At 47.8% G+C, this 72089-nt stretch overlaps 3 non-coding genes across 3 annotated transcripts; 2 read left to right on the top strand and 1 right to left on the bottom strand.

Moving 5' to 3' along the window:
- Positions 1 to 40941: 40941 nt before the first annotated feature.
- On the bottom strand, positions 40942 to 41013 carry Trnap-ugg (transfer RNA proline (anticodon UGG)). The gene has a single exon. It is a non-coding gene; the product is annotated as a tRNA-Pro (tRNA).
- A 9538-nt stretch (positions 41014 to 50551) lies between these two features.
- Positions 50552 to 50623, top strand: Trnap-ugg (transfer RNA proline (anticodon UGG)). The gene has a single exon. It is a non-coding gene; the product is annotated as a tRNA-Pro (tRNA).
- Positions 50624 to 51992: 1369 nt separating this feature from the next.
- On the top strand, positions 51993 to 52064 carry Trnap-ugg (transfer RNA proline (anticodon UGG)). Its single transcript has one exon. It is a non-coding gene; the product is annotated as a tRNA-Pro (tRNA).
- The last annotated feature ends 20025 nt before the right edge of the window (positions 52065 to 72089 follow it).

The raw sequence follows: 72089 nt of genomic DNA, 5'->3' as shown, positions 1-72089 counted from the left end.
CTCTCGTTTCATGTGTCGCCTTCAAAAAGCAGCCACCCCCCTTCCCAGACGCTGAATCAAAACCAGCGTCTGTCTCCCCCGTCTCCACATGTGGGCGTAGCTCAGTCGTTAAGACGACGGGCTCTCGCTCCGCTTCTCTTCGGGTCCAGGCTCGATCCCTGGCGGCGCCAGTAGTTTGATTTATCCTGATGAAGAGTTTCTTGTGGCTCACACGACGAAACCGTTGGCTGGTAGAGGTGGAAAGCTTTGCTTTAATTAAAAATCGCAAAGTAGAAGAGCAGCGCTCCCATCGGCTGCGACGCTTCATGTTGCTGAGAAAGTCGCACGCCCCGAGCATGGCGATCGATCGGAAACTCCGCGGCGTGGGTGTGTGCAAGCCTGAAGTTAGGCCTAACGTCACTTCGATGAGTGGTGTCCTTACGAGTGGCCTGATCATCGCCGACACTGGTCAGGCGAGTCTGTCATCATGATCGACGACGGCGGGCCTCGGATGGCAACGCGGTGCGCGAGGACTGGGCAGCGGGAGGAAGAGGCGTACGTGCGCAGGCAGTCGGTTCTAGAAGCGGACGAGTGGTCCTGGAACGAGGTCTCGGGCGAGCCGAATTCCGCTGGTCGAGCGGGACAGAGAAAACGACGGTGTACACCCGTGGCAGGACACCATCGCGGGGACCCGTCACCGACCCGACGCCATAGAGTTTCATACTAACATATACTAGAGTGAAATCTGGCGCTGCAGTCGCGTTCCGTCGTGGGCGCCGCCATTGCAACCAGCGATGTTCCCGCCCTGCTTGGCTTGGCTGGCCACAAAACATAGTGTGACACGCTGGTGAGGGAGTGAAAGGGCGGCCAAATTTGGCCGTTGCACAATTTAAATGTGGATCGAAGCGTTTCTGAATTGGCCATGAAAACAAAATACATGTTTGGTTAATTAAAAAGGCTACTTTTCTCCCATAGAAATAGTACTCATTTTATTACAAACTTCAAAGAATGATTGAGAAATTAAAGAAAACTACGAAACAGTGGCGACTCTCCATCCACTTCATAGAACCTTTTTGGCGGGCGATTGACGGACGCCGACCAATTCTCGCCGCCGAGAAACATGACGGGAGATTGTAGAGGAACCTCTAGTTCCGTTTGATCACATCACTTGAATAGTATACGTGCAAGTAACACTCAAAACTGTGTTTTTAGCGCTGCCCAAAACAGTAACTCAATGCCTCCCCCCCCCACCCAAGAAAAAAGAGCGGGTCGTTCGTTCCACGAATTGGACATGTGCACGCGCGTTTTGCGCGAGCGTATTTCTCTCATTTCTGCCGTCATTGCTACATAGTTAATTCTGTCTAATAGTGAAATAGTCGTGCCATGTGTGTAACTATTTTCGTTATTTTTTTAGCCCAGAAGACCATACAATTACGGATATTACCTCTCCGTGACCACTGCACTCTCGACTCTTTTTGGCGCTGTGCAAAGTTTTATCGCCGAGCTTCATACTCACGCGGCGTAAACACTCAAGCGTATGCGATTGCACGTTGTTTGGCTGTGGTGCACGCGAACGTACCGCTCGAGCGGGGTGAGCGCCGCTTGGTTGTGCGGTAGCAGACGACGCGCTGATAACGCTGCTTCCGCCTGCAGCGCCACACACCGACTATCCTTGGTGTCGCCCAGCTACGCGCTTTCCTGTTCGCGCGGCGTTATTTCCCTCGATGATATTAAAGCAAAGCTTTCTTCGCCTCCGTGGGGTGTCGTTACCAAAAACGCACTGCAGGAACGCCAACTTAACAAGACGGCACATGGCGATGATGATGCTGATTATGACACAAGAGATTCCCCTGGTCGGAATCGAACCTGTGTCCCTCGCGTTAGGAAGCCGACGTCTGTCCGATCGCACCATTCCGGGACGGTCGAACCAGTTTGGATTTTAAAGCTAATTTGAACGCTTCACATTGAACTACGACGGGGGGAGCGGGGCCGCTCAGCTTTCTCGAGAGGGTCTCGTTTGTTGTTGTCTGAGTTTGGCCTTCGATTCGCACGCAGTTCGCATTTTGTCCGTTGACGCGTTGACTTCGATTGCAGAGGCTTTGACTATGGCACTTCGCGTGGCAAGAAAGCTTCGCGTTTAAACCATCGTCGTCGTTACATGCAGGGGATTTGATTTTATTGATTGAGAGGCTTCATACTCCAGCAAATCAGCGTTGCGTAGCAACGCTCTTGGCTGCAGCCGATGTCTTGAAACACCGGCATATTTATTTTCAGACGGCACGCGTCCTTGAAAGTTATTGATTGATTGATCGATTGATTTACTAGTCGACGTACAGAAAAAGCTCAGTTGATTAGTTGCATTATAAAGCGTCGTCCCAATACTTCCCGGAGGGTATGTAATGATCGAGTATTAACAGTTTTATGGGCTTGAAACACCGGCCTAGTCCCATTTCGTTTGCACGCGGCCTTGGTTACCAGGCTTCATACAAACACCAGCGACGCGAATCTTCGAGAACAGGGCAGAGAGGGGCGGAGGGGGACAAACTCTAATTGCGTGAAAGCATTATGTGGGCGAAGTCCCCTCCCTATTCCAGGACCCCGTTGGACTTTGCTGCCACCTTCCGCAAGTCAGCCGAAGCTGGTTCTCGCGTTCGGAGCTGGACACTTCCTCACCTCACTGCTCAACCGTCAGATAGGGAACTGTATCTACTATGTCGGGGTTGCCTTGGCAGGTCCACACACACCACCCTGTGAAACATTGTACACGGTGCTCCTCTGTGGCAGCAGAGCGGACCCCGTACTGCATGGGCGAAACTGTGTGGTGTGGGCACGTACTGGTCTGCAGGAGCCCAAACCCAATATTTTTCCTCCTTATTCAGGTAGGGATAGCCAATATTGACAAGACGAAGGAGTCCTTCAAGGACAAAAGGTGGATTTCTAGGGCCTCTCGATGACCACTGTCAGTCAGAGGCGATGACCGAACATGAAGACGGTGAAGATGGAATACCCGAGCCGGGCCGATTTTCAGAGAATGCAGGCCAGGCCCACCACTACCATTCGGTGTCATTTCTTTTCCCTCTAACGTTCCAACTTACAGCGCTTCATTATTTCCGGAAAAGACGTGCCATCCCCAGCCAGCCGTAACTGCGGTAAACGCTGGACTAAATTGCGAGCCGTCGGGCTGGGGACGCTCACGCGTAGAGAGCCTGAAACACGCTTTTCAAATTCCTTCGCAAATGAACTCCGAAAGGGTGGAGTTCTACTGCATAAATCGGCAATAAATGCGTAGAAACAAATGATCCCTATTGTCGTCACCATAGCACTTGCTTCTGTTGCCAACGAACACGCATATTACGCCGGCCAGCGAGGCTTGAACGTCACAGCAAGTAGCTTCTAGCATACCGTCGGCGAGACGTCCAGGTGGCAGATACGTACACACGCGCGCTGCGCGCCCCCAGCACGCGTCTTCTCTTCGCACGAGGTCGGGAAAGTTAATGACGGCGCACCTGAGATCGTTCACCGGAGGAGCTCGGGCTGCCGTTACCCCCAGCACCGCCGGCGCTGCCCCTGGGCGTGGGACGGACCCTTCGGAGGGCCAGCTCGTTGAACGGGTCGCCATTAATCAGCGCTGACCGTCGATGCCCCGCCCCTTGTTCCTCGTGACCGGCGGCGGCGGCGCCGGCCGGGGGGCGCAGTCTCGCCCCCACCCCCCTTTTCACCGTAGAGTAGTTGGGTGCAGTGCTGAGGAGACAGGCCAAACAGAGCCGGCGAGCGTTGAGCCAGAACGTGATTAAAACTCCCGTAGCCAGAACTCACTCGCACCTGAGCCCATTGCGCGGGCAAAAGACGTGGCTGTGAAGAGGTCAAAGACAGCCGGACTGCACGCGAACCGGGATGGTGTGCTTGAGTGTTGATCGGAGTCGCTGCTTGCTCCTATAACTACGCAGAGCGCTGGTTAGCAAAGTCTAAGCCCGCTACAGAAGCCTTGTTCTATACCGCGTGCTTAGACGGAAGAAGTACACCAAAGCGTGTCGAAGTTCAGGGCGTCCATTTCGAAGAGGGCGTTGCACCCGATGACGTTCCGTGACCACACGTGATGTAATTGGAGAATAAGAATAGCCCTACCTCTGCGCTTTTCCGCACGGCAGCAACGGCTCTAGCAATGCACGTGGAACGAAATATGGCAGCGGATGTGGTGAAAATATCGCTGCAGCGTGTGTGGCTCCATAACACTGCCCTTGTGCATGTAGGCAGACCTTGCAAGTGCTCGGTCTTGCAGGTGCAAATAGTACCCTAGAAGCCCTGTGTGTACGTGCTGTTAACATCGCGCTCGTTAAAAGAGACTGCGAACCAAAGAAATGATCAATGTCCGGGCCGCGCCGGTCACGTGTTTGTCATGCTCCAATTCCGTTCGTCATCCGCGAATTCCCTTTTTGTGCAATATTAGCGTGCATGCATCACGCGTTAGAGGGCATGATGCTGGGTACAGGACTCCCACGCTGTGCTTCGCGTTCTTTCACACCTGCAGTGTTCGCTCAGGAGGAACTCACTCGCTGAGTCGGTTTAAAATTGCGCCCACCTTCCCCCGGCTACGCGAAAAGTTCGCTGACCAGCCCCATAGCGCTCTCCCCACAGGGTCGCCGACTGCGCCCCAAATCAGAGTTCACACGAATGTAGCAAGGGACCGCCTCAGTAAATTTCAGCAATGAAGCGGTAGTTTTACCAGAAAATATATATATTCAGCTATTAGGGCTGCCAGCCGCACCAACGGAGTAGCTGGCCACCTCATGCAATGGATATCCAAGAACGTCCGTAATGGCTCTCAATAGCCCGTAGGAAAAATAGCCATTAAAGGAGAAGGAGGAGAAGGAATAGATGTTTATTTGACGAGCGCTGGTGCTGCTGTGAGGGGTGTAGGAAAAAATGGTCCCGGAAAAAATGGTCCCGGAAAAAATGGTCCTGGAAAAAATGGTCCCGGAAGAAATGGTCCCGGAAAAAATGGTCCCAAATCCAAGGTAGGAAAAAATGGTCCCGGAAAAATTGGTCCCGAAGCCAAGGCACGAAAAAGTCTTGTTCGAGTAAAGCCGGTTAATCGAACCAAGAACGTTTGTCTTGCTAAAATGAACGAGGTATTAAAAAAATATACAAATGTTCAATTTCTAAAAATACCTGGAAAAAATTGAAGACGGCACCAATCTAAAAATGCAAGCGCTGCGCTATATTGTTGTCTATAACCCATGTTAAGCGAAAATAAAATGATAACGGCTGTTTCAAACAAGCAAGCATACGATAATTCGGTCACCGAAATGTTTGCGCACGGAGGTGTCCGTGCAGCGAAACGGTATTCACACACTGATATGTGCGTACACCGAAATATCCATGCACCGAAATGTCTGCACCGAAACGTCCTGCACCGATATGCCTTGCACCGATATGCCTTGCACCGAAATGTCCTAGACCCGGTACGCCGCTGTGAGCTTCTTTGATGGAGCTCCCACGGCTTCTTGTGCAATTTTCACTGATACTGACGAAACCTCGCAGCGTAGAGCTTCTATGACCTTGCAGACACTGAGATGGCTGTGTTCGACTAAGCTACTAAACCGACGGTTCCAGGCCTCGCAGTTGCTTGTGCGGTTTTAATCCAATTACTTGCATTAAAATGTTTAATCCATGCTCAGCCCTACCATCCATCCATCCATCCATCCATCCATCCATCCATCCATCCATCCATCCATCCATCCATCCATCCATCCATCCGTCCATCAAAGCGTCCTTCCGTCCGTCTGTCTGTCTACCCAATTTTCTTTGTTAGATTTTAGCCTCCAAAGGCGTTAATTTCGGCCCCTTATAGGGATATTAAAGCATTCCATCTCTTTCTCAAACCTTTAGCTCAAACGCAAAGAGACAAAAACAAACTGCAACAAAGTTCAGATCGGACTAACTTGAAGGTAAACACGTTGGCTGGGCCATGGGACCATTTTTTCCTAGATGGTCACTGGGACCATTTTTTCCGGGACCATTTTTTCCGGGACCATTTTCTCCGGGACCATTTTTTCCGGGACCATTTTTTCCGGGACCATTTTTTCCGTTTCCGGCTGTGAGGGCACCCGCCCGGTAGGGGCGTCGCTATGATGCCGTGGCCTTGGCTGGCAGTCCAGGCCCTCTTTGCCAGTACGCGCTGGGTCCAGGGTCCAGACTATTCAGGCAGTCCACCCACTTCTCGTAAGAGGGAGGAGGGGTTAAGTGGGGGTAGGACTGGAGTTTGTCCGCGCTCCCATAGATGATGGTATAGGGTGCAGGTAAGGGGTAGTAATTACAGGTGGCCGGGTATAAGGTGGGTACTCCATACCAAAGGCCTATGTGGTGCATATGTGAGCCTCTATATACTGTGCTACACCTATTCAAAGTAACGATACGGTTTTGCGGATATTGAAAGGGAAAAAATATTCGCACAACCTACAGAACCCCAAAAAGCGTCGATGGAGACAGGTTGCTTTCCTCACCTACATTGCTTGCACGCATTTAAGGGCAAGCAGCGTTGACCGAGGCGATTGACGGAAGAGTGACTTGAAAATGGTTAGTACAGATCAGCCCAAAGGTATACAAGGCTGACGATCAGGGGCGGAATTCAACTCCGCGAGCTCAAACACGAGCTCCACACCCAAGGCAGTGAAACACCTTTCCATATCTTGAGTTTCAATGTTTTCCACACATTCCTTTCGAGACGTCAGTGAAAAGGACAAGGCTGCCACCGTGTGCCACGGTGTAAACTAAGTCATGCACATGATAATCTTTGTTGCGTGCGTGTCTCGAAGGGATGATGTATTTATTAGGCGGGCCTGGCGAGCGGAAACCGAGGTGGTGGCGAATGTAAAGCTAAGTGGGATCGCGTATGAAAATGCGCATTAAGCGGACATTGCGCGTACGGAAAGCGATCGTCCAATACGAAAGCTGGTTTTAAGCATGGAATGGGCAATGTTTGTGCATTATACCTCGGCTCGGTTTGGCTTGCCTTGCCTTGCTTGCCTTGCCTTGCCTTGCCTTGCCTTGCCTTGCCTTGCCTTGCTTGCCTTGCATTGCCTTGCCTTACCTTGCCTTGCCTTGCCTTGCTTCCCTTGGCTTGCCTTGCCTTGCCTTGCCTTGCCTTGCTTCCCTTGGCTTGCCTTGCCTTGCACACCAAGCCTGACCACCGGAGAGGGAGAAAGGGGGAAAGAGGGAGTGAGAGGGCCATTCACTTTTGTCTTCGACAGCCCTTCGGGCCAGTCAAATTTTGTAGTCCACGTAAGAAGGAGCTCGCAGTCTCCCGAAGCTCGGCAGCGGGAAAGTGGAGGTTCGAAGGTGTAGAGGGGTAAAAAGTTCTTACAGCGGGTGTTAAAAATTAAGCTTTATAATTTTCTCGAAATTAGGCACTGAAGACCACCTGTGAAAATAAGGTATGTGGCCAGGGGAACACGAATTAAGATGATAATTATCGCTGTCAACAGCCCAATTAACAAAAAACGAATAATGAACTTTTTGTTGACTGCAGTTGAAAAGTTAGGGGCCATCGTGTTTCTACACAGTAGTTGGAAGAACTCTTCTAGCGTGTCTGTGCTCCATTCGACTCAAACTTATCATTAGAGAGTTTTAGCTAACCGTTTTCGACGGTCCGCTCCGTTATCGGCGGTAGTGCAACCGCAGCCAATGCCGCTCGCGGCCAAGCGGGCCACGCATGCGCAATGGCGCTCCCGCTTGCTTTCGGAGCGGAGCGGACCGTGAAAAACGGTGAGCTTCGCATGATTACGCATGATGTGACGCGGCTGTTGCGTGCGGCATTTAGCCTGACAACGGAGCGGAGGCGTCGGCAAAGATGATAACTGTCCCCCTTTCCCTCTCGGCTGGCGAATCGAGATATGACAGCGCAACAGCCACAACAGCCGCGTCACATCAAGGAGGAGCTTCGCGGCGATCATATATCTTTCTCGCGTGCGTAATTATTCGAACGACCCACGGGCTCGGAAAGGAAATAACCTTGCTAAGTTCGTGGAAAAGGCGGAGATTCATAAGTGACCCGATACATCCATTAGATTAGATTATGGAGTTTCAACTCGCCGGAGCTGCATCTTGGCTATGCAGGGCCGCCGTAGTGGAAGGTTCCGGGTTAATTTCGTCAACCTTGGGATCTTTAACGTGCGCCGAAATCACGACACACCGGTGTTTTCGCTTTCGAATCAGCGTCCTTGGAGTGAGCAGCACAGCGCCTTAGCCACTGGGCCACCACGACGGGCAATACATCCAGTAGACCTTTCTTTCTCTGAACGCGTAAAAAGAGCAAGAGGTCACATTTCGAACTCCCAGTCATGCAAGAATGCCCACCGGAATTTTCCAAATGGAGCGGTACCAAGAGAGGAGAGAGCTACCGAAACTGTTGTCTTAAAGAGAATAGGGAAGGAAAATAGCGTATCATATTTAAGTCGGCTCTGAACAATGCGAACAGTGTTAACCTCTTCCACGACGTGTTTATGCGTGGTGTTGTACTAATGCTCCTTATTTGCCACTGAAATTCAACATGAGGATATTCTCGGCCATGACCTTGAAACCAACGAGGTGAGGAGGGACAAATGTACTTTTGCTTACCACGGCCTTTCCGGATGCAAATGCCATCGAGAATCCCTGCCCAATTGAAAACCACGAAGACGCCATGTACAGCCCGCGCCATCGAGCTTTCAAGGCGAACAGAAGCAGACATTGCTCTACGTATGTACAACCTCTAAAGCGTGCACTGAAGCGTAGCAGCTGCCCGTGTGTTCGTTCCGGCCGATTGAAGGCGCAGGTGTAAAGTGTACAGCGTTCACTGCGCTGCACGCAAAGCCGTCGCGGTCCAAGGCATTGGTGCAGGACGCGAGTTCAGTGAGGCGGGGATCCTGCACAATCTGGGCCGCCCGCGGGACGTCGTGGGTTCTTGCGGGACGAACGCGGACCTCCATGTCCAGAGGGTTGGTTGTCCGGAGTGGCTGGGGGGTTGTCCACATCGAGTGGCCGGCGAGGGAGGCTGGAAATGCAGGTTGCGTAAGATGTCCTGCAGAGAATGGTCCTGCGCAGGACAAACTGGCAGGTATTTCAAAATTGGGTTAAAGGAGCTCACATATCGTGTGTGGAAAACCCGAGCCTACTCGCATTGCCGTTCTTGTAAATATTTTCGTAAGCGCAAGGAAACAGCGGGCTTGTACCACCACAAAGATACGCAGGGACGAGAGCTTTTAAAAGCTTTGTACATGCTTTTCAGAGGCGATGGCATGCGTAAGCCAGCCTTCGGAGCTCTGACGCCTATAGTGAAAGAGGCCATACGCAAGAGGCCTTGACTATAGGACGCCACCCTCTAGACGATCACTTCAAGACCATCTCAAAAGATGATCCCCTTGCTTTCTTACCTCTTTCCGTATCGATAAATATTAGTGGTTGCACACTTGGTTCAAAATATGTTTTCTGGAAACCTAGGATACTCCGTTTGCGAAAGAAACACGTAAGACGCGGTTGGCCACTGATGCACACCGAAGTGCTCGAAGCATGTTGTTAAAAAATTCCTTAGAGTAGCGCTATACTATTTATTTTCGTCACTGTTCCTTAAGAGACCCAATTTAAATACCAATTCCATGTCCCCCCCCCCTTCTCTTCTGAAGAAAAAAAAAAAAAACAAAAAGAATGTGGGGAACGAGATCTGCTCCAGCTAGGCTATGGCAGGTTTAAAGCCAATATAAAATAAACAAATATGGCGAAAAGCCAACTAAACATTTTAAGAGACAGCCAATTAGATTATTAAAAAAAGAACAAAGTCCCCGACGTACGTAACAACAGGACGTCGAAGCAAAGTTTAAAAGGAAAACTAAGCGCGAAGGAACACAAAATGAAGCAGAATAAAGTTCTCAAGTCAGTTCGGCACAAAAGATTACACAACGCAGCAGTCCCACTCTAAGAAAACCCATATCGCGATACACCGCTCACTGTATGCGCAGACTTTAAAATTGAATTAAAAACCACGTGTAAGCATGCAATCCCGAGAACCCATAAACGCGCAAAGAGAAAAGCAAATCATTCGCACACTATAGTAAGCAAGGCAATCACAAAACACCAACTCCCCACATAGAGAATTAAGCACTAAAAATAAAATAATCACACACAAAGATAGCGAAATCATACACTGCGTATCGCGACAGTAAAATTTGAATAAACATGTACAGTATTTGCAAGGACAGTACCAGCGGGAAAGAGTTGTCCGAGCTGTGGGTTTTTTAAAGATTACTCCAAGTGTGTGTAGAATTCTCAAAGGAAGCCCGAGTCAGAGCCAAGACGGCATTATCCAGGTCTCACAGCCACCGGGTCACACGTTGTAGCACTGGGACCTTGGGCACACAACATCGCAGAGGTGCAGTTCACGGGTGGCCAGTATCTAGGTGTTATCCAGTTCAACACAAAATGCGGCAAGTGGGGGTGAAGATATAAAATAAAGCACTGAAAAAAAAAAAACACCCTCCACAACGCCGATATTATGGAGATCTGGAAGGTAAGGGCCGGCAGGGAGTGTGCGACGGGGCTGAGATGCAAATCTTTGAACACACGTAGGCGTCACACCTCGGGCATAGATCGAGAAATGAAAGCGACAAGCTCCATGAGAATCTTCACGGATGTTGAACTCTCCAAAAAGTGACGAAGCTGTGGCGGCTGTTCCACGCTATCTAGATTAATTGTTTGAATTTTGTGTTAGAATTTAAATTACTGTAATGGGGACTGTAATTACTGTAATGCCTCAATGCTTTGAACGAACCAAGATTCGTATTTTGTCTTCACGGCTGTATGGCTAACCCACGAATGAAAACGGGCCAATATATGGTGCGGATCATGAATTACAATTTCAGGCACGGCGTTATTTTCACGAGAGTCCTTGTTTGGATTGAAGGATTGAATTACTCTGGTTTCGCCTTGGGCCGCTGAGATCCCGGGAGCAGGTACGGGGAGCTGTAGGGCGGAAAAGACGTAGCTTTGTCTCTGTCCAAGTAAAATACCAGCCTTGCCATTGGCTTTGAAGGCGTACAAGGCCACTTTTCACGACCGCCTATTCACCCCGTCCCTCATAAGAAGTCACAAGCCGTACCAAAATGTTGACTTCGCGTCGTTATTATTGCCGTACCCGGGCTTGACAGTGTAATACCTGAATGATATAAGCGGGTCGCCGAGAGAAGGCCACATCATTTCGAGGTTGACCTGCTGGAAGCTTATGTCCCACACACGCCTAGTGGATGACGTCACAGAGCGGCTGAGCCCCTGTGTCCCGGCCTCTCGAAAACGCGGCGATAATGTCAATTTAGAATTGCTTCTAAGCGACGTTTACGTCTGTAATCGTAGGAAGGCATCTTGGCATCTTCGTAAAGCAACCCGAATCAGTTTTTAGAAATCGAACTTGGTGTCATTGCACCAGAGGGCTGGCTAAAAGAGTTAATTATTGAAATTTAAATAATGTAGATAGCGACGAATGGGGTTGGAAGCATGAAGATCCTGGAATGAGATAACATTGGCGGATATTTATTTTTATTACTGGTGGCTGATTTACTGGCGACTCTTTAGGCGATATCGAAGCGCTTGTGTTTGCAGGAGTTGAGCAATATTAATTGGGTTTCGATAGGGTTTCGATAAGGAGCCGCTGATCGTGGAAACGACGGTGTCTTGGTCTAATGCCTAATGACACACTAAAAAAAGTATCTCACGTTCAGCATCCTTGATCAATCTCTTCGCAGGCAAAGTTTCGTTAAACTGCCTATATCATAGACGTTAGTGTAATGATACGACGTTGACGTGTTCGTTTCTAAACGCGTTCCGCAACTTTCCGGGGGCTCGCGGAAAGGAACCGTAAGTTTTGTTGACGCCCTTGCTCAAAAGAATGTGCCTATTGCGTGTGTCCCCAACTAATAAATTATAAAGGAGCAAAATCTCATTGATATTACTGAGTTAGGAACACCTTGTTCGCAGAAAGGACGTTTCGTTTAGTGCGACGTACTTGTGGACACACACGTTGTTCTTAACCTACGTACGCGGTTGACGAAAGAAAAGAGCCGAAACCCTCGTTCTAACGACAGCCACTCTGAAACAATTGACACCAGCAACCGCGCTAAAAATAAGTTCCAACCACGCAAAATCTACCTTGGCGGATTTCCCGATCGACAAACGCATCTCTTTGCGGTTTGAAAACGATGTTCGTTTAGCGTTGGCCGATGGGGCGGTGGTGTTCGCCGGTCTCCACGGACTTTGGTTATGCAGGACAGTGGGTTCAGGAGAGGCTGGTATCCTCTCGCGTCCCCCCTGCTCTTCACATACCGGTCCCATGATTCACACTTCCACACGACACGTCTAGAACCAGCTGACGTACCACCTCTTCATACCTCCCACACACATTTATGAGCTAACCGGCTGGCCCGGGTCCTGGTGTAAAACTCACGAGGACCCAATAACTGTCAGCCTCCCGCTGTCTTTGGGTTCGCAATGATCCCCAGGAGCACTACAGACCACCCATCTCCCGGATGGCCTAGCAATTTGCACGAATGTAGAGGGTCGACAGTGATTACGAGCACTCGCCCGATACCTATTGCTAACGGTAAGCATTCATGTATACGCATTCCGCGTGAACCGGGAACAGACGTAGAGAATGGTAGTCCGAAAGTAAAGAATGCTTTGAAAGAAAAAGATGGAGGTATGGCGAAAACAGATTCCTATCCCACGCACATGCGTTTCTGAAGGGAGTGGTTCCCAGACGTCAAGGTGTGCGTGGGCGCTTCTTCTGCGCACGCTTGTCAGTGGAACGCCGGTCAGTGCTTGAAATTGGTTCCGGTATCTGCCGAAGCCGTGCGCACACACTCCTTCCGCGAAGGCCGCCCTGTAGAAGATGTTCAGGCGGGCTGGATACGTGAAGAAGAGAGGTACCTCCATTTTCTTTGGGCGTCGCACAAAATGTGTCAATGACTAAATGAAAATTTCGTTTAAAAATTATCGCTGAGAAGTATGCGTTCAATTGACCAGAATTTAGAAACTGGGAACGCCGAATCCGCAAGCGACGACATATGTATATCAGTATAAACCGTACGTATATTTGTATGCATGCTATGTGTGTACAGGTATACATACTTCACTGGGAAATTATGTGTACTTTCCCAGTGAAGAAGAAAAAACCTAGAAGATACGCAACCTAAATTATTTTATTGTGTTATTACTAAGTAACCATAATGGAAGCCTAACGCAGTGTTGCTCGGTGATATAAATCTATTAAATTTTGCTGAAGGGAGGTTACTTAGGACTTCCTATTGTTTTATGGACCTGTACCGACGCCACGCCACCATCCCACTACTATATTACGTCCCAGCCACCATCAGAGTACCGGCTAGTTTCCTTTATTGAGCAAGAGTTCTGTAGTGTTCGTTCGCTCTTCCACTAAAGCGTCTCAGAAGAACCTACTCGAACAGTACGCGCCGTAAACGTGTGGGAACCACACCGTTACTTGAACCCCGAGAACCGAAATCTTCATTTTCGTTTGCTCTGGTTCAAAGATTCACACTTGCGTTTCGTCTCTCAATGCATAATTGCGCGTTGAAGTTAGAAATGTCTCCAGACAGGCCACTCAAGCCATTCCAGTGGATTCTTCCAGTTGAAGAAAAATAAAATTTATACCAAATAATGTGAGGTAGGGAGTTGTTAGTTGAGTAGTATTTTGCTCAAATAAATGTATGCCGTTCACCTAATCCTCTGGGGCTAAAATTCATTCATCTGTAAGCTGCTAGTACTCAGTTCAATGAATGGGGGGGGCAGAAGTTTTCATTTTTTGTAGTTTATCGAACCGTCCAATTGAAGCGGTCGTTCAGAAGAAGCACTACCGGTAATCAAAGTAGACTAAAGTGTGAGCGAGCACGAAACGACGAGGTCACTTTGGACATAAGCCAAACAGTGAATCCACCGCAGCCTCCTCCTGTCGAATGCGAAGAGGATGACAAAAAACAAAACAAAAAAAAAAATCCCGGGCCATCTCCAATAGCGTGAAACTTGGGTAGGGCCCGGGCGGAACATCGAGTGTATAAGTGTATTCTCGACGCCTTGGCGTTTTTGCCAACGGAGATGAAACCATTTAGCGGTACGGGTATACAGCTTTGCTGTAAAACTCTGTTGGCTTTGAAGCACGAAGCTGTCTAGCGCGAGGCGTAAACTGTTGTCCCGGTGTTTGTTTAGTACGCTTTACGAAGCGCACCAGCGCGAGGCGTAAACGAGTGTCCCAGTGTTTTTTTTAAAACGCGTTACGTTCTAGCGCGAGGCGTAAACTAGTTTCACGGTGATTTAGTACCGAGACTACATGAGACGATGATTACGACAGCGACAGGAGACGCCAACAGCCCCTGCCCCTAAGGGGCTTCGCACCTAAAAAAAGAAATGCCATTTTAGAAGTGGCCTCCCCCGTACCACTGTTAGTACAGGACCCAGTATAATCTTGGCACTATATACTATCGGCGGAATGACCCTCCTTTTCCGAGTCGCAATAGAAGCCCTTGCAAACAATAAAACAAAATAATAAAAGATGAAGGGAGGCGTCTAGCCGTCTAGAACAAGTGCAAATCTCACGTATATAGTGAACTCCAACTACACAGCCTCCGGAACCGGAACGTAATAATCCGGAACCGGAACGTTAATCTGCTCTGCGAGCCTGGAATAGGCGCTGCGGTGACACAGACAGACCTGATGTATGTGAGTTTTCCCTGCAGTGCGGCAAGCCCTCGAAATCGAAACAGGATCTTGAAATCGGTGATCCGCCATCGAGTCCACCAACGCAGGGTGACGACAGTTGTTTGCTGAAGCTATCTGTCGAAGCGGAGTTATGAGTTCGACATCCCTGCTGATATCGGCGCGAAATACTACAATACTTGGGTGTTTTCGGGCAGGTTGCGGAGCAAGCTGACGAAAGCTCGCAGGGACGTCTGCGTGTGGAACTGGGCGTAAGCAGAAAGGAATGGCTTTTAACAGCGGGGCTGTTGTACGAGCCGCAAGTTCGGTGTCGCAGGAAAAAATAAAAACTACCAGGAAAATGCCGAGCGCTCGTGAGCGCGTGCCTGGCGGCGACTGCCGAGTGTTCCCGGCACGCGCAGTGGCATTAGCGAAAAAAAAAAAAAAAGAAAAACTCCAGCGCTGTCGGCAAGTCTACCGCTCATATAATGCTTGGCATAAGTAACACGACTACATCGATGACTACTACTAGCACAATGCAAAGCAACGACGGAACATGTAATTAAACAATTTCAAACTTGCACAAATGCGTGGTGATGTGTCCTTCAGTGCGGGTATTATTCTGGCGTGTATTGAGAAATCCTGCGGCTTCAATATGGTTCAAGCCTTGCGCGACTTAGTGCAAGCTTCGCCAGTTGAGCTGGTGGAAGTCTAAAAATGCTGAGGATGACTTTGCATCCACTACTGGCCACGAAGAAGACGACGACCTCTTCGATGCATATGATTACTAGCACCGCATCTATGCAAACGAACCATTATACTGAAACTTAACTATGTGTCCGGCAATACTCGCCTACAACAGCTTCGCCATTCAAGTCGTGCGCGTGAGTGCAAGCTTCCATAATTTTTTCGGAGGACGTAGCTTAGCCCAATAGTTTACTGAGCGGGTAATATAAATCCGGCCGTCTGCACGGTCTATTTCCGGCAAGGCAAGTTTGCGCGCTGATTGGTGAACCAGGCTTGACTCTCTAAACACTACTTACTTATTTCTTTCCGGAATGCAGGTAGCACATGGTTTCCCAGTAATAATTTGGTTTAGGCTCATCAGAAGAATTATAAAAGCTATTGAATAGGAAGCGTATATTTTGACGAACACCTGGAGGCTTTTGGTGCCGCTTTCTCGAAGTCGCTTTTCGTTCCCTGGAATCACAGCTTCGCAAATGATTCCTTCTACTTCAACAGTCTAAGTACTGGGGGCATTTTTTTTACCTGAACTGGTGCAGATTAGTGCAGTGTCATGCAGACCAGTGCCGAGTGCTACTGGGGATATCAATTAGTAAAAAAAATGAACATATGCTGCACTGCTTGCACCAGTGCAGCCAGTTCAGGTAAAAAAAATGCCTCTACTATGTCCAAGTACGCACTCACACACGCACGCACTCGCAACATAAACATGTATGTATGTATGTATGTATGTATGTATGTATGTATGTATGTATGTATGTATGTATGTATGTATATGTATGTATGTATGTATGTATGTATGTACGTGATAGATAGATAGATAGATAGATAGATAGATAGATAGATAGATAGATAGATAGATAGATAGATAGATAGATAGATAGATAGATAGATAGATAGATAGATAGATAGATAGATAGATAGATAGATAGATAGATAGATAGATAGATAGATAGATAGATAGATATAGGCGGCAGGGGATGGGAGAGCAGGGGGAGAGAAGGGCGGGCAACTTGATTGCTTTCGATTGCTTTTCAATTAAAGCTCATCAGAAGCACAGCTGTGAAGTTAAAATGCTGTCGGAAAGCGGCGAGGCAACTACTTGTCTTTAAAAATCATTTCTCCAGTTAAGCGTAAGGAGACCGTTAAAAATAACTAAGTTCTACCAATAAATATTGAGCGTTCACTCGTAGTAACCGGGGAATAAAGAAATAGAAACCTTTCATTGCAGCGCTAACATAGCCAAGTGTTTTCGCACGTCGCTGGGCAGTTATAGCACCGACGCAGAAGAAAACGTGCGTACGTGACAATAGTCACGCACGTACGAAATTCGATTCCGATTAGATATGTTTACATTCATGCACCGTTCGGATAGGATCCCTACATTTTATTATTCTTTGCAAATGATCCGGCACTAAACTCTTGATCAGTGCCAAATTTCTCATTGATGTAGATTCAGCTCTGGCGTGTTAAATTAGCCGCTAAGCGCCTCAGTGCCGATTTCAACCCTCATATAAGGCTCCGGAACGATCGCCGGGTGGCGCTGCACTCTCCCCGGAGGGGGAGTACGCCGGGACAGCGGCCTATTCGGCACGTGCTTTTTTCGCTGCGCGCGTGCTGCATTTCTCGCGCTAGGAAGAGGGCTGGGTAAAATTTTCTTTCGACTTATGAAAGCATACACATTAGCACGTGTCCAGCAAGTTCGGTTTACACGTAGAGTAGCTACTGGGTCCATTTTTGCCGGTGCATGTCTTGTCGTCTGCTAGAGACGCGTCGTCTGCTGCGCGCCGCTCGAACGGCCGAGCGCCCCGGCGGTTTCACAGGAAGAGTGCTCTTGTGAAGCAGACGCCTCCCGGCCCGCTCCTCCGCTCTTGGCAAGTGCACGCGCAGCTCGCGCTGTCTCCCGCACCGCCTGAGGCATCCAGCCCCCTACTCACGAATGCGAAGAAAGCGACCGCCTGCTGCACGAGCCACTTAAGCCAGTACGTACAAAGGGCGGCGGGAACACTCCTCACTCGCCCGAAACGAAAAGATTAACTAAAAGTGAAGCAAACCCCCCATATTGTTGCATGGTCAGCTGCCACGACAGTAACAAGGCGAAAGAAGAGGACCCATTCGTTAAATTCTGCATATTCCCCGCGAAAGCGCACCAAAAGGATAGACGGTAAGCATGGATCACTGCGGTTCGAAAGGTGAAATAAGTTGACACATGTTTGTTTGTATCTGTGTGCTTTCAGTTTACATTACCCGGCTTTGAAAATGCTAACTAGTGTTCTAACGAGTCCTCCCCTCTACACTTTTTTTAATGCATGCTGCCAATGATTGTTTTCCGCTATAATAAATGAACTTCGGAGTTGTTTAGCTGGTGCCGTTCGATATCGTCCATATATAACACAATAGGTTGACATTTTGCATGGGTAAAAAAAAAATAGTTTCTAGCGATTTACCTGGGTGTAGTAGCTCTGGTCCGTCTTGTCATTGTGACTTGTGTTCTGGACGGGATTGCTGCGTTGTTCGCTTTTTTCCCACATTTAGCAATACTGGTAATTAGAAGAGGTATACATCAAATTCTGTATATTATAGTAATTAAAAGTTATACGCCACAAGCTGGTCTGTTGTTTCCGCGAACTGTCACGCTAACCCATACTTGTACTCCAAGCGGGTGACAAACATTGCAAACAAAAATTTCTTCAAGGACAAGTAAAATGGAAGTGCGGCGCTGTCAGCGCACCCCTTATTAGCGTGTGCCTTTCTAATGCGTTTTTATAGGATGCAGCTGATTGTTTCAAGAGTAAGAAATAACCTATTAACCATAATCAATCACGTTTATCTTACATTTCTTGCAAGCGTCAGTGTTTCTGCAGTCCAGAAAGTCCGGATGTCAGAAGCGCGAGCACGCGAAGGGAGTAACAAACAAGAGAAAAGTACGCTGTGACCAGCTGAACAGCTGTCGCCTTGCAGAAGAAAAGAGCAACCGACGACCGCCGAACAACGCGTTTCCCCCCGTAAAATCGTTGGGGCAGTCTGCCGGTCGAGCGGCGGGAAGCAGGCGGCGCGTCTGTAGCAGACGACAAGACAAATGTCGACAAAAATGAACTCAGTAACTACTCTACGTGTAAACCGAACTTGCTGGACACGTGCTAATGTGTATGCTTTCATAAGTCGAAAGAAAATTTTACCCAGCCCTCTTCCTAGCGCGAGAAATGCAGCACGCGCGCAGCGAAAAAAGCACGTGCCGAATAGGCCGCCCGCCCGGCGTACTCCCCCGGAGGGGAGAGGGCAGCGCTTCCCTCGCCCGGCAAACTTTAGCTTCGCCTCCCTATACCCCGCTAACGGCACTCTGAATGGAGGTGGTTTCGGGCTGGCAACCATGAAATACTCGCTTCCTGCGAGCAATTACAACACGTAAACAAGGAATTATAGACCAGATTTGGGGCAAATTCGCAATGTGGAGTAAATGTCTGCGAAGGAAAATTTGGCATCCATCTGAAATACAGCGTGTACGGCTACAAAGGAGAGCTAGACAACTTTTTTCAGGAACTTCGCGGTTGAAGAAAAATTCGTCATGTACCTCAACTGCGAAGTTCCTGAGAAAGCTGTCTGGCTTTCCTTTGTAGCCGTACACGCTGTGGATGCCAAATTTTCCTTTGCATAAACAAGAAATAGTTGAAGCATTTTCAACTAATAGCTGTTCTTTGTATGAGCCAATATATTTACTTTTTTGGAGGAGGAGGGGGTTGCCGTTACTAGAAGCGAAGAACCAATTTCTGGTGCAATCAAAACCACTTTGAGAACCGTTTCAGGGGCCCTTCAAGTATAAAACCGCGCTGACGTCAGCAGCAAAATTTTAATCAGTCTGGTATCACTAAGGTGGCTCAAACCCGTCGTTCTTACCTTCAGTGGCTCTATGTTACAGCGTGAATCTGATATTGCGCCCTTCTCGTTATTCTTGGTGCTCGAAGTGTCCGCGTACACAGCATGCTTATTTTCGCTTTTTTGCTTGCTCGTTCGTTTGTCTTTATGTTTGATTGTGTGTCTCTGTCTGTCGGTCAGTCTGTTCGTTCGTTCATTCGTTAGTGTGTTTGTTCGCGTGTTTGTTCCTCTCCATCTATATCTCTATCTTTCTGTCTGTTCATTCATTCGTCTGTCCGTTCGTTCGTTGTTTGCTCGTTTATTTGTTCGTTCATATGTTTGTTTGTTTGTTCCTTTCAGCCAGCAGCATTACGCCGTCCTGGGTGGTGGTTTCCAAGTTGCTATCATTGGTAAGGTCGTTCGTAAACCGTAACCGCTGAGTGTCTTCAAAACTCCGAGAATGGCACGCGCATAAACTGTAGGTCAGAAAAAGAGCTGATTCCGCCCGACCTAAAATAGAATGTCCATATTTAGTCAGCACAACGCTTAGAAGGGAGCAAGAGCTCGAAATACGAGTTCTTATTTATCTCGCGTTTGTTTTATCCTCGTCCACATATCACAAGGAAGGAAGAAGCCTGTTCGCGAATTTGCATACGCTCCATTTTTTCTTTGCTTTTCTTTCCCGTATTCCAAGCACGGAGATGAAGGGCCATTTAAAAGGAGGGCATTGCCTTCTTTTGTGGGGAGATGCATAAGGCAGAGCCAAAACTAACGCTCTCTTTTTGCAGCCGTGGCAGCGGGTGGTATGGTGTATTGCATGAACTCAGAAGGAAAATGCCCACGTGGTTACTTTGCTACCGCAATATCATATTAGCAAGATATCTTGCCCTTTTTCGTGTGGGTATATGCTTAAAGGAGTACTGACACGAAATTTCAAAGCTGAGATAACTATGTAAAACGCTTCCTTTTTATCAGGAGATATCTCCCAGCAAGTTTCAACAGCAACCGTTCAGCGAAACATATTTAAAATCCATTTTAATCTTCGCCCGCACGAGCAAGCCCAGAGCGGGCCGACGTGACATCATCTGTACGTGCCCCAAACTGCCGACGTCGGGGCTCCCGTGACGAAGCCGACGCGCTGGCTGTGGTTGGCGCGCGCTGCTCGGGCGTGTGTACACGTCATGGTTTTGGGACTGACGTCATGCTGCCCGGGCCTGTGGGGACGGCGAAGACCTCGGCCGGTCTGGGCGCGCGCGTGCGCTCGCTCGCGCGCGCTTCCAGAGAGGCAGCGATACGGCAAGAATGGTGACGCCATGTCATACATGCTGTCATGGCGGCCGCTCGGCGTTTTTTTGTCGAAACCGAAACTGGCACGAATAAACGACGCCGTAAATGAATGTTTACGCTGCGCTCGACCGTCTAATCTGTCATTCTATGATTAGTGGGCTGGTAGGCACGCATAGCAGCGAAAAAAACGTAACATAAAAATTTCGTGTCAGTACTCCTTTAAGGAACAATAGAATAATGCGCCGTCGTTATTCTAACTGCTTTCGCGTAGCACCGAACTGCCCTGCTAAGAGACTCTGCCCACAACGGTTTCGAGAGCGAGCCACAACTCTTGCCGCGCGTGTGCGTCGTCAGACACTTCACAGGGAAGCGATATCTTTCATAGTACAGGGGTTTATTACGCGGTCAACCATGATACAAACACTACACTGCACTACGCGCCTAGCCCCCTGGCGCGTACGTACTACCGGCGTCAAATGAAACGCGAACACGAAAATATGAACCTGAACACACAAATAGCGCGATTTCCAAAATTACGCGTGGCTTAGATACAAAAACAAAGTTCGGAAGAGTGGATTTCCAAATATACCAGTAGCGTGCCATTATGTGAACTCTACGAACAGTATTTTTGAATTTTGCACGTTCAGCTTCATATTTCCGTGTTCGTTTTTCATTTGACGCCGATAGTACACCCGTCAGCGTGTGCCCAGCCCGTCGTCGGGCAGCAGTTAGCGCCCGCCAGCGTTGGCCGGCCCCGACGCTCGATGAGATAGGGGAAAGGCGCTCTGTCCCCTCGCCTCACGAAGGAGGAGGGCGTCGCTAGCGCCTCCTCGCCCCGACTGAAGGGGCTTGGCCCCCCAGCCGTGACTTCATGGTGTCAAATCAAAACCACTCCAGCTTCACCTCGGTTAAAGTGAAATACTGGACTGCACCTGAAAAGGAGGAAATAGCAGACACACAAGCCCTGCAGGCAAAACCGCCCATACTATACCGCTATGGCATTCATCATTTAGCTTTCGGGGCATGTGCAGGGTTAACAGCAGGGTTCGGATAATGACAAGTAAACATTCGTTCATGATTCTTAACCTCCTGTACAAGTTAAGGCTGAAAGTTGGGCTAGTTGGTGTTGATCTTGAATCATTTTACCAGCGAAAAAAGGAGTGGGACCTAGAAAGAAGTAGACGGGACACTCGCTAGACTTCAACTGAACAGCTTTTACTTGAGACACGTAATATATGAGAACGCTAACAGACAGGGCTAAAAAGATGATAACACTTACAAATGATAAAAAAAATCAATCTGCAGTCATAGATGCGCGCCACCCCACACATCCAAGCGAAGTCCCGCGCATGCGCCCTTGCAAGAAGCTTAGCTTTTCGGCCGCGAGAGCTATGGAAGGCACGCTGATACAGTTATCAGCCTCCCTGTGAATATGGAAGGCCTCACAAATATCTCGTTTCACCCCTGTACAAGCAAGCATATATATTGATTCTGGAGACAGTCTGAAAGAAACTTAAATGGAAGCTGAAGTGTTCAGCCATTCTGAATGAAGTACTATACGTATTCATGTACATTTTCTTCGACCCGCGCAGTGTACCCAAACGATGAAAAATAAACTTTATAAAGGTCAGCCCTACGTGGTGATGTCCGGAAACCACCTGGAAAACTTCAACAAGGTCCTACACACCATTGCTCCTCGATGTTTATGTGCACCTGTGAGTATACACGCTGTTACATTCGGGAAGGCGTCCCCGAACCGGGCTGCGTCCCCTCCGTCATGAGAGGTAGCGTGGTGGTGGAGCGACGAGCAAAGGTTGCTGCCTTGGTGATGACGACAAGAAGCCGAAGGCAAACGTAACTGGTTTACTGCATGACGAGAGATGAGCCGGAGCAATACAGGAACAATAACCTTCCGGGAGTGACTCGACAGGGCGACAGCATGGATTGGCTACTGCAAAACGAATCGAACTATCCACCGGAAGGGTTTTTTTTATACACAAAACCGTAACGGCTGTGCGGTTTTCCGAGTGCTTCTGTGCACGCAGCCCGAAAATAGTACAAACACACTAGAGCACTGCACAGGCCTGATTTTAAGGCCCGAGCCCGGCCCGAGTCCGCTTTGTGAAGCCCGAGCCCGACCCGTGCCCGTAACACCGAGCCCAGGCCTGACCCGGGCCCGGGAATTCATAAGTAAGCTAGACCGGGCCCGGCCCGGGCCCGCCATCTCAAGCCCAGGCCCTCCCGGGCGCGGTCATTCATTTTTGAGCCCGCGTGTGTGTGATCAGGCCCGGTCTTAGACGCCGAAGAAAATTTGTTTATTATATATGGTCCAGTTTCTTTGTAGCGGGAAATCAGACGGAGCATCTAGCATGTACAAGCATGTCATGAATTGAAACGCAAAAAATAAGGGTTTAAAAGTGCACGTAGTTTAGCTTACACCGCCTGCAGTTCACGCCACATCGGCGTAATATTAGCTCGTATTCTTACACGAGAGACACCATCACCTTTGATGACCAGACTCTTGGCAACTTCACGTGGTCGTCTCGGTGACAAGTTAGTATTGCTGAAATTTCTTGCTCCCCATTCGAATCCACGAGTACGTGCGTGCGTTGAAATATTTTCCCTGCGGTGGTTGTTAAGCGGTGGCGCTTCTCTAGCACGCGAGTTTGATTTGTGGCACCGGTATTGCAGTTTTATAAGCGCCCGGAAAAAGACACGGACAGAGAAGATGAGGACAGGCACTACCTCGTTCACTTCAAAGCCGTCACAAACTGTCTCGTCTAAACTTCGGCCGTTAGCCGACACTCGGCGGGGTGCGCGCATTGGGTGCGCGCCTGGCACGCGCGGCTTCTTTTTCAACCCGTCGCATTCCGCGGCTGAAGTGAGCCGAGCAAACAGTTCCCGCACTGCTTTGTTCGCTTCCCCCCGCGGAGAGTGCTGGGATGCCACCGTGCGCTGCTGCTCGTCGTCCCGAAAAGAACAACAATGCTCGGTCGCGCTCTCGCCGTCCAACTGATTGGAGTATCCTGTGCAGACCGCCAATTGCCCCTGACCTTGAGGAAAAGCAAGGACGAACAGCAGCTATGGCCGCAAGGGGACACCGTCCAGACGACAAGGCCCCTGCGATGGCTTGGATGCAAACATTCCCTCGTCGGCTTCAGGTTCTTCCAGTAGCCAAAGAGGAGCAAATTAGTGCGATTGGATTTAGAGCCTTGTTGCTGTTATTGCAAAAGAGAACGAAAAAAGGCTGGAAACGGGATGTTGTCACGGCGGTTACAACCTCGCGGGCGTCAGGCGTTCAATGTGTTCTTTGCTTTCACTTGCGGCGACGCGCTCCCTTCGAAGGGGCGTAGTTAAAGAGCCTCTACCTGGCGCAAGTTGCTTTATGGGGTTATTTGCCGACAAGGAGGCTGGGGGTTGCGCGATGCTTTTGTTTGTAGGCTCCTTCCCAGTAGCGATACATTTCGTTGTAGAGGGAATTTCGTTTGAAATCGGCCGGGTTTTTATTGAGAAACTTTTTTTCTGTTTCACCGTGGGTTCTTGACGTTTTTGGCCATGATGCAATTGTAGCACACGGTTTAAAAATATGCGCACTTTGCTGGACTATCTGTGTCGTGCTTTCATTTCTTCACGATTGTTGTGTTTTTGCCTCGTCAGAGCATTGAGGGACTCTCGTCTTGTCTATCGTCGTGATATTATTCTGTTTTTTTTTTTTGTTGCTCCTCCCGCTATTTTTGCTCCCCTTCCCCCCAGAATTTCTTTCGTGGAAAGGAGGCAAAGGAGCGAGTAGCCTTCGATTCCCTTTCTGTCGTGTTTTGACGAATGATAAAACGACGCGATAACAGCGTGTAGTCAGGCCTTTCGCCCTTTGTACCTTTACCGCTGCTTGGACTTTTTCAAAAATTTCTTTGTTCGTCCCCATTTCTTGTTGCCAACCCCGCGCTTTCAACAAACAGCGTGACGCCTTCCACAGCACTGCGGGCCCCCGGGCCCGCGCATTCAGAAGCCGCACTTGTCGTCGCCGTCGGAATACCTCTGTGCCTTTCTTCTCTGAGCAACCTGCGCACTCCCCCCTCTCCCCCCCAACTCTCATTGTGCGGTTTTCTTGGAACGTCTCATGGGTGAATGGATGAACGCCTAAAGGTGCCTCACCCCCAACCCTCTTTTTTTTTGTTTTTCCCCTCCAATTTTACCTGTCAGTTCTCGTCCGTAGTAAAGAGGTCGTAGTTGGCAGGTCATTGGCTCCATCGGCTGCCAGGAGCTGTCCTCTTCTCTTTATTTTTGAAGCTGCTCGTCTAACAAAGCGGAATCCTTGTGTAGGGCCGCCAACATTTAAACGACATTGAGGAGAGCGGCGTCTTCTCACGGGAGTTAGCTGGGGAAGTTAGTGAAATTATATGTCCAGCCACGGCCCCTCGATCAAGCGCACGTGCGCTTGATCGAGGGGCCGTGGTCCAGCCATCCAAAGTGTTAATAACAAGAAAGAAAGGTGCCAGCGTATGCACAGAGCGGCAGCTTACGGTTGTGCACAGGCTAGTCAGCGAGGTTAGGCGCATGCGTGGAGCAGCCGAGTGCAGTAAGTCGGCCCGTGAGCGACCATCAACCCCCGATAGCTATGGTAGGTATTGTAAGCTGCCGCTCTGTGCACGGGCCGGCGCTGGCATTTTATTGTTGCTAACACTTTTGACAACAGTACGAAACACGAGGATGGGCGAACATAGTCTACAAGTGGGATCTGTCAAACCCGGTGGAACACATACGCTGTCTCCATATTTAATTATTTGTTGCAAGAACATGTTACCTATGTTGCGTATAGGCGTTTCCTAGTCAGCACAGCCAAGCGACGCGTAGCGCCATCTAGGGGCATGTTTGAAGCTATGTCCACGTGCATTTAATTCAATGCATCAATTTAATCAATTTAATGCATCAATTTAATGCATCAATTTAATGGCTCACAGCCGCTCGGTCTCGTAGTGTAGTAGTTCCGCTCCTACGAAACAAAACATTCCATCCGAGGTTCAAATCCTGTTACCGCTTTTTTTTTTTTTTCATTTTCAAGGGTTTGTCATATTTGAATATCAACATTTGTTATCACGCATATAATCTATTTATGACATCTTTATGCATTATAAATGGAATTTTGGTTATTTTCGTCGACTTTAGGTCAGTTTCAGCTACTGCTTCTTGTACGTTTTTGCGGGTTCTCCCCTTTTAGGCCGGTTTCGGCTATTGCTGTTGAATATTTTTTGACACCGTAGTTTTCAACCATTGTAGGTCCGTTTTGGCTGTTATTTATGTCAGTTCGGAGGGTTTTGTATGCTTTAGGTACGTTTATGTTTTGATATAACCCCCATAAGCAATCTCAGGTGACGGCTGGCTGTACTGACTAGGAAACGCATATATGCACCTATGTTACCTACTAGGCAAGGGAACATTGGTGCGAACAACTGGGCGGCATGCGTTGGGTCCACGTTAAGTGAACTTAAACGACCCGTGCGTGGCGCCGTGTTAGCACTACGCCCTTCCTCGTGCGGGCCGTAAAAGTTATAGAGCATTTCCGTTGGTTCTTTTTAAGCGAACCTCTCTTTGCATCACTGATGGTGAACGTCCGCTCCAAAACGCGCGGCAGGAAAGCCAATTTTCTCCGACGATGGTGATGATCGTGGGTGAAGCGAAAGATGCATGCTGAACCGCAACGATCGATGTCCAAACCGCCGACGATCAAAGACCAAACTCAGACGACAACGAAAGAATCCCTGACGAGATTGGACATTTATTCGACTCGGTTTGCGGCGGACGAATACTTCGCATTTCAACCATCTTTGTCGTTAGACGAAGGGGCGTTTGAACTATTGTTTAAATATGGGCCCAGCGGCGCCCTGCCATTTTTACCCCGAAGCGTAGGGACTATAGGGAATCTTAATTTTATTTTAATATTTCTAAAGCGAAGCTTTCTACGCGCCCCTGCAGGAGTTCGATGTTGCTCTAAGACGCACTGCAGGAAAGCGGAATTTACACACAGGGTTTCACAAAAACCATGGGGACGATCAGCGAAGGCACATCAAGTGCTTCGAGAGGAAAACTGTTCCCGTGGTAGGAATCGAACCTCGGTCCCTCGCGTTGCGAAGCCTACGTCTCTCTGTTCGGGCCATTTCGACACGGCCGAACCAGCTCGGCGTTTTAACTAACTTTCTTTGCCAATAGGTCAAATTCAAACCAACCAACTTTCTTTGCCAAATTCAAAGCCAATAGGCTTTGAATTTTAGGTCTGTGTCCAGCTCTTTATTTGTGTTTTCGTCCATTTGAGTATTTGAGTGTTTGATTTTTATTTCTTGGCAAAACCAAGGGGAGGCTGAAACTAAGGCGGACGTGGCCTGACAGGGGCCTCAGCCACCTGATTTACAGCGTACATAATAACACGTCTGTTCACAAATTTAAGCATAATAGCGCAATCGTAATAGAGAAATAGCACAAAGGAAAGTCATTACTACATTTCCTATGTATTATACAAAGCATAGGTCTCGAATTCGTATTAGGTATTCGTATTCGTCATAGGCCTAAAATTCGTACGCATGAAGTTTCATCAGTTACACTACTATGTCACAATTACGTATGAATGTATTTTTCTTTGTATTTGTTTTTTTTTAATTTCTGCCTTTAGGGGAACACGTAGACATATATTTCAAACCCTTAATTGTATATCAGTATTAAAAGCGTTTTGCTTAAGTAGTCTACACACGCTGCAATCAGTGTCTACAAATGTTCCTAAACTCTGGGATTTTTAAGTAATGAGCTCACAGGCATCTGTCGGTGGGACCGTTAAGAGTTGGGAATGGTTGGTGCAACCAGGAGGTACTTTGTGCCATCAATACCACCCAAGCTTAAGTGGAACAACTCTCTCTCTCTCTCTCTCTCTCTCTCTCTCTCTCTCTCTCTCTCTCTCTCTCTCTCTCTCTCTCTCTCTCTCTCTCTCTCTCTCTCTCTCTCTCTCTCTCTCTCTCTCTCTCTCTCTCTCTCTCTCTCTCTCTCTCTCTCTCTCTCTCTCCCCTCCCCCCCCCAAAGAATCGCTTCTTGAGACATCGCAAAGAAAATGAGCTTCTCCAACTGTGGAAAATCACATAGCCTAGAAATTCGCAACTCCCCCTCGAATCACATGCAGAATTGGAGGATACGATCACGTTTTCGTAATAGTTCTCCGCATTGTTTAAGTTATTGGTCGAGTTTGCCTCACTACGGCCAGAGCTCTCTTTGTTCTCCCGATAGATATAGTTCAGTTTAACAGCATTCCATTATGTGTGACACCCCAAAACCCTAAATAAGTAGCCTAATAGTGTGAACCAGATTAAAATAGAGGATTTTGGACGGGTAACTGTTGCAATCAAATGCCCTCTGGGTGGCTTTAACGAAGAACACCACCAAAAAAAAAAAAAAAACGGCAGCCTCCCATCCTTCTTTCCCGCGTGCATGCTTCCGGAGAATAGCATGGATCAACTCCACGGTGTACACGTATACACAGATTAATCCGTCTCGTACGTAAGTCAACCGTATGCAAATCCAAATAAAAGTGCCTCGTAATCCATTTTATCCTCAAAAGGCGTAATACGACTACGCTTACGCCCTCCTGCGTCTTTTGTACGCGTAGAAAATATATTGACGTAATACCCTATTCTTTGGCGAACATTAGCGCTATTTATAAGGTTTTTCTTTCTTCGTTTCTCTTAGGGACGCGTGGTATGACATCTATGAAGTAATGTTTTTGAAGGCCTGCTGTTGGGCCTGCTGGTAACAAATGGTTGGTGACACTGTTATTCATATCGTCGTAATCGTCTCCACCATAATCATCATAATCATAGTCCTAGGCCCTGTATATGTCCACTGAAAGGCGAAGGCCTCTCCCGTAGACTTACAGCTGTTTTAAATCCTGACCTTTAAAATTCACCCTTTCCTTCATCGAGCACTTCCCGCCCCATTTCTACATGGTCATTTTGTTACTCGAGCAGTCCGGCTGTTGTCCTTCTTCCGTAACACATGGTGGGCCCACTTTCGTCTTATAATGTGAACGAGGATGCCTCATTGACAAGTGTGTTCCCTAATACGTGACGTTCGTGTTTTCCCTCTAAATTTTACTCCCATCATCTTTATTTCCACGGCTCGCTCGGCACACATAAGTTTTTTTTTTTTTTCGAGGTGTTTAGTTAAACTCCGGTCTCTGCCCCATGCATGAGCGAGCACCGGAAGGATGCAAAACTGAGGCCGCTATCGACGTGCGTAAGGTTCTGGCAAATACGGCAGCCCGGTGTGGCACTGAATAAAAAAGGATAAAGGGGCACTCCGTGAACGTGCCTGCACGGCGATATTACTTCATTATTATCATGTCATAGAAACATTTAAATTTCTTGGTACCTCAGTGTTGTCACAACACCAGCAGTCTGTGCTCTACAACTTTCTGCTATATTTATCGTTTGACATTGTGTTATTTCAATCTCCCTTACTTTCTTGATGAAGTTCCTATTACTTAATGCTGGGAGGTTAAACTGGTGTTCTTGTAAAAACTATTGATGCATGCATCTGCAAAAGAGCTTCCACCCCACTCACTCACTCACTCACTCACTCACTCACTCACTCACTCACTCACTCACTCACTCACTCACTCACTCACTCACTCACTCACTCACTCACTCACTCACTCACTCACTCACTCACTCACTCACTCACTCACACGCACGCAAAATGAAAACTGGGATCATGGCGAGCTGACTTTCCATCAAAGCTGAGGAGGAGGGGAACAGTGCTACTGCGGATGTGATCTTGAGGCAATCGCAGAAGGTCGTCAGAGTAAACCGTCCTGCAGTGCCATTGACAGGAAATTTTGGAAGGTTACGGTAACGGCCAGAAGATTAGAGCCAACAGAATTCATCGGCGCCCAACGGTTAAATCGGTCGTGGTCCGGCCAACGAAACAGCGTTTCTTCCCAACGCGCCAGTGGTCAGTGCGACACTTAGAACTGAGAGACCCAAAAGAAGACCGCGTAATACAGAAATTGTGAGTGCTGCGATATTTAGCCTTCTGGCTTTTTTTTTTGCGTAATATTTGGCTTTCTTAGTACTTAGTAAAATTCTGATTGTCTGTTGTGCATCATGATATACGAAAAGGAAAGTACCGCTACAAACGCTGAGTTCAACTCCTTTTAGAGTTATGTTTCCCCCGTAAATGTTTCGCACAATTATTGCCCCTCGATCTTATCTCGCGTACCATCCTGTACAAGGGAAAAACTCGACTTTTGCTTTTTTATGTATTGCACAGTTCCTATGTACTGACGCCATAGAGCATCTTCAACATGCTCGGGCGACATCGTGTTGCAGAACCTTCACCCTCTTCTGAAGGCGGAGGAGCTCATTAGGCGCACACTGCTACAAAGACATGCCTTCACACGAGCCCCGGCACTAAAAGATTACATGGACCGCTGGACGATAACCCCGTGTTCGGTCCGTCGAGAGCAGACTCATAAACCTCACGTTGTTTGTTTTCGTTGCTCTCGTCGCGACAGCGACAGTGTTCTGACAACTACAGCCCGGTGGCGTTAGCGAGAACGGAACCCTTTATATAGGCTCGAAGGACGGGAAAGCGAGGGCAGGAAAGCAGTGTTGGTAGGAAGTGAGCCAGGGAGCCGAAAAGGACCTGCGGAGCCGAAACGGGGTCGTCGCCTCGCCGGCGCCCTTATCGGTCACAGATACACGCACCACGACACGCTGTCGGGGGCAGTCGCCACCGCCGCCGCCGCCCTCAGTCGTTGCCGGTTCGTTGCCGGGGTGTCGTGGAAGCGGCACGTGTTTGTGCCGGCGACAGCCGCTGCATCGGCCCCGGCCGAAGAATGGCCGCTCCGCCGTCGTGAATGCACGTCCTCTGTGCCGGAATTGAGGCCGACCGGAGGTCGACTTTCGCTCGCCAAAGAGGCGCGGTCCGCCGACCGGCCGCTCGGCGTCTACTAGAGAGCACACGTTTTCTCTTCCCCGCCGCCTTGTCCCCGTTTAATTGAAAGAACGGGCCGAGCCCCGCTCTGTAGAAAACGTTGTTGGTCGAGTGCAAGTGCATGTACGCGCCTCGTCCAGCCGTTCTGTTCTCACAGGCTCCGTCGCACCCCATTGAGATAGAATAGACACGGCTTTCTCCTGAGCCTCCACACGCCTGTCGCTGGGATCCGGAGCAATCCTTGACCTGGTCCGGAGCTGGTGACAAGCAGCTCAGAAGGCCATTTTTTGAAATGACGACATTAGATATGGTTGTAAAGGCGGTAGTCTTCCTTGGGCTTGGGAAACGCAGAAATTTTGTGTCTGCCTGCTCTTCTGCCTGCCTGCTCGTCGGTCTGTCTGTCTGTCTGTCTGTCTGTCTGTCTGTCTGTCTGTCTGTCTGTCTGTCTGTCTGTCTGTCTGTCTGTCTGTCTGCTCTTGTCTGTCTGTCTGTCTGTCTGTCTGTCTGTCTGTCTGTCTGTCTGTCTGTCTGTCTGTCTGTCTGTCTGTCTGTCTGTCTGTCTGTCTGTCACCCGAATGAGCCAGAAAAGAAGTTTCAGCAGCTACTAATGGGTCTGAGCGCTGGAGGGTCACTGTCCTGCTGGCAATGTGGCGGGTCTCCGCTGAGCAATGACTGACGACCGGTTAGTGGTTTACAAATTGGTGTGACCAAGCAGTCATGAGCAATTAGTAGGTGACCAGTGGTGACCACCTAGTGTCCCCTCTCCCTTGTGAAACTTGGGTGGGCCCCATCTGATAGTGACCCTTGACACATAATTCACTATTGACCGATGATGTATCACTCGTGGTCCCCAGTGATGACCCACCAGCGACCCGTGGGTGCGAAACTAGTGGTTCATTGGGTCACAGTGGGTCACCAGAAAAGCCGTAGGTTAGTACCGTAGAGCAGTAAAAACATCATCCACCGAACCTGCGGCGTGCACCTACGAATGTGGCTTCCTATTTCACTGCGGGCATCCCAGCGCTGTCACACCAGGGTGCACGGGCACAACAGGTTGAAACAAATCTGAATTTTCGGATAGTGGCCGAGGTATCAAACCGACAACCTGACTAAAAAGTACGGGCGGTGCCTGGCGCTATCCCGATTGACTGCGATCTTCTTTTGATGTCATTTCCGGTGATGCAGCAAATAAACAGAACTTCATCGCTCGTTCATTCGTAAAACGCTTACTAAATGGAAGGAGCGTGTTGAGGGGAAGTTCAATAAATTCTAAATTGATGCAGTATTACGCGAGTGTCGGATAGGCGAAAAGGTATTTGGGGTCTTGATTGTTGCATGATTAAGACATTTGGCACTGAGCCGCCTCCTAGGTAATACTGAAAGCAACGGAATGTTACATTAGATACGCCTTGCTGGCTTCCGCGTTGTTTTGTCGCGACCCCATGGCCCATATAGGCAGCAACATTCCACTCGGATACATTTGGCAGCATTGCTAGACTCAGCGACAGCAAATATGCTAGGGCATTTACAACTCATAAGAACTGCTTAACTCCGCCAATTATGCATTTTTGTGCAAACTTGTTATAACCATAGACTGGTCATAACACTGGCAATAGCACTGCAGAAGGCACTACAACAGCTCGGGAACACACGCGAGCTGAACCTTCCTACGCCACGTCCTTCACATACTGAGTGCTGGTAGCCTTGCACTGAGAGGGGCCATAGATACAGCTAAGTTGGCAGACGATGGAAGAAGACGCCGTGTGGAGAATTCAGCGTATCTGTGCGTGATTTTTACCTTACGTTGAAACCTTCTGCCTAACCTCGATAAGTTTGACGGCATGTCTGTGCTGCGACGTGACAAGCGCCGCGCACGAATCTCGCGCGGAAAACTTGATGCTTCACATTTACATCGCCTGGCAGTCTCCCGACGCATTGAAGAAGACAAAACCAATCACGATGACTGTTGCGGCTGTTGCCCATCCACGCGTTGCCGAAGATGCGCGGCGACAAGTGGGAGGAAAATTTTATTGAGCCACCAAGAAGTGGGAGTGGTTCCCTAGTCCGTGAATCCAAGTGATGACCGGGCGACCGGTCCCCCATGGATGCCAGGAGTTTCTGGACGTCCAAGTGGTCGCTGGTGATCAGGTTCTCCCACAGCTCAGGGAGAGGGCGGAGGAAAGAAAATGGTTTAAGGTCGGGGTTATGCGCACATTGTGTAAATAAAATGTGGGCCAGTGTGTCGAGCTTAGAGCAGAAAGTCCAGTGGCCGGGAAATTGAGTGGATGCAGGCGATGTAAGCGAACCGGATGAACGAAGGTACTAGTGTGGATGCGACAGAGAGTCGTCTCTTCTGACTTGGACAGGTTGGAGTGAGGTTGAGGGAAATATTTTCGGTCAAGTCGATTGCATTGTGTAGCTTCCTGAAATGTGACCAATGGTGTGGCCTCCGCTTTCTCTTCTTGCCTCTCGGCCAAGGGCGGAATGGACGATACCATTAGCGACAATACTTAATTCCGAGCAGTGGGAGGCCGCGCTGCTCAGCTGCATTCCCGAAGTACAAGCTGCGGTCATCCAGCTGGCGGAAGACGCCGCCAGGGTCCATGGGCTCCTGGCCGCCGTCTGACGAAGCGCCCACCCGGAACCCCCCTCTCGGGTGGTTACGCTCAGCAAAGATGACAAATAAAGTTTTATCTCTCTCTCTCTCTCTCTCTCTCTCTCTCTCTCTCTCTCTCTCTCTCTCTCTCTCTCTCTCTCTCTCCTGTCGGCAGTCTCCTCCGCCAATCTCCTAAGCCAGCAGTGAAGACGCCAGGAGCACTGATGGTGATCATTTTGTCTGCTGTCAGTTCGCACGTTGTACAGACGTAGACGACAGCCGTAGTTAGGAATATTACAGCTGGTATGCGTCGACGATGGCAAAGGCGACATTATCTTCGTTTTGTGTCCACCGAACGACCACGCGAGCGACCAGGCGAGCCACACCATGATCTTTCGACATCTAAGCCTAGATATCTGCGGTGTAAAGAAAAAATGTATGCTATCTACTATCCCTTTAACCCCCGCTGACTTTTTTGCAACGTCGTGCCATGAACAACTTTAACTTTCGCTCCCGATGAAGTTTCGAACCGTTGAAAATAACGGCCTACCCGCTAGGGCGTCGCACTGGTGTCAGTAGCAAGAGAAATTGTTAGAAATGTCATCCAGTTCCCCATAGATTACATCTGTATAGTTTTTAGGGCGTTCAGTGTACATGCAAGACCGAATCAAACAAAGAAACAAAGTACTCGAAACAAAATACAACAGCGTGAAAAAGGCTCTTGAAGAGGCGTCAGCACGTCGAACTGAGCCAAGTTGTCAATATATGAGTGCTGCTGTGGTGCACTTCAGAAACTGTTGGTCTAAAGCATCCACCCGAACGACAATCGGCAAAACAATTTTAACAGTTCTTGCTGTTTGCCTGTGAAGTTTCGAACAATGTGTCTGCCGCTGGACAAAAGGTACTCCCTTTTATCAGCTGCTTTCTGAATCCTGGCACCCTGCGAGGACGCGGAAGCAAATGGCGTTAATGTTTACCCGAGACAAACAAGCAGCTCGGCGTTGTCTCCGGAATGTACAGCGTCGCTGATTATGCTCTTTACTAAGAGGCTATCGGAAAGGTTGAGTCCTGGCGTGGTGCACGTTGTGAATGACCCCAGTTCAATGATAGGAGGCGGTAGTGCTGGTGCCTGAGCGATAGGCAACCCAACCCACTGTAGTCGGTTTGCTCCCCATTGTGTGGCCGCACTGCAGGAGAGGCAAAAGAAAAAAAAATGGTGCGCATTTTTCTCCCACCACTTGATGGTTCAACGAAGCCGATCACACTTTGATAGCAGGATTACAACCATTTAGCAGGAAAATCACAAGGGGCAACGGTAGTGTTCATCTTCAGTTGTCGTTAAAGGCAAATTGGTGTTGACCTCCACTCACAGAATCAGTCAATCCGTAGCAGGAAAGTTGGGTAAAGAATAATTTTGGCGGGCACTTCTTCTTTTTTTTTTTTTTTGCGGCCTTGGTGACGAAAGTTCCGCTACTAATCTAGGAGATTAAGACAGTTATTTATGGAAATCCGCGCTGTGAACATTTTTGTACAGTCAACCCAGAGGAGTGCGAGACACAAAACGTAGTTTCTTCTGATTTGTTTTTTAGCATATAATTCTGAGTTACCTTAATGAAACTTGAAAGTACTACAGTCTTATCCTAGCAGAGAGATATGTGCTGTCCATTTCACGGTGGCTTTATTGGAATGCTGCTGGGGTGTCTGAAGTGCGGTGGCTGTAATTTAGTACAGTTGAACCTCGTTATAACGAACGCTTATATAGCGAATTATCGGCTATAGCGAACTAAATGCGAACTTTGGCTCGGCACGTTTCATTTCAATGACACTCATTCTTTTACATCAAAAGTTAAACTGTGAGAGCCTCGCGCACTATCGGATATAACGAAGAAATATCTGACCAGTAGGCTGAGAAGCTACTTGGAAAAACTCCAGGCGTCTGAAGCTGCAGAAGTAGAAAAGGCCCCTTTGTTCGTGAACACTGTGGAAAACTTCATGCTGCTCAGTGCTGTGAATAGCCGCCAGACAAAGATCACATCCTTCCTCGAAAAAATTGGAACGCAGGCCCGTTTTAACAAATGAACTTTGTTCTGTTGTGATGGACCTTTTTCCAGTAGCGCAGTCCTCTTGCGGCGGCCGCTCGAACCACGCTTGGGGGTTATAAAAGGACAGGACCCCCCCTCCCTTTTTTTTCCCCCGTCTGCCCTGCGCAGTTGAGGAACGTCCCAGGCGCCATGCATGGTTCTGGTGGCAGAGAAATTTTTCTATGGCAGCCGTAGCGCCTACCTGTCAGCCGCTTTCAGTACTCAGAAAGCGGAGCAACACATAGCTGGCTCGGCGTTTACAACTGGTCAATCCAATATGGCGTCGTTTTGTTTACATTTTGTGCCCCCAATAATGGCGCATCGGTCGCTGGGAGCGAGAGTAGCGCATGCCCAGAGCGCCATTGGAAAAATTTCCCCGCATTTCCCCGAGGGGAAGAATGGGAAAGTGCGAATGCACGAGTTGAATTTGCGCGGTTCGGTAATGTTCGCGAAAGAGAGATCACACACACACACACAACTACAAAGAAAGAAAGATGCATTTATTCACAGACACCTATTTGTGTTGTCGTTGTACTTGATTGCTAGACCGGATCTCAGCTTTGAAATTTCGTGTCAGTACTCCTTTAAGCGGGTGCATTAGCCCTTCTCACGCCCGATTCCTGGCCAATCCCCCACGTGGGTATGTGCCATGTCAGCGGCCAGGCAGCGCGCGCCCATCTCCCCCCGTTGCCAAGGAAGACGAGGAGATTCCTGGCCAATCCCCCACGTGGGCATGTGCCATGTCAGCGGCCAGGCAGCGCGCGCCCATCTCCCCCCGTTGCCAAGGAAGACGAGGAGCGCGCGCACCCGCAGCTGTTGCTATGTGGACGGACGGCGGTCGCCGGAATTCAGGGTCGCTTATAAAGTGCATTCGCACTTAAAAGGTCCATTTCCCGTTTCATGTTCTGGTTCAATGAGCTTCAAGTGCCACAAGAAGAATGATAAGGGTCACCTTGTTTACAGTAGGTGTGTGCATGAGAGAGAGTGTTGGGTCACGTGACCACAGGTGGGGCATGTGGAGGATTTATTGGTTCTTGTAGCCAATCAATGCTTCATATTAATCTTTTTTATTGCTGCAGTTCCTGTATGTATATATGTATATATATTTGCTGTGTTGCTGCCATGGCCAATCAATGGTTCATATTAATCTTTATTTTTATTGCTACAGTTCCTTTATGTATATATGTATATATATTTGCTGTGTTGCTGCCATTTCCTTAAGAATCTGCCTCACTTCTACGCTTGTACCATCAACCATCACCTTCTGTGGAATTTTTGTACTTGCTCCCCCCTTATGTAATACCCCGCAAAGGGCCCTTAAGGGTATAATAAATGATCATGATGATTAAAATAATCCGTTTTTGTATCAAGGATTTTTGCGGGAGCCGGATTACCGATTGGTTTGACCCGATTTTTAGCTCTCCGGTTACAACGAATATCGGACATAACGAAATAAATTACTGCCCCGATACTACTTCGTTATACCGAGGTTCAACTGTAATGCCTAGCAATCTTTGACGAGTACCCACCCCAGCCCGAAGCGTGTAGCGCCCTGCATTTGCACAAAAAATCCGTAATTGCTGGAGCTAAGCAATTCTTATAAAGTTTCAATGCCGGAGCATTTCTTGTCGTTGATTTTAGTGTTGCTGCGAAGTGTAGGTGAGTCGAACGTTGCTGCAAATGAGGTCCGGACAACGCAACATGGAAGCCAGTCTGGCCCTTCTAAGGTATTGTTCGCGGGTCAGCGCCGAAACTGCGTTCGCCGCTCCGTGGTAATATACTTTAGGTTCATAATATACGTGCATTAGGCCGGCTTGGCTTAAGCTTGCTTGGCTATTCACTATAATGAATCGCTCGCTAAATGGCGCATGTTCCGAAGCTCTGAGGGATTTAACTAAACGCATCATCTGCCTTGCATGGATTCCGGAGGAAGGCAAGATGTTTTATTGCATGTGCGCTTGCGCACGACTTCGTTGCAAGACGAAACCGTCCCAGTGCTTTACCTTCCTCCATGACCACCATCTCGAGCGCCGCACGTTATCATTCATCGTTAGTTGATGAATTTGTTCGTTGTTGGTCCCTGCGACGTCTGCGGAATGGTCACTGCAGCGCCGAAGCCACCCCTGTACAAGGTGTTTTCAGACCATGGCATAAAGAAAACGGGACTGCCACAAAATAGAAAAAAAAAATGAAGAAAAGACTTTGCGCGCTTCATTGGGGGACCGGAATTCAAATACAGAACTTAAATTCTGCACTCCTACGTCGGCGTTCGCGACGGTGTGTACGTGCGCGTAAGAATGGGAGCTGGCTTTGCTTTTCTTACTTCAAGCTTTTGCATGTCATTTACATGAATTATATAATTCACCTAAACATCCAAGCCTTACCCTTTGCTAGGCTAACCTCTCTAGAGTGTTCATAAAAGGCTGCTTTTTTATTCTTCCTCGCTTCCTCTTTCAATTCGTTGAACAATTAAGCTCACCGTTCTCTTTGTCGGTTTCGCCTCTCTCGCACGTTATGGCCGACCGAGGCGCCAGAGCCAGTCCGCCGAGCCCCATGGCCCGCAGGTCTGGGTCACTTGCAGAACCGCTCTGCCAAGTCACGGCCGTCGACGCCGCCGTAGGAGGCGGCGCACCGACCTTTCGCTGCGCCTGCCGCTCACCCGACGACGACGACGACGATGGGACGTCTCAGTCAGCAGGTGCTTGAAAGCGCTGCGACAGGGGCAGGGACGTTTTCTACTCTGTAATTGGGTCGACGACAGGAAAAAAACACCGGAGCGTTCAAAAAAGGTCAGGCAAGAACAAAAATGCCCTCTAATGCAAGGTTAGCAATCACGCACAACAAACGCATCTTGAGCAAGGAAACCCTGAAGCCTGTTCGCCAAGGGGTAGTCGTCTCTTCTTGTGTCGAATAAGACGGATTCCTTCGGCTGCCACGAAATTCCGACCGCCCCGCGCTAAGAGAAACACCAGGCTGCCAAACCAAACATTGAAGTGATAACGTGTTCCGCTTCTCTGTCTACGCCACTTTGCCACAGGGCATGCAAACACTGGGAGAGTTACAGACGTAAAAGCCGACGTATAGGTATAAAGAAATAGAAAAAAGTAAGGAACAGAAGGGGTGTTATGCAGGTGACGTAAGGAACATTAGAATACTGTAGAGGCCTGTTTTAATTCAGAAAGGTCAAAATGGCAGAGGACACCATGCGTACTCTGGACAATGTCGGGAGGAAGGCATGTGCGATGCTCTGTAGCCGCTATGTGAGGGGCACGGGCTCCGTTCCAATGCAGCTAAGCATGCACATATGTCGAATCAAATTGTTTCGACTTTAGCTCATGTGAGCTTTATTTTGATCGGGTTAGCTTTCTTTGCGAGGACGTCATAGCGCCCCCACGGCTTTCCGTTTTCGTTCAGAGCAAATGAAGCGCAGCTAGTGCTGCCCACAATATGTTTCGTGCTAGCTGACCTAGTAAGCACACAAGCAAAGGCTTTGCTGTACGCTAGCGAGCAAGCGGAGCTAGTAAGAACACAAAATGCTGCATGCATTATAAGCATTTCATTAAAATATCAAAGTGTGAATGTTTGGAAGGATATCATATATAAACACAGTGGTCGAAAGTAAGGTGATTTAATTAAACAGACGGAAACTAGGGTAAACACGTAAAACGAGCACCTTTGCCAAAGTTTCGTTTTCATTTAACGGGATGGTTAAGATCGAAAAGGTTCGTAGAAGAACCTTGAACAGCGTTTAGTTTAAGCAACGACTATTTGGCCATAGTTCACTGTTCATAGCAGCCCCGTATTTCCCAGCATGACATTTACAGGCATTGAATCCAAGGAGTATTTTTAATTAACAGAGATCTGCCAAAGTAACATTTTGTTATAATATCTCCGTCAGGATAAAAAAACGTTGACATATAGTGGCAGGACAACTTGGTATGCCATCTCGGCACGCCCATGAAACCCCTCGTTTTGGACACCGTAGTTGCGGAGGTATTTTCGCAAGTTCCCGTGTTCGAAATCCGGTCTGAAACATCGACAACAAAATGCCCACGTCAAAATAACTTGTTGACGTTCACCAAGAACCCGTGCTTCGCTTGTAAGTAAAGACCGTTCGACAGGGTGTGGCCTGCAAGTTTTGTCCTGTTTCTCCGCATACTGAACGTCCCCTCTTCTCCATACACGCGCCATGCCACATTTCTCTCCTCCTCCCATATACCCCAAGATTCTCAGAGAAACGGCCCCAGAAGGTTGCCTTTATCTTCGTCTGGTGGTTCAAAGCATGCTTTTAAAAGCACGGCTGTCTTCTACGCTATCTGTCTGGGCGAAAATTCCCTGCACCGTTTAAAGAGCTCACATGTGTTTGTCGCATCTCAAAACCGGAACACTGGGAGTGCGTGCGGCTGCAGGTTTTAGTGCTAATGCGTGACTTCGGGTCGAGGAGACACTGGCCAGGAGAGAGGACACCCGAATAAGACCGGCGACAATCGTTCGCAACCTTACATGCAACATTGAATCTTCTGGGCTGGCGGCGGGCCGCAGTGACAAACGCTAGTTTTCCGTGGAACGAAAGCGATAGCCCGGTGCTCGAGGGTATCTCGCCGTTTGTCTTCTTTCCTGCGCTCTTTTGGAATCCACTTAGGCAGAGCAACAAAACGATAGCATGTTTATCAAGCGAGACGCCAATTCCAGCTTTTCCACGCGACCACTGCATGCATCGGCCGTTGACATTTTCGCGTGCTCAGCGCTTTAAGACAGGATGCAGCGTTCGCGCGCTGCTCACATTTCTCGATTGTTTATGCCTGGTTCTGTTGTGCAAACCATTTGCTTTTAGTCCGTTCGCGGTGTATGCACTATCACGCCGAAACGTTGGACGAGGACCGTAAATACTTACTAGATTGTTGTTTGAACAAAGAAGTTCTGCTACACCTTCTGGATCATGAGCTGATAATTTCTAATTCGCGCTTACTTTGCCTCATCGACCTCACATCAAGGGAACATTTCCTCCGCAGTCTGCAAACATTACGCAGGGGTTGATTGATTGATTGCGGGGTTTAACGCACCGACGCAACGCAGGCGATGAGGCGCGCCGTAGTGGAGGGCTCCGGATGAATTTTGACCACCTGGGGATCTTTATCGTGCGCCGAAATCTCGTACACACGGGCGTTTTTGCTTTTCGCCTCCATCAGAAAAGCGGCCGCCGCGGCCGGGAATCGAACCCGCGACCTTGTGCTCAGTAGCGCAACGCCTTAGCCACTGAGCCACCGCGGCGGGCTATTACGCAGGGGTGCTGTCTCTTAGCGCAGTGCGTACGGAAAGCCAACGTCGGTGTTCTTTCTTGTGTCCCCGTTTTAGGAGCGAAGCCCCTTTAGGGGCTCCGGCTGTCGTCATCTCATGTCGTCGTCGTCTCGTGTCGTCGTAGTATCATGTAGTCACGGTACTAAAACACAGGGACGTTCGTTTTACAACGCCTCGCGCTAGAACACTTCGTGCTTCACAGACACCCGAGTATTAAAGCAAAGCTGTACCCTCCCCACACCCCCGCCCCTAACGGTTTTATCTCCGTGGGCAAAAACGCCAACGCCAAGTCCCCAAGATTACACACTCCATGCATCGCCCCACGCCAGGTTCCACGTTAGTAGAGATGGCCTGGGGTATTTTTTTTGTTTCGCGCTTTATGCCATGTCGAAGAAAAAAGAACTACTGGGGCCCGTCCGGGATTTGAACCCGGGACCTCTCGCACCCAAAGCGAGAATCATACCCCTAGACCAACGGGCCGCTACATCGACGCCCGCTTGCAAGGAAGATGAGGCGGCCGCGCAACGTTTACAAAATCCGGTTTCTAGAGCAGCCACCATTTTCATCGATTCGTGCCTAGAATGCGAATTCTTTATATTCTTGACGACTCCAGATTTAGCGACCGCCGCACTCCTTCCTGCTTCCGTTTCTTGTCGGTGGCGTGCGAAGTTGAGCCACGAGTATTGTCAAGTGGCGGCAGAAGTCGTAAGCGCATATAACCATAGATAACTAATTACCGAACTAATGGCGCGGGTGCATGAGGTATTTGGTGCCGTAAGCCACAAATATAACTACATTGATTTGCTTTGTTTGGGGATATGAATTACCCGCGTAAGAGCGACAGCAACGATTTTCACTTCTTGTTCGCTGAGGGAGTAAAACCTCTCGATGTTTATAAGAAAAAGCAAATTAGCCGTAAAACAGCGACAGTTGTAGGCGCGAACTTTCAGGTAAAATGCCTTGTTTAAAACCATAACGCAAGCCGGAAAATACTGTGGTTTATTGCTGATATTTGGGCCGAGAAAACTTAGGAGATGATGACAATGATTTCTTGAGCTTACACATTCTTTGTACATTTGGTTCGTGCACACTGCACGCCATTTAATGGTTTACTGTGAGGATTAACTATTTTGTTTTGAAATGATGCTAAAATCGACTTGCCATTCTGCCCGTGTGGTAAGGAGGTATAGTATCGGTACCCACCTCCAGCATCACTCCCCAAAATTCGATTCGACGGAGTTTACAATACTTTCTTTGGTCAAATACTTTTTTTTTGTGCCAGCGATGTTTTCCCACTGTATTCCTTTGAATCTTTCGCTAATTGGGATGCTTTAGACAGATTCAGGACTCTCAAGTCTCAGCTTCAGTTTATCGCAGCAGTTTATTGACGTTTTGCATCACACGTTTTTTTTCACAAACGTGTGAAAAAAAAAATCCAATAGTTTATTTCGCGTAAACAGGGAAGCTTCCATATCACGTAAGGTCTTTTTATCAGCAATTGATGCCGCCTTTTTATTGGCAACATTTCTTGTTTTTGCAGAGCATGAAACATTCCGTGACGGATCATTCCGCTGGACGTCGCTCCAAACGCGTCTTTTTGTATCCTCTCTAAGATTTTGTTGTTTCAGGAGGACCGCTTCGCCTTGGTTATACATTTTTGCAGCTATCAATGAACCTCTTCAGCCGCGCTGTCACAGGCAAAAGCCAGTTAAGCAAGCTGCAAGGGTTGATCTCTGCAACTGCGCCAAGTATACGTTTAGACTCGTACTAGTCGTACCAATATCTTCTTTTTGACTCTCAATCGCCGGCATCGTCTGTCGGCGACATAAAAAATTGAAAGTAGTTTCACTGAGGTGAACGCAAGCGGTAGCGCTAGAGCGAGAAGAGCACCACCTTTGTTATTCTTGGTTTCTTGCTTCTTTTATTAGTTCAGTTAGTCACGACTTTGAGGCCATCGGACGCACATTGAGCTTGTCGTTGTTTACGTTGTTGGTCGGCTCAATTAGCGCGACAATGTAGTGTCTAGAAGTACCGTACTATCGTGCGTACAACCCGCCCCTCCATATAACCCGCACTCCCACTTTCCGCCGACGAATAAAAAAATGATCCCCGCGTATTGCCCGCATAATTTATACATAAAGGGATGGAGCAAAGCTACTACTCAACCAACATTACGCATTTGTTTGAGCAAAAGAACTTACCCAGCTGACCACGTAACTAGATGACTTCCCGCATACATTTTTTTCAGGTTGGTATACATTGTTGAGCTGTGTGTGCAAAATAAGCACTTTCAACAAAATAACAGTGGCTTAGTCGCTAGTACTGCTGTAGGGGCATCACGGCCCAACGTGCATTGTGGTGAAGCTGCACCAAAGGAAATACCTCGCGTATAACCTGCACCTCTACTTCACCCCTGAAAGTTTCGCATTTTTGGTGCGGGTTATACGCGCGAAAATACGGTATATACTGGGCCGTATGACGCCACGCTAAGCATTGATATCGGTCGATGTACTTGGCCCGTCCACTCTTCGAACATTGCAAGCCCATAAAGGCGATAGAGGCGAAAGGCGGCCCAAACAAGAAGTGTAAGGCCACACGCCGGAACCCTGCTATGTATAAGCTAACCACTTATTCATAGTGCAGTTCTATGTTCATTCCGCGCAGCTACTGCGCTCTGCGCATACAGCAGACAGTGTGGGTAGCATGGTCACTGATCCAGCCGCCTCTAGTTCCAAAGTAGTCGAAATGCTGGGTGGAGAGGCAACGGCAGGGTAAAGAACAGCAAGCAGACGACGGGCTTGGCACTCTCCCGGCGGGGGCTGCCTAGAAACGTCATTTCTTCTTGCTCACGTAGCATTCTTTCATTCCGTGACCACGATAGACAGGCTTCACACTGACAGGCGCAATCTCTTAGCTGGGAGCGTTATCGCGCTGTCGGGTAATGTAAGGGCTGCATTATGAACGATATGAGTGGGAATGGAAAATTCATGGAGACTGTACATGTAGCGCGGTTCCTTTCCGCTGAGGGATTGGAAGCACGGTCAAAGGCGGTACGGCTGCACAAACATTACACGCGCGGGGCTTGTACATAAGTCATGGGTTGTCTTTGCCGGAGAAGGTACGCCAACAATGACATTTGGCAATTTCAGGTTATGCTAAATTAGAGTATTACCTTCCTGCTTTAAGGCTACAAACACATTCCAGCCCCGCATACAAGCCTCGCCGCACGATTCCTCGGAAAAGAGCAAAAGGATATGGATCCGGTAAAGTGGTCGATTCGTGCCTCCATGCCTGAATGCCGGAGTACTGGAATTGATACGCGCGCAACTCCTCTTGCAGATCACGACAACTGTACATTGTTAAAAATTGAGTTGAAAAACGCAATTAAAATGCAGCTGAAAGGCAGTGCAGCTGCACGTTTAATTGCCTATTCAAACATAAAGGTTGAGTGACTGGTTCCGCAGTAGACCCTTAATTGAAAAAAAAAAGGCAGAGTTTTGCCGGCGTTTACAATCGCCTAGTTGCTTCTCTACAGAGAACGGGGCTGTAATTATTAAAAACCCATTTACATTGCATTTCGCGCGTGGAGCTTCAAGTACCACTTGAGGAGGTTTTGGCCCTTTCTTGGTTTTTACATTTCACTTTTATCTTCTACCTGCCTGCGGCTGCCGCAGCCAAAAATAAATTAATATTTTTTGTTCATTGGTGCTGAAGACGCACTGACTTATCATTCCGCGGTTGTTGAGTGGCTGACTTACCCGCAGCGGTGGCTGAGTGCACTGTAAAAAATTTCTGTAAATTTACAGAGTTTTCACATACAATGTCTGTTGCCGTACAGAAGTTTTCTGTTATGGTTAGTAAACAGAAACCTGTTAGCAGAAAAAACACAAATTTTCTGTTATTTCCTCATCTTGACCAATAACAGGCTTGAAATCGTGAAAATATTGTACTATTAATTTGCATAAAATAGAATAAAATATGAATACTTTTTTTAACGTTTCACAAGAATTTTCTTCATCGTGAAACAGCGCCCGGCCGACGTCGTTTTGTTGCGCTCCTGCAATTTTGAAATGCGGCCCTTTGCAAATGGCCGCCCTGTAGGCAGCAGCATAACGATACAGCGGCAGGCTTCTTTCTTCAATTTTTCATCTTCCCAGGGTGAGTACTAAATTTTAACTATGATTTTAACTATGTCGTGTGGAGGCGGCGCCTAGTTCCTATTTATGCCTCTCTTTTTCGTGCCTGCACTGTTGTTTGTTGGCTTGTTGGATGGAAATAGATTGTTACGAAGTGCCACCCCGTACCATAACGACAAGTCGCCTCGTGGGACAAGAGCGTTGTGCCGTGCCTATGTAGTGACGCTCGCCTTAATATGAGTTTCTTTTTGTTTTTGTTTTGTTTTTTATGAATGTTGTACGCAGACGCGGCCGCCGTACTCTCCGTTTCCTCTCTATTTACCTGCTGATGACCACGAATCAACACCACCTCGCGCGTTGTCTGTGGTTATACATAGGCATTGTCTAGCATGGGTTGCTAAAAGTTCTGTACAGACGAAATGAAATTCGGCGCATCAGATGTCGTTTTCCGTCGTGGAGTTTAGTGCGAAGGTTACGTCTCTGCTTACGGATGTTATAATTACGGGTTCGAGTCCTCCCAAGCTTTCCTCTTTCTTTTTTTCTTTATGCGGCCGTGGCTTACAGCTGTAGATATACTTCACGCCCCGTATGAACAGATCGCTACTGGAAAAAGTTCCATGGGACCTTTTTCCAGTGGCAATCTGCACATGCGCGGGCTGCCGGTCCACCATTCTTGGCAGTTGCCTCGGGTGAAATAAACAAAAGGGTGCCCCCTCAGCTTGCTGCTTGGGGAGCGGCTATGCTTCTTAGGGCTGCACGTTTTTATTTTCTCTTTCCGGGAAGTTCGCAGTGAGTTCGTACATGCATACAAAAAAGGCTTTCAAAAAAAGGGAAAAAATGTTTGAGGCTGACCACTCGGCGAGCACTTGGCTACCTGTGAGGGAGCAAGGAAAATAAAAAAAAATAAAGGAAAGGGGGTGCTTCGGCCACTGCAGATTAGTCACGCGAGCGTGCGCCTGCTACCGTGGCATTAATGTGAGAGGCACTGGTGACAGCTGGGTGTGGGAGGGAGTGCAGGACCAGGATATTTCGCGCAGCGATTCCCCGAAAGCCAAACATTTTTGGGGACGTGCCTTACAGCCAGTTTGATTCGCCGTGGCGGCCGCCTGGAGGGCCGGTACTGGACAAAGGTCCATTCACTCTGTGAGGGCGGTCGGTCTTAATTTTTATTCAGCCGGCCGAACCGCTGCCGCTTAGGCTGAAGCCAAGGCTGATGTAGCCATGGATTTGATAGAGCTACGTAGGATAATCTGCGAATATTAAGAGTGATTAATAATTAACACTAACTGGCTACTCAGTGAGCGGGAGCAGTTTGGCCGTTTGGAAAAAAATCGAGGTTGACTGCTCCCGCTGTGTACAGTGAAGCGGGTAGTGAAGAAATAGAGTGAACTGTATTTATTCATCCCCTTGCAATGTTGGTAGTCTGCTATATATATTTCTTGCATTTGCTCAGGTGGTACGTTTGGATCGCCTCAGTAGCACAAGAAAACGGAATGCAGTTATCAAACACCTGAGTCTAGCTTAACACTTGATTTAAAAAAAACTGGCAGCTATTATTACAGCATGATACCATCCCAAAAACCCTGCAAACGATGTTGTTATGTTGGTGCACATGTATTTTATATGCGGAACGTATGCTGTTCTTGTTGCAGGGTTATTGCAGCCATCAACCCTGACATGGGAGCAAAGAAGGAGAAGTCAAAGCAAAAGCAGCATTTCCTGTTTCCAAATGTCGCATCCCTGATCACTGTGGTGGAAGACCACGAAATCTACTAGGCTCTCCAATTTCCCTGGGAAGCAATGAAGATGTCTCTGATGGACGCGCCTTGCACCAAACGTGCCGCATCCTTGGTTACTTTGCTATTGTATGAATTGACATTTATATGTTCTCTGCTTTTTTGTGATTTCATTAATATGGAAAAGATGTTATGTTCCCTGTCTCACAACACTTCCTCCCTCATTTTTCATTACCGTGGTATTTGCGTTATGTTGCATCTTTCTGCTTCCAGAAAGCGGCAAAAATGTCGGGTTTTATTTTATTGATGTTCTTTTTTTTTTTTGGAAGTAGAAGAAAATGTGTCCCTAGTCCTATCGGAGCTCTCACCGTAGTAGTATTGTACTGTAGTAATAAGAGATGTGAACATTTTGTAGCTTAATGTCACTGCAGAAAAAGTGTTGTCAGTTTAACGTCACTGATTAAGTTCTGTAAATAGTTCATTTTGCCTCAGTGGCGTGTTTGTGGGCATTTCTGAAAGTTGAAGAAAAGGTGATCTTCCTAGTCTAAAACCACCTCTGTCACGGAAAGTCTCCTTTTGTTCACTGTGCCACAATATCGTGAATTGTGTTTTTGTTTTCATACTCATAGATCCTTATATTTGAAATTTTTGATACGTTGTTCGTAACTGAGTTAATTCTTTGTTGCAACAGCCTTAAATTTTATCAGAAAAATAAATAATGTCAATGATACTTTAACCCTGCTTTCTTGTGTGCCTGAGTGGTCACTTTATGCTGTGTACTGTACACCAGTAATTGTGTTGGCAGTTTCAAACAATATGCTACAGGGTGATATTTTATTTTCAAGGTATGATTATTCTCACCCATGAAGCATAAAGCCGCGAAATCAACTGCAGTACTTCCAAGATGTGAAAAAGTAACAGGAAATGTATTTTATGAAGGACCATAACCGAAATTGTGTCAAGGTACTGAATTCTTTTGCTCTGACTTATTTTGCCAGAGATTGATGTCAAAATAAGTCAGAGCAAAACAATTTAACCTTACTTGTTAAATGAGCAAAACAATTAAACCAGAAACGTGAAACAGTACATTATTACAATTTTCGTAAGAAAAAACGATGTATGCACAACACAAATAGTCTATAAAAAAGGTGCCAGTGAAAAACAGAAGGTTCACAGATTTTGTGTGGAGGAAAACACAACCTTAAAAAACAGAAAAAGTATAAAAAAGCAGAAAACTAAAAACGGAAAACAAGGAATTGACATAAATTTTCTGTAGTGAGAAACAGAAAATGCTTGTAAAATAACAGAAACATGAAAAACCGAAAACAGGGAATTGACATAAATTCTCTGTAGTGAGAAACAGAAAATGCTTGTAAAATAACAGAAACATTAAAAACAGAAAACACAACTTTACAGAAAATTTCTGGCAGGACAGCTGCCAGAAAATTTCTGTTTTTTCGAGCAAAAATTTTTTACAGTGTGGTTAAGGCGCTGTGCTGCTGAGCGCAAGGCCGCGGGTTCGACTCCGGACCACGGCGGCCGCTTTTCTGATGGAGGCGAAAAGCGAAAGCGCTCGTGTGTTTGAGATTTCGGCGCGAGTAAAGCTCCTCAGCTAGGTGGTCAAAAGTAATCCGGAGGCCTCCACTACGGCGCGCCTCATCGCTTGCGCTACGTCGGCACGCTAAACCACACGATCGATCAAATCAATCATTCAGTCGTGCTTTGTCGCCTATACACCCAGAGGGTCTCAGCCTAAGTAGATGCCAGCTCGCCCGTTAGCGCGCATGTAACGTGTTGGCAGCGCATGCATCCCTGAAGAGCAGAGTCAACAGTCCAGACCCGGAGTCTGATATCTGAGCTCTGCCCGTCGCGATAACAGCTCCTTGGCCCTTCCTTGTCGCGACCCACGCGTTCGCAGTTCCACGGAACTCAGCCAAGAAGGCAGCCGCGTGTAGACAGCGCCGTTGTCGAATGCGCAACAGCTGCTGCTATCAGCACCCGGCTCTATCCGTCACTTTCCAGACGGACCCTATCAAGTCTCAACCTGGCTCCTTATCTGTGCTTCTTGCTTCGTTTGCAAGACCAGAAGGGCAAGTGGAATCACAGTGGAGGCGTTTGCTTCTCGTTTCTTGTTGGAATCGAATATGCAGATGTTTGCCATCTGGGAAGCAAGCTTGATACATTGTAGGGGTTTAACGCGCTGAAGCTGCCCCTGGATATGCGGCGCGCCGTAGTGAAAGGTTCCGGATTAATTTCGACCTCCGGGGACCCTCAACGTGAGCCTAAATGTCGACGCACGGGTGTTTTTGCTTTTCGCCATCACCTGAAAAAACGGGTCCACCGTGGCCGAGATCAAAAACTCGTCCTCGGTTTCAGCAGCGCAACACGTTAGCTACTGAGCGACAATGGCGGGTAGATGGAATAAATTATAATGTACGTAACTCTACCTTTCTTCTGCGGTGGTAATGTCGCCGTTGTAATTTAAAGCTCACGCTTCTTGCATCTGAGGAAGAGATGGGTGACAACGCAGAACGTGATGACTCGAATACCGTCTCGTACCTCAAGAACGCACGAAATAAACCGGGGTCCAAAATAAACCCGCACAGCAGTCGAACTCATTAGCAGTGTGTTCAGCTTGATTTAACCCTACTTGGCTTCGTAGCGAAGGTTTATGAATGAAACCGCGTTTTCTCTCTTATCAGTCTTTTTTGCAACAGCAACTGCCCAACAAACATGATGATCCAGTTCAAAGTTCGTCGTTCAGACAACATCTCGGATATGTAGCGCCAATCGTGGGAGTTGCTCGACGTGTTTCGAGAAGAGCACCCCGGGGATTCATTGAAGCGTTGGCAGGAATGCTGGAACAGCTGCGCACGCAAAGCAGTCATTTTCAATCCAAATGCATTTGTTTTGTTTGCGTAATCAGCGTTGCACAAGGGAAAAGAGAATGCTGGGAACAGCTTGATGTGCCCTGATTACGCGTGGGCGATTTTGGCAGATAAAGAAATGGGTATGGGCAATCATTCAATGACAATCAGAAACGGGGAAACAAAACGGGGCAGTGACGGCGCGCGTACGGGATAGTTTGGTGGCAATGTAACTAGCATGGCCGTTCGACGCCATGTGCTATGAAAAGTAAACACCAAATGGATGCTTGGGAAGGTGAAAACGGAGGTAAAATACGGCACTTTCTTTTATGAGGAACGCGTCTCGAGACTCTTTGGTGCCACCTCTTACACCTGTATGAAGTAACAACACGCCCGTAGTGCGCATATACACATTCTTACTATACGTAAATGCAATACAGTGCACCTATATAATACACATACATACTTTGCAATGCACCCAGAACACGGTATACGTACACGCAACTGTATACAGTTCAATACATTAACGGGGTCTGTACATACACATTGGTCAACAAGGACGTGCATTCATACAAAAAATGTCCCTAGGTTGTTTTACATGACAGAAAAGGAGAGGTTAACCCTAGATATGAGTGTCGGCCCCTCCTCCTGAAGTATACTTTGTAAGGCTGTTATGAAGTCATGACAAAGTTCACATAGCAGTGCCCCTATCACCAAGACATTCCCTTAGTAGTGGCCACAGATCCTTATGGAAGCAACTCCCTAGCGCAAAGGAGGCTCTGGTTTGGCTTTGTGGATCATCCACGGGTGGCACAGTTTCTGCAAAAACATAGCAGTTCGAGTTTTTTCCGTCAATGGGCGCCACTCAACCCATATCGAGTGTTGAAGGTTAAAAGAGAGAGAGAGAGAATAAACTTTAATTAAATCCAGAAAATGCTTCAGAGAGGCGTCCTCATTCCAGGATGCCTTGAGCTCGGGCCGCGTCGACAGCCCTTTCGATCAGGTGCAGCTGATCTTAGAGGCCGGAGCTGGCCAAGACTGGAAAGTGGATGTTAGGGGGGACAAGCCTCCTTAGCCGGCGTTGCACTTCACCGATTCACTTGACGCCAGGACGTCGAAACACGGCGGGGCGGACGCTCTGCCGTTGCAACACCCCGAGACCTTTATCGTCTAAAAAGGGCGCGATGGAAATGGAAGTTGCCCCAGAAACCGGATTCTGTACACGTTCACGCCAGCCGTTATTTCCCCGTTATCTTGCGCGTCCGTGCGCACGCACAGCGGCCCGTTGGTCTAGGGGTATGATTCTCGCTTTGGGTGCGAGAGGTCCCGGGTTCAAATCCCGGACGGGCCCGTCGTATATTTTTTTCCTACAACAAAGGCGTACAAGGCTCGCGGGATACGAAAAGTCAACCCGCAGCGCCTTTGAACGTATCGTCGAGTGAGTGTCGGCTTAGAATTTGTCGCTACACGTGATTAAACCGTTAACGATCTCCCGAGCATGCACAACACAGAAGTAACGGTGTGAATCCTGACAGTCCTGGAAGTCGGTAAGCATTCGATTGATAGCCGGTGCACTTGTACAGTGCTCGTGTAGCGACACTGTCTTGCGACACGTGGCCTTTAAGTTGAGAAGATGGTACTTCCGAGTCACGATGCGGTTGTCGTGAGGTCGCCGATTCATTTTACAGAGTGCCTGTGAGAATGTTGTTACTAATTCCATTTCGATGAAACCAACTTGTCGTATCAAGCAAAGTGCACTCCGGCGATACACCGGTTGTGCGAGCGAGTACTGACGAGGTCTCGCAAGAAGTAAACTGAGTAACTGAGTACAAAAAAAAATCTTTAAGCGAAACAGCCATTCTGGATGACAAACGATGGGTATGGAAGCCGTCAAGAACACATTTACCGATTTCAAAATTTCATGGTAGTGAGTATAAGACGCAAGCTCGAAATGTGGTTCACATTTCAAATTGTGAAACGTGATTCCAGACAGCTGTCGTAAAAAGCAGCGCCATTTCATTTACGCTATCATTTTCGCTGGCTGAACTATGATGAGACGAAGAAAAAAAACGTTTTGCAACCTCCAGAAACAACACATTAACCGTTAGTCACTGTTTCATTAACCTGGATAGAGCTGGGGTCGTAGTACAGCCAAACAAAGTAAAATTTGTGGATACCATAGCAGATAGCCTTTGATGCCACGAGATGGGTTGATTATACAATTTCTGTACTCACTCAATGGTTGAATTTCCAAGCAGCACAGGCGTTTTAGATTACCTTAAACAGAAATCCGCAGGAACGGTAACCGCGCACTACCGATAAAGAATACAGTTCAGACATCCATCAATTAATCAGAACTGTTACTGCTATATGCCGCACTCCTTCAATTCACTAACAATAGCATGCCGAACGCATCTTAAGCGAACTCAACCTAATCGCCAACTCCTCACGGGGCAGACACCCTGTAAGAAGTTATAAGGCTGATTACACAAAACCTCAAGTTTCCACCACCAACTTACTCGATGTTGCGAGCGACATTGAAACACAGGCTGGAGGGGAGGCTTTGGGGGCTAACGTTAACAGGCACTGATAAACTAAAGCAGCCGCATCCTAATCACGGCGCGAATCAGATGTCCGCTATCCTAGAAACCGGATTCTGCAGATGTATGCCAGCCGCCTCTTTCCGCAAGAGGTTCCGTGCGTGCGTGGACGAACGCACCGGCCCGTTGGTCTAGGGGTATGATTCTCGCTTTGGGTGCGAGAGGTCCCGGGTTCAAATCCCGGACGGGCCCAATGTTTTTCTTTTTCTGCTACGAAAATAAGTATTCCGCGGGCGGGCGTGATGTGAGGGGAACTGGCGTCGTTTCTCAGGCATTTGTTCGCTTTGTCAGGGCAGCTGGCAAGCAAACTGATGGATAAGGGAAGGGCTGCAGAACGCGAAAAGCGTGTCTTCAGACTAGCTTCAATGCCAGTGTGTCTCCCGTCAAGTGACTGGCCACTTCAAACTCTTCCTTGCCTGATAATAGCGCGGCAATCTCACGAGCATGCCGTATACACACAAGTGGTAGCATCGCATGCAGCCACTCCCGAGGTCCGCCGGGTCGCGAGAAGCGTCATGTCTTATCACAGGACGAAATGAAATCCTGGCCGTGTGGAGGCATTTGCCCGTAAGCGCACTCCATTGCGGTACTTGTACGCTCCGTGACCGCCGATCAGGTATAAGCATTGCAGATTGCTCGAGCGTTATGCTTCTTCGCGTGTTTCTTATCAGTTTCGCTGATGCCCCTAGTGTATCTAAAACCGTTCTTGAGAAATATTCCATCTTATCATGCATTTTGCTTCGCATTGAGGAAAGTTGCTCCTTACGTGCCTATACTTATTTCTCAACGCGTCGCTGTCGGCCTAATCGCAGCCTCCTCCGCTGCAGACGAGAGATGACTCACTCATCACTGAGATGAAGGAGCAGAATGATAAGTGCGCAAAAGATAATTCACATAAGAGTCCGTCCGGCTCTCTATTGGTGTGGGAAGATAACGGAGAGAGGAAACGCGTTCCTTTTCCTCATAAGACAGAAGGAATTGGTAAGTGCAGCAGAGTGAAATGACACGTCATGGACGCTGTTGACGAGAGGAATCATTGTCCCCCTCGGACGAGGACAATGATTCCTCTTGTCAGGAGCACAATGATTCCTCTCGTCAGGAATCACCAGGAATCCTTCCTGAGGAGGGGGCCCCTCCTCAGGAAGGACAATGCTAGTCTTCCGCTCCTCAGATAAGTGGACAGCACATTGAGGAGGCTCATGCGCACGTGTTCATGCACCTCTGAACGCACCCGTCGTCGAATTCCGTGTTCTTATCACTGTTCCCCTACCCCCTAAAATATTTTAAATGCTTCAACGTTTCTGTGCTGAATAAACGATCGAACCTGTATGTCCGTCTGCAACGCCTGATATGACGATGAGTTTCATCGTACGATATACTGGAGGTAAATGTTGTCTAGCGTTAGAATCTAGTGCTAGCTCTTATGCGCGAGTCGAACTTCGAACCGTCTGGAAACGCCGGAAAGTGGTCATGCTAGGCGTGGGTCGCGAACGGGCTCTAACGATGCCTGTGTCGGCAAAAACAATATCTTTGTTGTCAAAAGCATATTTGGAGTTGTTTTATCAATACAGGTAGTCATTATTAAGACTTGTAAGCCGGGGTATCTTGACCGCTACATGCAACCCTCGCGGAAATAAGATTGTTGTCTGCGGTGTGCTGTTGAATCTGCCGTGTGTTACTTTGTCTGCTGCCTGGCTTTTTGCCTTATCAAAGCGGCGGCATCCGCCATCATCGTAGCGCTGTCACATCACATGGGCCTATCCCGAATCTAGGACAGTACCTGTGAACGCCAATCCAACGAAAAAAACAGTGGGAAGCCAGGCTGTCCGGCTCGCCCTTGGGAGATCAACGGAGACTGGTCTAGAGGGCCAAAGCTAACGCTACAGAGACGCTGAAACGAGGGCGCCTTTCACGTCGGACGACGAAGATCTATTTTTTGCCATTAGTGATGTTTTTCCTCCTCCTGCTCGCGCGCCGAAAGCTATCCATTCGGGACGACATGACGCTAGGGGGACACTCAAGAGAAATCGATGAGTGAATTGGCCGGCCAATGACGAGCCACAAGAAAGTCGCAGGCCAGGCCAAGCACAGAAAGAACACTTCCCAAGCTTACAACGGCAGCACGCCAGTGCACATAGGGCCAAAATTTGCTCTAGCACATGTCAGTATGAAACTTTATGCCTGCAGCTATTGCCGCTCTCATTCGCTCGCTTAGCTGCTGTGGTGGGTATTCACTACAATGTGTCGGTATTACACAACCCTGTCGGTATTACACAACCCCTCTTGCTGAATATGAAGTACTTGAGCTTAAGAAGTGTTGGAGGGAGTTCATCGAAGTGCCAAGCGCTACAGCATACGAAGAATTGTTCGGGTAGACAATAGTACCCTACACGAACTACGAACTCAACAATAAGAAGCCCTGTTTTCTATGGCGTAGCTGGATTTGGAAGTTTAACTTAATAAAGGAAGCGTCATTTACACAAACTTTTGGACAACGAGTCTTCAATGAATGTACAGATTCGTATGACAGCGTTACCCAGCATAGGGTGTTTTAGTAGTCCTAATCCGAAGCTACCTGTTTCTGGTAGACAAACAGCAGAAAAAAATCTGAACAAATGACTTGCACCTTGCGACGTGACGCGGGTGCCCTGCCATTTTCTGTAGCCCGAAATGCAAAAGCCGGAAAGGAATCAAGCACTCCGATGTGGTGGCTTTTCGGGTTCATTATTAAAGCGAAAACTTTAGGAACTTTAAAATAAAAGCAAGAAATTCTGCAGAAATATACATCCACACTTTTAAAACTTCTCTTATAATGAAGATAAATGATTAGCCACCGCCCTTCGTGCCAAGTAAGCTAATCGTGTTATGGAAATGTAACACCACAAGAGGCACTGACCATTGTTGTGCAGGAATCTTTTCTCACTCTAAGGCGATAAGAACAACGTGTATATGTTTTAATCAGAAATATGATCTACACTACGGCACTCACAACGCGGAACTTCACGCTTGCACTACGTGGTGTATCGCAGTGCAGATCGAACTTTTGAGTCACATCGTGTGTTCAACATCGTCAATCGCCGAAATTTCACTCTTGGTTGCATGGATTGATCAATCGAGTGCATTGCGGTGGTGCAGAATTACGGTATGTGGAGACACAGACGCTTGAACACTTATACAGATACAGAAAATGATTTGCTAGTGTAACTCAAACAAAATAGAAACAAATGTTTCCTATACAACAATAGCGACAAGCAAGGACAAGAGCATGCTTTGAAGAACAGCAAGATGGAAAGTTGGGCGAGTTGGTGTTGCTACATCGAGTATTTTTTTTCTTGGTCAACTTCTTTTTCACGCCTGTTTTCACGACAAGAAGAACAGCAAGCTCTTCTAAAAAACCTCTAGTTGCGAATTCTCTGGTTTGAGAAAGTTGTAACCCACGATTCTTAAAATACTTCTAGGCAGGCTTAGTGTTGTACCAGCTATTATTCCGACCTCGCCCGCCTCCTTTCACACCGCAATCCCATTCCTACTCTTTGCAGAGAGGAACAATCGTGCTTTCGTGCGTGAAGATATACATATTCTTTGCGCTTACCCCTTGACGGCCCAGCCCACACAAACGTGTGGGTCAACAAATTCGTTTACTAAGTGGCACCTGTTTCGGTTTCGGTTTCATAGCCCTCGGTAGTCGCTGCGAACGCTTTCAAGACTCTGTTGGTTTCGGTAGTTCACTCATTTTGCCACAAGGGGGCGAAAAATTGCACATTAAAAACTGCGCTCCAGCCGGCGCGATCATGTTCGCCGCCTTCAAGATGAAAACTGATCATTCTTGCTTATTCTCGTATTTTCTGAATTACAAGCGTAAGACACGACTTGCAGGTTTCGGAAAAACACGATCGGCTAAAAAATACACCCGGTCCCTTCGTGTGCGTTCCGTCATCACGCTTGAAAAATTCCCCCACACAAATGTGTGGGGTGGGCTTTCGTCGCCACGAAAATTTTGCTGGGCGCTACAGGGTGGCGGGCTCGTGCACTGCAGCGCTATCGATAAATAATATTTTCTTGCTTTCTTGGTTTCTCATTTATTCGCGGTTTTGTGCTGCCTCTTTGGTAATGTTTTCTTGCGCATTAACCTTGAACTAGTTCCATAATTACTTGTGATAATAGTATTAATTATTATAATTATATATAGTAATTAAAACTTCATGACTACATATTTTCACGAAATCCTATTTATAATATAATTTATCCTGAAAACAAATGAAACTTATAAATAATGCGTAAAAATGCAGTTTTTCTGCGCCCGATGCCGTTTTTAAGGTATTCTTACTACCGCAGATCTGACGAATAGTAGCCCAGCCCGCACATATGTGTGTGGGTTTGTTTCCTGCGTGAAACACTCTGAGCTTTCCATTGTCACTTGTCGAAGCATCATTAGGAAGGAGTAAACACACAAAGTGTAATAACTTGAGGTCATTTTTTCTAAAATCTTTTTGTTGGGCAGAAAAAGTTTACAGAAAGGCACACATTGCACCTTACTATATAAAATACGGGAAATTTCATTCAGCATTAACGTAAGGGGCTTTGAAGCAGTGAAATGACTATGAAGACAGGCTACAGCCCGGCTACAGAGGGGCTGCCAAGGCCTTCGGCACAGTACGGAAAGGAAGGGAAAGGGCGTACTAGCTTGGTGGTGGATTCGCGATACGGCGACGACTCCGGTTGACATTGGGCCCGTGGTGTCAGTGCCACCGGGATGGTGGCGCAACGAGGCCTGCTCTTATCTTACGCACGGAAGCGGATGAGAGCATAAACGACGTTCGCCGATCTCGAGCGCGCGCCTTGGAGAATGCTGCGTAACACACCATCAAGACGTGCGTCGTAGAGAAAGCGCATTTATTTAGACCTTGACAACAGTGGCGAGATTTATTGCGTTGTAGACTCGTCTCTGTTTAGTTATGTAATTTCTACAATTACTTTCCTTTGCCGACATTATAACCCATGCTGAAACATGCACTTGAATCAGCTGCCGCTGTTCCGAGATCATAAATGTTGAGCAAGGTTAAATCGCCAATAAATTACGTACTGTGTGCCATGCGCACTGCAAGCCGTCCCAGTTACAGAAACTGTAACGGGCTGTAATTAGGCATACTTGTACTGGATAGCCAGGTGAAATTTAAATGTACCTTCAGGTAACCCTTGACCCTTAACTCCCTTATGCGGGAACGCCCAGTGCAAAAACTTTCTCGACGATTACGCTATGGGGTTGTTCCAAGGTGTTCTCCTACCTCTTGTTTTTATGCCGGACATGTGTACAAATGCGAAATATTTTTCTCAGTCCACGATAAACAAAAAAAATCATGAGCCATTCCACTCTGTGAAGGTGGATGACGGCGAAGCTGTCTAGCACACGACACGAGAGGTGCACATAATTTTGAATTTAGGTGCGAATTCATTTATCCTGAACGACTGGTTTATCTTGACAACTATATGAAACTCAGAGTACTGATAGAGTCGTTTTAGCGCCTAAGTGTCATGTAATTTTTGTTTAAAATGTGGGCAAAACAAGTGTTAGATCCGTTTTCTGTAACCGTAGTCTTCCCGTAGATATCAATGCATAGACAGAAGATGGTAAATCTTTAACGTTTACTACGTCTCTGTGAACCACCTACTGATGACAAATACATGAAACTTGGCGCAATGAGAGGGCCGTCTAAGCAGCCGATTGTCATGTGATTTTGGTTGAAAAAGTCTTGATAAATCAAGAGTTACAGCCGTCTTGTTCTGGAAATTCGCTATAATGTTGGTTTTTCCACAACAAATTCTTGCCCGCGCACAGGGGAAATTCACGTTAATGTAGCCATATAACGCTTAGCTTCAAAAAAGTGAACAGAGAAATCGGTGTCTCCTCCCATACATTTGATCGACATGACACCACTCCACGCAAAATGATAAAATTGTAGGATATGCGGTGACATCCGAGCCATGAGCCATCATGGCATCAGACATAAATGCTTCGACAGGTCCGTTTGTATGTGAAGTTTTCCCTCTCAGCGCAGCATCAACGATGACCATCCGTAGGACAAGCATACCGTACTCTGTTGGCGACAGGCGTGCTAAATGACCCGAAGTCGGCACATGTGGAAGCAAGCGCACTTGAATGACACCCTGATGCTCATAAAATAAAGGTGGGATCCTTTGCGTTTCCGTTGTCCCGAATATATCGGCACCTTGCCAAGCGCCCGCCATTAAGAAGGAAGCGACGCGGTTGTCACAGTGTACCCGTACACCAAAGAGCAAAAGATTACGGACCAGGAAAGCAGCAATTTTGGTTTATTTCTCTGCCGTACGGCAGCCCGGGGTACTATGTGCCAATTTTTTTCATTAATTCAGTATAATTATACGACATCTTGGACGCGCACGGCAGTTTGTCGGGCTGCTATCGGAATAGAAATAACCCCAAAATTGCCATTTTTCTGGTCCGTAAACTTTGGATCGCGGCTGTACATGCCCGAAGCGATATTAAGAAGTTTTCTGTGCTGCTGTCCTTCCACAATACAAAAGCCCCTACTGTCCGCTTGCTGTAATTAATCGCTACACCCTCAAAGAAGCATTTTCCGTGACAGGTCGTATCGGCTGCGCTCGACAGCAATCGCTGGGCCGTACAAATACAATTATTTGCTCCCTTCACAGCACAGCAGAACATGTTAGCCCATTATCTTTATACTTTGTGGGGTGGTCAGACGATATTGAGGCCTTTATGCTACTGTTTCGCTATCTTATCCTGTCTCTGTCACTCTTATGGTATCAACAGGCATCTGTGTGTTTTCGTGTTCCTTTACAGACGTCTGGGTGGGCTTCTGCAATATAATTTTCCGATTGCGTTATATTCTCGCTACTTACATTGCACTTAGGGATTATGTGTCCTGAGTGCGTTACACAGAAGTAAGTATATATGGTCGAATGTTCTGAGATTTTGGTCATGCAATAACTATTCTTGTATATTCTGGGTATTTGGTTCCCGGATATCGTAATTTTTTGGACTTCGGAGGACAAAATGGGGCGCTACTTTGCAAGCTTCCAAAATGTGTTAAAGCGGGTTTCTTCATACGCCTTCATAAAAGCTGGTGTCATTTTCATATAATAAATGCTTTATGTGGCAACCTGTGTAATTAGCCCGAAGCTCACGAAGGTTCGTGACAAGTGCCGTGAAAATATCTTTGAAGATGCAGTAATCTTTGAAGCGGGTGGTACACTAGAGTGTACACTGATAAAAGCAGGAAAATGACCTCGAAGAACTCGTGCTATGTCCGCACGCGTTCTGGAACATTTCTACATCAATGTTGCAATTAGTAGAAACGTTACGTGGGCCCTTATTGCCTGACGGGACGGGACGACTCCTAGAAATTTCGGCTGCAGTCTGTTCTTGTGTTTTGGCGATTATATTCAAACAAGCACAATAGAAACCCGTTTCGAAGCTGTTTCCTTTAGTTTGTTATTAAAGCAGAAATAAATTTTAACGAAGGAATTAATCAGCATGGCGTTTTTTTTTTTTTTTTTTTCAGTTCTAACCGGCCGTGGTAACTCAGTGGCTAAAGCTTTGTGCTGATTGTATAAGCGGTTTTGATCCGAGCCGCGCAAGCCATTCTTTGACCGAGGGGGAAAAAGCACACACACATGCGTTGAGGTTTCCACAGACATTTAAGGCCCCCAGGTGGTCTAAACTCTTCTGCACCCCTCAATTGCGACGCACCTCATACCTCAGACCTACAGCTTCACTGCGTAAAATACCCAAAATTTGACATTTTAGAGCTTAATGTATTACATTCCGCGACATTTTACTCCGCGAGCGCAATTTTCTTGAGACGAGAGCTCAATTATATGCTCAAAAATATTGTAACGTGGCGGCAGGACAGATGACCCGAGCCATGGTAAAGAATGATGAAAGAATGAATTCTTCGTCCACGTCTATTTGGCACAACGTTTTTTTTTTTTTTTTTTCTTGAAGTATATAAGCCCAGGGGCTCCTGGCCAACGCCTAGGAAGTCCGGCTGGCAAATAAATAAAGTTTTATTCTCTCTTGAGGTATGAACCAACTCGCTCAGCAAGAAGTTTTGTTACTAAGTGGTCTGCTATGCTGTTTCCTCTGGAGGCACAGCGCTATACTTACCGCTGTAATCAGCCCGCTCTGTTGCGCCCGGAACGGTGACAGCCATTTCGCGTGCGCGTTGTTCACTGTCACCCTTCTTTATTCTCGTAACACAGGTAAGGGCGTGCAATATACGCCAATAAAAACTAAAAGAGGACACTCATTTGTCGGTGTGTACGTGTGCGCGTGAGGACGTGCGTGTCTGCTCGGCAGTACGCAGCAAGAAAAAAGCAGGCACGGCACGCGAACTACCAATTCCACGTTTAAACGTTTGCGCGCATTGTGGCTGCCTCCGCCCGGAAATGGAAGGAACGCGCTGATTAACTGCGAAATGTGTAAGTCGTGCTTGAGGAACAGCCTACGAGACGACGCTGGAACCGGCGAGATTGCACGGTGATAAGGCGCTGGCCCACCCGTCGGTCGAAGAATGGCAAGTTGGGCTAGTTGGTTCATAGTGGCCATATCGAACAGGCAGCGCTGTGTCGTCATTCATTCTTTTGTCCCGTCCTTTCAGCGCTGCCTGTTCGATATGGTCACCCGTCGGTCTACGCTCCCCCGATATTATTAAAGTGAAAGTTTTCTTAGTGGTACCGATAGCGTCCTGTCAAAAAACTAATGTGTTTCCCAATAAAGCGGTTGGTCGAACAAGAAGCTCTGATAAGATGTATGGATCACACGGCGCATGCGTGAAACCGGGCTTTTATTGCGTCCCAACGGTTACTCGAAAATAGCGAAAAAGGAACGGTTCCAGATAATACAATGCACGCATGGATAACGAAGAAGGAGTGCAATAGCGTACCGCCTTATCTCCTAAACCACGTATCGGTATACATTTAGATCATTCGCAGATGCGCTTGCTTAGTGTGCGAAAAAACGTCGCATGGGTCCCTTCTTCGTTTGCGATTTGTGTCTTTGAAGGATTGACGATCGATTGTTGGCACTTTGAGCGAAGGTTGAACCGTGGCCTCCGCGATTTGCTGCCGGCGGCGCGCCGTTGCTCCGGCCGTCCCAATCGCCCGGAGAAAGCGTAATTCCGAAGAGGCCGTTTCGCCGTTTTCCGCCCCACTGCGGCGCGCGTAGCCTAAGGTCGCTTTCCCTGGCGCGAGCGGGCGCTGAGGACGGAAACTCGGCCTTCGCAGCCTGTGTGCGACGTTTAATAAAAAAAGTTACCGCACACCAATGCAGGTGAAAGGTAGAAGTAGTTACTGGTGCCGTTAGGGTAGTTACCGGTGCTTTGAATTTTTGACGTAGACTATGCCCGGGGTGATGCATAAGTGAATTCATTGCACAGCAGTATTCTTTTTTGTAGTCACGCACGGCGCCGCCGACAGCAAATCGCGGAGGCCACGGTTGAACGCACTGTTATGGAAGCTTCTGACGCATGTTCGACGGAGTTTTTGAAGTTACAAAGCTTTCGCACGTCTCTGAACTTTATACAGGAAGGGATGGTAAATTTTAATGAGTGGCAGGGTGTACACGTCATTTGAGAAGAACGACGCAAAGAATTACAGCAACACGCAATAACCTAATAAAAAATCAGGAAATTTGTGTATGGTGCTCGAGCGCATCGTTGGACACCATGATGTTGGTTATTTCCCGTGGTGCTAGAATGGATAGCGTGTCTTTGAGCCATGCAGTTGACAGCAAAACCTGTTTAGATCACTTCATCGGCCTAAAAAGAGCTCATAGATTTGCGGAAACACGCTGGGAACTTTCGACATCTGTCGGAAGGAAATTGGCGAAGACCTTAAAATGTATTTTTACGCATTTGTATAGCAGTAATTCTTCGATTCAAGAACAATATGATAGTTTCACTGGTGTGAGAGGTATCGGAAGGCCTGTGGAAACGGCCTAAGCCAGGTGTTATTCTGAGAAAGTCGATTTGGGCGCACATTCCAAAATTATAAAAACCTTCGAAATTTTCGAAAATGGCAAAGCCGACACTGTCCTGAGTGCAGCATGCTGCAACATAATTTGTGCAAACATGTAATACTTCTTCGTTTCGTTGCGGTTCAAATAATCATAAAGTTAAAAGTCTCTACGCCAGGAAAGGAATGTGCTGTCCCCATTTCCAATAACTCCCCCAATCGCGGATCATCACATGGTCGGCCGGTCACACAAACTAGTCTTTATTAATACGCACGGACTACCACTTTCGGCCTCGCCGCTCTTTTTTAGCGAGTAAATGCTTCATGAGCGTTATTTAATTTTTGCAGCGTAACAAAAGGAGAGTAAAGGGGCACCAATTAACCAGATAAAAATGCATGTTCAGAGTGTGCGCAATGCGCTATATTCCGACGCATTGCAGTCAGCCTATTTTTGTACAACGCGCTCGCTGTTATGCTTGAATCAAGACTCCTGGGTCAGCCGATCTTCACAGCACTAGATGTAAAGTTGGCCATGCGAGCAGTAGTTGAAGCGTAAACAAATAGTGTGTAAAACGGGACGAAATAACGGACAACCAGACATTGTGCGGTGATCATAAGTTCATTTTCCAGGGTGCGTCAGTAATTACGGGGAGGGGCGTAGGGGCGAAGCCCCTCTTTCTCGGGCCCTGTCCCGGCCGTACAGGGCAGACCGATGATGATTGTGGCAGGATCCCCTTAGGGATTGGCCAACCATAGATTGGCCGAAGAGGTCAAAACGTTCAACGCGTTCGTTGCTACCCAACAAAGAGGAGAGGAAGAAGAAGAGGTTGTCGTTCGTCGCCTGCGAGCTCAAGACACGCACCGGGGTACGCGACACAAGACGCTCTGCAGAAGGCGACGGCCAAGGTGGCTAAAATGTCACACACCGAATTCGCCAACTTACCCATGGAGATTCTCATCGTCCCAAACAAGCCCCACATAATCACCGTAAACATCGACGTCGTCGACGGGCTTGTCAACGGAGCGGTGCAAAGCTTGACGTGTCGAGTCTTTATATGATGTGTGGGCGAATGTTTCACGGTTTTACCGATACGCATTTCAGCTTCGCCCCTCTCATCATCATTCACTTCGTGGAGAAGTTCATCCTTTAGGAACAACCTGCCTACATGTTTGTTATCCTGCTGTGCGCTTGGGAATATGCACCGAAGAATCGCTTTCTAATCATATCTAATCTAATCTAATCTCCCAAAAATAAATTTGCAGAGAATATACACCGCTCGGCGGAACAAAAGTGAGCGCGTTAAGATGCACCGAAGGTCAGGTGAGGTGAGTTGTTAACCCGTTAAAATAGCATGATTATACAAGAGTTGCACGTCAGCGGTGACCGAGCTGCTGAAACAATTACTTTCCTCTCTCCCACTCACTGCTTCAAGGAAGTGCTCGGAGAACGAACCATTGTCTGCAAAGGTCGGGGCCCTTCGTTCGGCAGCCGGTAGTCTCCTACGGCCCATCCGTCAACGTCTCGACTAGCGGATCGTCCCCTTCTTGCTCCTCTAATTATCGCCGCTGGCGTACTCGTACCGTTCAGGCAACCAACGGCTCGGCGACAGCGTATTGAGAAATCCCCCAGGCGTATCGCTACGTCCCTCTGGCGATATGCGCCCTCGTTGATTCCTTTCATAAGCGCGGCATAACTGTCGGCGCCAGCAATTTCGACACGACCCTATAGCAGCGTGTATCGTGTTACCGTCCCGCTGGGAGCACAGCGAGAGAAACCTGCAGGTGGATGGAAAGCCGAGGATCGAAGCCCATTACGACAGTCGTTAGGCCTCGCTTCCTTCCAGACAGTGTCGCGCGAGGAAAAGACGCCGTCGTAGCTTCGGGGCACCTTTAATCGTATGGAGCGCTTTAATGAAAGATGCCCGAATAGAGTCTTCGATGGGGGCAATTGCGCTGCATCGACAGAGCCGCGGGCGCTCTGCTCTGTCTGCTGGAATCGTAGCTTGAAGTAGCGAAGTTGAACTTCGGTTAGGGAATTAAAGTTGGCCCTGTGCGTTGCCCACAAGGGGCCCCTAACTTAGAATGTTTGGTATGTTTAGTGGTGTTATATGCATACAGTAGCCGACCGATTTTTCGGACCTGGAGGGGGACGGAAAACAGTCCAAATAAAACAGCAGTCCGAAAAAAATTACACCATCTTCCCGTAGGGGAACCCTGAGTAGTATGCGAAGCAGCCATGGGGTCGACTGAAGCTCCCATTAGTTTTCAGTTCGTCGTTTCCGTTGACGTTCTGCTTCGCGTGCCTTCGTTGTATCAGTAGCTTCTTGACGTAGTTTGAATGAGTGAAGGACATAAGGCACGTTCGTAGCACGTGCTCCCGTCTCGGTTTGTAGCGCAGTAGGAAGAACGCCACGTACCTCCTGTTGTGGCCAGAGAGTCGTGGGATCGAAACCGGGCGCCACCTAACTATTTCTCTTTATAGTGGACTGCGCTGACGTCAGCCCAAACGCTGACAGGGCTGAAGAGACGCCCATGCGCAGTAGAGTGCGGATGGCAGACAACGAGGGAGGGAGGGACACAGCCCCGTGCATGAGATGCTTCGCATCTAAAATTCGTGAGCTGTTAGTCCTATATATGAGACAACTGGCGGTTCCTTGGAAAAGTACGAAATGTCCAGCAAGTCCGGATTTTCGGAGGCCGATTAGATATATATTTATGTCTGGACAAGGTGAAGATAGAAGATGAAGAGATCTCTCATTATAACGCTACCATTGCTATGTCTAAACCATCTGATTTGAGAGAAGTGATGAATTTCCGGCGGCCTGTTTTAACGATGTTATTGCTGGGAACAAAATGAAATTCAATATAGGGCACATCGCACATTTCGAACTCGTGTGAACAACTGCAGCGCTGTGCGGTCCTGAGCTACGGTTTAATTAAAGCAACTTGGTGCGCCGCCCAAATATTGCGCACACGGCCGCGGGAGCATTTCTTTTGATCAAAAATTCGGCCTGAGCTGCCAGCAATCTAATCCGTGACATACCGCAAACGAACCACAAGAACGGAACGGAATATGTTGGGTCGTCCGCGTAGCCTGACTACCAGTTTGTGTCCCAACGCCAAACGCCCTCCAATTTCAATAAAATAAAGCGTATACGTATAGGCTTTTCTCCAAAACAGAAAAAAAGAAGGAGGTGGGAAGCGTGCATGTGTTTATTCAGTTCTTTTTAACTCCCAGTTTCGCAAATCGTTTCGTTTAACGCGGTACTCACAAGCGAAATAGAAAACTAGGTGACCAGGAAGCCTCAGTCAAGCTCCGTTTAATGTCTTTTTGCCCATCCATTCAGTCTCCTTCTCGACAATGAATTGAATAGAATTGAACTGAGTATTGTGCGATCACACCTACGCAACATGAGATGTCCGCTTCGAATTTTCAGGCTATGCAATTTAAGACCTAAATAATCGTTTGCCAATGTTTATACATCTTAAAGGGAAGGTGAAGCGGTTTTAGAATTAAAAGAAAAGTTGACTAGCAGCAAGTACACATTGAATAGTTCATGTGTACGAAATATTTTCGCAATACATGCAATAGAAGCGGCGCAATGAGCAAACAAAAATGGCCCGATGCCCCGCCCCCATCTCGCCGCGCGATGCCGGAAGCCCGAAGAGCGCGGGCGAAAACCGGCTGAAAAACGTCATACCTGGACTTCCGGCCGGATCGGCCGCCTCGGCCATGCTCTTTTCGCCGTGTTTCCTTGTGAATGATACTTGTTGTTGTTGTGGTTGATAGCACTAATTTGTACAATTTTCGTGTTCAAAAAGTATGCACGAACGCCAAACGAGGCATACGTTATCATGCCGTATTCCTAAGCAGAATAATGCCACGCCGGGATGCTTGATAACATACGGAAGTGACAGCCGAGGTGGCTGTGCTTGATGACAGAGAATATACTACACTACGTTAAATACTTTGTAAACCGCTCCAATGCGTTTTTTTTTATGCGACGGACGGGAATGTTCACATTAGATTCTAGATTTAGGAAGGATGGGAAATATTGCTGTACTTTGGCCGGGGATGTTTCGTTCCATTCCAGAAACCAAGTCACATTTGTTTAGGAAATACTTGTTTCGTTAAACGCGTCGCTTTTCTTTCCCTATGGGCTCAGGACAGTGTTCAAAAAAACAATTTTTTGGCGAAACTAAAACAAGGGGCCAATGCTGTTAGAAGTTCTCTCCCGGCTAAGAGGTAAACAGTATTCCTACAAAGTAAAAGAACCAAGACAACCAGATTACTTATTTTGCAAGTATACATGTCTCGATAAGGTGATGTTTGTCTGGAATTAAAAAAAAAAAACACCACTCCGAACCACCACCGTGCCATAATTTGTGTTGACTGCGGGGGCCTAATTTTTTTGCCCAAGATTCCGTGTGGCTGCATATTATAACCTGGCAAGCACTTGTTGTCACTGAACCTCAAGTGTGCTCCAGTGATAGTCGGTGATATATATAATGATGATACTAAAAAAATTAGGAGCGAAGAGTAAATATACGGCCTCTGTCCGACTAGCGCGGTAAATGCTTAAATCTAGAAATGCTGAAACAGGCCAATGATTAATTATAACAAACGTTTAGTGATTGTTACCTAAAGTAACGTAACTACAACGTAACTGCCTTGTCCGACTGGTCTGTTAATTATAACGAGATGGCCGTAATATTGTAGCAGAATGCGCAACGCACAAGCGAAAATCAAGCCCTACTACAGCCAATATTGCTGAGCAGGCACTAGTATGCTGCAGTGTTTTTAGAATAAATGCATGTGAAGCAGTAAGACGCCACTCATCGAAGTGCAGCTAGCAATCGCGGAGGCGCCGTAGCGCCGCTGCCGAAATGGCTCGCGCGTGTGGGTCTGTGTACGGGGTTGAGTAACGGGGCTGCGGTGGGCGACAACGAACAAAGGAAATGCGGAAGCAGAGTCTGCTTGTTGGTTTATGCGTGTACCGGCAAGATGCGTCTCGCATATACGTTTACAGCGCATGAACGCTATTTTTTCGCGCAGTGCACGTACGTGCTTTTCGCTGGTAGATTGTTTATAAAACGCCCATTAATCTTCGGCATAAATGGTTTTGTGTATAATAAGAAACAGTTAAGGCAGTACCTAATATTAACATAAGGTATAAAATCCCCCTATGCTCGTTGCCTAACTCAAAAATATTTTGATGGAACCCACTAGTCGACGTCACAGTCACTGCTTTGGGGTTCTCTGTCGTGTAAAGCAAATTTGAGCTCCAAGATAATTGAACCAACAGCACGGGAAATTATAAAACAAACTTCCAGTCATGTGCGAAAATTAAACTGCAAGCTAAATTGCCTCAAAGGCAACCGTGCGATCGTTCGCAATGCTTCCGACAACCCGCGCGGCCGAAGGGTGTCCTCCTTTGACGTCATGACGGGCGCAACCAATCAGGGGCGTCAAAAGACGAAAAGCGCGCGTCTTTCAAACGGGGCCGCACTTTTTGCAAGATAAATGCCACTTGGACTCATGTACGATAAATTTCAATGTGATATTCGGAATCAGCGCGCAAGAAACTATATAACTGTTAATCTAACTCCAATTTTTTGGAAAGCGCTTCAGCTTCCCTTTAAAGTACCGCATTTTTGCGTTTTTGCTATTTGAGCACCCCCTATTCTAAGCGCACTCCCCTACTGTCGGGAAAAAAAAATTGGGAAAAAAGTTTGCATGCGAATCTAAGCAGCCCGTTTTTTAAGCAACCATCGTAAGGTGGATTTCAGAGACGCGTGGAAGCGGGTTCAAGTTGCCGCTGTGGCCAAGTCATTTACGAAGTTTTCAATTCCAAACCACTTCAACGGAACAGAAGACGACCTGCTGCGGGATACTGAAAGCGGCGGCCCAAGCTGCACAATAGTCTGTAGTGAGGGTGACTGAGTACCGTGCACGCAAGCGGTGGGTTCACTGTCTGTACCTATTTTTCTTTTTAATGTTTTCCAAATAAGACGCTGTTCCTTGCACCAGCCTCGTCAAGATACGGTCGCGGAAAAAAGTCTCGGGGGGTAGTAATTTAGGTTTTTCGAATTTAAGCACCCCCCTCACTTCGGGTATCGTGATCGTTGAAAAAAACATGACACCATTCAGATGGAAGAAGTAGTTTTATTTGACGCATGCAACTGTGGCCGTGAAAATCTTTTGCACTTCGAGAACTTGCTTATCCATCTCTTCCTGACATTAAATCTGGAGCAGGAAACATCGAAAGCGCTTGCTATTTCAAGCGACTTGAGCTTCGTAATTTCAGACGTGACGGGCCATTGGCTCATTTGCTGCTGGAAGCTTTGCATGAGGATACGGCTCCGATTTGTTTACGCCAACTGCGGAGTCATATCTCCTGACGCCCAGTGTGTGATGCCGCCCGGTCCCCCTCGCTGTCCGCAAGTAAAATTACTTCGCGTTTGAAGGATGCTTCAAAGTGGTACCTCTCCTGAGCCATAACGACTGAAACGAGGTACTAATTGGAGCAGCAACAATATGTGCAACAGCTGGCTAAGGTGTCCCATCGATAAATGGGATAACTAAAATTTACTCCGCCAAAATTTACTCGCCTGGTGTTGGCGGATTTGGATTTCGGGGAAGAGTGAGTGCCCATGGGGATGCTGCTGACCGGTTTGAAGCTGATTTTGGTTTTCAGCCCGATCGTAGCGCGCACACAAAGTTGGAAGCTACCTTTTGCAAAAAAAAAAACATCCCCCTCGCGAGGGGCACGATCAAATACAGAGCATTTCCGGGGCCGCACGACGTTAAGTAGTTTGCGTTACGTTAATGTTGTTGCACTTGTGGCAACTGCTGACGAGAGAGCGCTCGTCAGCAGTAATTTGAATGAGTCAACGATATAAGGCGCGTTCGTAGCGTCCCATTCTGTGTCGGCTTTGTGGCGCAGTGGGTAGAGCACCATGTACATTGCGTTCCGCCCGCAGGGTCCAGGGATAGAGACCTGGCGCCGGATAATATTTTCTTTTATATAGTGTAGGGGGAGGGGTGCGGACAACGACGGTGCGGACTACGACGGGACAACGCGGGTGACATCGTGAGTTACTGAAATGCTCTGCATTTACCCGCCGCGGTGGCTCAGTGGCTAAGGCGTTGCGTTGCTGAGGACGAGGACGCGGGTTCGATTCCCGGCCGCGGCGGCCGCTTTTCTGATGGAGGCGAAAAGCAAAAACGCCCGTGTGTACGAGATTTCGGTGCACGTTAAATATCCCCAGGTGGTCAAAATTAATCCGGAGCCCCCCACTACGGCGCGCCTCATCGCCTGCGTTGCGTCGGCGCGTTAAACCTCACAATCAATCAATGCTCTGCATTTAAAATTCAGAATAGACATTAAATAACCCCCATTTTATCAACGACATTTTACGAATAGCTCTTTTTTTTTCAGGCAATTCTACTCACGCAACAAACTCGAATTGCATGTTCCTTTTTTGCGACGCGTTTACAAACACCGCAGCCTCATGTGATTGCAGCAAATAGAAAGAAGTCTGCGTGCGCGTCCAGTACGAGGAAGCGCTGTACGCACTCGCCCCAACATTGCGTGACAGCCGCTGGGAATCCGCTGTACGCGTCGCGGTAATGGCGGCCAAGTTTGCTCTTCGTCTGGCCACGATAACGGCAGCCGTAATTTGTAACATCACGCGAGCTAACACTCCACGCGGAAAGTCACGCACGGGACGCGTACAGGCTCCGAAGCATGCAGCGCCGGCCTATCGTGCATGTTCTCGCTGTATTACTACGCGGAAGCAGGCGCAGAAAACTGTTTTATCGTAATTGCGCGTTCTAGAAGGCGTGTCGTGGAGCGATGGTGCAATTTTAAGATGTCAGCAAGACTAACAATAGGCAGTGACAACAGAAAGACTGACTGATTGCAGGGTTTAACACGCCGACGCAACGCAGGCGATGAGGCACGCCGTAGTGGAGGGCTCCGGATTAATTTTGACCACCTGGGGATCTTTAACGTGCGCCGAAATCTCGTGCACACGCGCGTTCTTGTTTTCGCCTTCATCGGAAAGACGACAACAGAAATAAATACGAAAGTCTGATATATGGCGGGCCTTGGAAGCGTCACTTCAAGCAAATCGGCTGGGCAGTACCCGAAATGCTCTTGCGGGTGATCTTTATCGAGTTGTCTAAGAAACGTGTAGTGGTTGCTTTATCATATGTAGCTTTCTTCCTCTGTGAGTAATCCTGCTTCACATGTTTAACCGTGTACGGACGATTGTCAAGATCCCGTCCAGAGATACCATTGCAAAAGGGAAAACAATCGTCATAATAATAATTCTCATCATAATCTCTATCACCACCACCATCATCATTATCACCAGCCCACCGCCGTTGTCATCATCATATCATCATGAGCAGCAGTAGAAACAGCACCAGTCTGCTTGAACCACTGCTGCACGCAAGCCTCGATCTCCCAAACATTTCCAGCTACTCGTACCCTGAATTTTCCCTAGCCCATTCTTTGCCGCCAACTTTTCTTAGTTTACTCGGTCATGGTGTCCTGAGTCTTCCCAGGTTTCGTTTACCCACGTCATTCGGTTTCATAGATGGTCCCCCTGTCGTTGTCCGTTATCCACATTATGTCCTGCCGAATTACATGTCACCAGGATTAGGCGTGTGAGCACCGCGCCCTGCGTGGCCGGATTTGCTCCCTCCCATGCCGGACGCTTTGAATAAAGTCTTTTCTCTCTCTCTCTCTCTCACCAGGATTAGGCCGGGTGCAGACTGTTACCGCAACTGTTGTAATATATTTAAAGAATGACGTCATTTCACGTGTCAGCCAACCGAACTGCGTGACACACCGTTTTTTTTTTTTTTTACGTCTATAGCTCACGATAGGGTTGTTACGTCGGTAGTCTGAACATAAAGGTTTGTCACGCAGTTCGGTTGGCTGAGATGTCATTTTTTAAAGATACTACGACAGTTGCGGCAACACTCTGAACCCGGCCTCACATGAAATCTGCTGTAGCCACAGCTGGGCTTATGCACTCTGCTTTGCACTTTCCAAGTTACCGTGAAAAAAAAAAAAAACGCTGGAAATACTGTGTGCGTTTGGCTCTGTAACAGGATGTTATCGAATTACAACGCCGTTTTCTTCGAGGTTGCGCTTCCGCAAGTGAGTTTCGCGTGATGCCTAAATAAACGAAAATGGCTATTGTGTTCTCACCCTAGCTTCACGCACGTGCGCACATGATTTCTTCGCCACCTTCCTGTTATCTTCGCATTCTCACGCATCATTCAGGTTCTTGGAACGGCAAGAATGATTTGTTACAGCGCTAAACGAGTTGCAGTTCTCTGCCGGATACTGTGTCCTCTATTGTTCGTCCTTGGTTGTTTCCTCCGGTAAAAGCATTATATTAACACACGATAGCGTTACTAAGCTCATTTTTCTATTTTCACGTGCCTGCTATACTCGAGAACAAACTAAGAACGGCAATAGCTCATACACGGTATCGCTCCGCCTAAGCGACGAACCCGGATATCAATGGGCGCGCGCGTTTTGAACGGAGATGCTATGAATGCGTAATATCGTCTGCCTTTCCTCGTGTAGTTCGTCTGCCGTCGCTGCAGTACTTTATAAGCATATTAAGTACAGAAAATTACGGAAACGGCTCGTGCCATGTTCAAAATATTCCCAGCAACGCACTACTTGCGGCGCGCGGAGTAACATCCTGCTGCGGTGATGAGGCACAGCGGCAACTTCCGTTGCCGTTCTTAAGTTGTAACCGAGTATAGCCGTCCGCTATCAGGCGTGCTCATCAATCGTCCTTAGAAGTGCCTTATACCTGCCAACCAGAAAGTCCAACTGGCGCAGCCGGACACGACGGCATGCCGGAATCTGGTATACAGAGAAGCGAAAACTGGAGTGTGAAAAGGAGGACAAAAATACTACGGCGAAGACGAAAGAAAAGATGCTGATTTCAGCAGGTGCCACGCCTGCGCAGTGGAGTTCGTTGTATGCCGCACCGGTATAATAGCAGACTCCGCATACACGGCCACAAGCCGTGCCCGCAACTACCGCCACCAATAAAGGGAAGCTGAAACATTTTCAACAAAAAAAAAATTGCACCATCTTCCCGAGGGGAACCATGAGGAGGATGGGAAGCATCATGGGGGTTCCGTGTAGGTTCCATTGTGTTGCC

This window comes from Haemaphysalis longicornis, unplaced genomic scaffold (assembly GCF_048455015.1).
Source record: "Haemaphysalis longicornis isolate Haplotype H1 unplaced genomic scaffold, Haemaphysalis longicornis Haplotype H1 scaffold_20, whole genome shotgun sequence".
Classification (NCBI taxonomy): Eukaryota; Metazoa; Arthropoda; class Arachnida; order Ixodida; family Ixodidae; genus Haemaphysalis; species Haemaphysalis longicornis.
Note: the sequence above shows the minus strand (reverse complement) of the source record. Positions and strands in the feature narration are given on the sequence as shown.